Source organism: Barbus barbus (assembly GCF_936440315.1).
Source record: "Barbus barbus genome assembly, chromosome: 3".
Classification (NCBI taxonomy): Eukaryota; Metazoa; Chordata; class Actinopteri; order Cypriniformes; family Cyprinidae; genus Barbus; species Barbus barbus.
In genome coordinates this window covers 241,809-313,897 of record NC_136731.1, presented here as the reverse complement: position 1 = coordinate 313,897, position 72,089 = coordinate 241,809, and the positions used below count along the sequence as shown (strand labels likewise).

The window sequence follows — 72,089 nt, the reverse complement described above, 5'->3', positions numbered from 1 at the left end:
TGATAAGCTGTCGGTCAAGGGCAGGGCTAGGGCCTATATCTGAGGCCCATGAAGGGCTCTACTGTTGGGTATTTTGAGATAAAACTTCATGTACACACTCTGGAGACATCAGAGACTAATTTTACATCTTGTAAAAGGGGCATAAATCTCTGCTGCAGAAATTAAAGTGTTATTATTGGACCCTTGAGCACTAGTAATTTAGTCAATTTGTTACTTCACCTTGTCCACGTCCCCGAGTCCCTCGGTGTCCAGCAGCACCAGAGTGGTTTCTGCTTTAGTGGGGTGAGGCACGCACCACATCCAGATGCCCTTCGTCTTGGACTCGATTGTGCTGCCCAGTGCAAACCCTGATAACCACACACCAGAAACCCCACAATGACTCGCATGCAATCATTTGAACAACAGCGTTTGAGCGTTTGGATGCTGCTGACCTGTTTGCTTCCCCGCCAGTCGGTTCATCAGGTAGGACTTCCCGGTGCGGTAGAGACCCACCACAGCCACCACCACCACGGGCTGCTGGATCTGCTCCAGAACCTGCAACGCTGACCGCTGGACACACAGCTTCCCGTCGGACGCCGTGTCAATCAAGCACACTGGTTTGTCCATGGCCACTGGAGACCCAAACACATTTCACTTCCTTTAATCAACCGCATTGAGAAATACTCCAATAATCCTGCATTACACAGTCCAGTAACTCCCCACATGAGCAACATTTCCTCTTTCTGCTCGGGCAACTTTCACTTTCACAACAAACTACACAAGCAGGCTGAATAAGATAAATGCTGTCAGATCTGTTTGTGTCCAGCTACAGTCTATAACCAGACTGGGTTTAGTTGATGCTGGTTTCTACAAGTTAATCATGTCACATAAACAAAGCCCTTTAAAGCTCAAACAAAACATCAAAGTATCTATCAAGACAAGTCAGGCTGTAGAGTTCACTAACACACACACACACACACACACACACAAACAGGACATACACACACACACACACACACACACACACACACACAAACAGGACACACACACAGACACACACTCACACACAAACAGGACACACACACACACACACACACACACGCACACACTCGCGCACACACACACACATGTTGGTTTTTGTGGTTTATGGGGACTCTCCATAGGCGTAATGGTTTTTATACTGAACAAACTGTGTGTGCTATTGCCCTACACCAACCCTACACCTAAACTTAGCCTCACAGGAGACTTTGTGCATTTTTAGATTTTCAAAAAAACACCATTTAGTATGTTTTTTAAGCCTTTTGAATTACGGGGACATAGGCAGTGTCCTCATAAACCACCTTCATATTGTAATACCTCTGTCATACCCATGTCATTATACAAATTTGTGTCCTCATAAACCACATAAACATGCACACAGACACACACACACACACACACACACTCTCATCGAGTGCTAGAATTAAATCACCAACATGAAATCTCAGCGACACACGGTCACACATGATCATCTGCAGGAGCAAAACCAAACATGAAGAATGTGCTGAAGCTGAAGCTGACTTTAAAACACTGGACATTGTATTGTTTGCAGCACAAGAGCTAGAATGATCTGAATGAAGGAACGTCTCTTACCTGTGTGCTTTAGTTCACTCCAGTCTAACTTCAGTCTGAGTTGTGTTCATGTTGCAGCTTCCTGATATATTTCTTAGACACACCTCCAGGTCCAGACTCTCGATGCTGATTGGTCTAGAGGGGGTTAGGGGATGTTCCTGGGCTCTCAGTGGTTATTCTCTGTTGACTGAGCAATCAACAATGTGCAGTTTCACTTAGTGTTACTTTCAGAATAAGCAACTGCAAACTGGAAAACACATGACAGCAGATACAAGAAGCTTGGATTGATTCCAGAATGTGCAGCCACATAAAAAGATAAGATGGTTTTCTTTTTCGTGGTACCATATCTCACAGACTGGAATGACATCTTGTATATCTGAGCTATGATCAACAAAACAGTAATATTCCAGAAACAAGAAGAGTACAGAAGATTGTCATTATTAACCTGTGATAAACCTTGTTTCTGATGACACTGAATGGAAACTCCCAGGAGCTTTTCCCTCGAGTGTATCAGACACTGAAAGTAATTGTGAACTCATGACTCCATCAGTCCTGCATGGCACTAACAATACAAGAGTCCAGGGAACTTTTTTACTCATAAACTGAGTACCATAGAAAAAAAGTAAATGATTGTTATACTACTGGGCTGGGCTTCATGTTGATTGGTTGGTTAATATTCTAAGGTGTGCAGTTATTTTTCAGGGAAACGCGCAGCTAAAGTAGTTCCAGACAGGTCTTCACAGCATTACATGTTTATATCACTTCACCAAATGCAGACATTTCAAAGGTCCTTATAGTCTACAACAGCTAAAATGAACCAAACCCCACAACGACACTGGCCAAGCATAACACATAGACAACGACTTGACTTCACAACCAAACGACTTCAGGTTGATAGGGAGCAAGGGCACATCATTTTTCTTGTTTTATTGAATGTTTATTGATTTATTTCAATGGCCATATAGTTTTGGAGCTGTCTTACATGTCTTCATTTAATTACAGTTTTTATTATCCTTGGACTTCTTCTGGTGGAGTCGACCCAGCTGTTGTTGTACTCTGGATTTATGCTACGGTGATGTTTCTGAGGATGAGGATCGCTGGCATGGCTCTAAGATACACTGCACACCAGTTAGTGAACTTAAAAGGGGACTGAGGGAAGGATTCCTATGAAGTCTGCAGGAATACTGGTGTTCTGCGACCGAATCACTACATACGCCAGTCCTCTCGGTGCAGTTTTATCCATTCATCAACTTCTCCCATTACTGTTCCTATAGTTCAGCATGAAGCTAAAAGGCTGTTTTGCACTGGCATACATTTTAATAACTTGGTGCTTCCAAATGTGGAGTTTTCTCAGAGGTTTTGTCTCTTTCACTACTGTCATTGCTACGTAAGACTGACAAAGCCTTTCTGTCTGAATCTGCTCATTTGTTGTCAATGCTGTGCCTCTAGTTTTGAAGTATTCTTACTCTGGAGGACTTTAACTGAAAAACTCAGTAAGGTCAAAGGTCTTTATTGAGTGTTTTGATTTGTTTCAACATACGGACTGATCAGCACATTACAAAGGACACATATTAGACCTTGTTTTTCCTAATTTATCTTTTGTCATCCTTTTAATATGGAATTAACTAATTAGAAAGTTTTACTTGATTGCATTATTTTGCTCCTTTAAATTAATTGGCAAGTATGTTTACACACACAAGGAGTTTGTCTAATAATTAAAAGTTGAATCCTAAAATGAACTGCTTTCTTATTCACATCTTCATTTATAATCATCTAAGTCTCAGCTTTGCTCAACCATACATCTATCCCTGCTCACATTCCTCAATAGCCCTTCATTTATCTAATCTTCTTAGGTTTGACTAGTACTTTTGCGTAAGACATGATTATAAGCTTTGTTTGTGTGAGCTGTGTGTTTCAGGTGCTATATGTTAGTGCCGCGTCTGTAGTGTTAGATAGTGTGTGTATCTTATTCTAGGGTGTGTTGTGTTTTCTTCATTGAATATGTTAGGCACACATACTACAGATGCCTTTCTTTCAACATTTGCAAAGTCTGCAGACAACAGATTTGCAGATAAAGGAGAAGCAACCCTAATATAGTTTGGAGGACTGGTCCATAAAGTGGGACCAGCCACAGAAAAAGCTCTATAGTGAGTTCTTGGACTCTGGAGTAAGTTTTGATCTTCCGATCTTAGGCTTTGTGAGGGTTTTTAGGAGTGGAGTAAATTACATTCATTCATTTAGCTGACGCTTTTATCCAAAGCGACTTACAATTGCTATATATGTCAGAGGTCACACGCCTCTGGAGCAACTAGGGGTTAAGTGTCTTGCTCAGGGACACATTGGTGTCTCACAGTGGATTCGAACCCGGGTCTCTCACACCAAAGGCATGTGTCTTATCCACTGCGCCATCACCACGGATATTAGACGGATAACTTGGTGTTTGATGATGTAAAGATTTATAGAAAAGTAATAGGATTTTGAACTCAATGCTAAGGTCTTTGTAACGAGGACGCTGAGGCAGAAGTAGAATCCATGTGCGGTTGTTTATTCAGAAGAGCAGAGTACAAGTGAGCAGGCAAAAGGTCAATACCGGAAAGACAGTCAACAGGCGTACAAAGCATAAAGATGATCCAAGCAGCTGAGTGATATAATAGGCAGTAGGTCAAATCCAAAAAGACAGTCCGATTGAGCAGCCAAAACAGAAGGGATAATCCAAATAGCGATAAAGAGGAGACAGAGCTGGGATCAAACCGTGTAATCAGTCCAACTAGCAAACAATCCAAAGGGAGATCCGAAAACTCGTGAATCAGGAACAAAGCAAAATGGCAACAGGTAATCAGGCATAAAGTGTAAATAGACGCTCGGTAAGGCAGGTCAAACTGGCAATACTTCGCGAGTTTGTGAGCACATGGTCCGTCCTTAAATACTGCCAAACAGGAAGTGATAGTAGAAGCAGCAGAGGGAGCATGCAGTCAGTACTCGGGTGAGGGCTCCCTCTGCTGGCGTGGTGTTACAGTCTTTCAGAAGAGGCGTGACATGCGGGAATCTTTTCAGAACTTGTGTTGCTGCATTCTGAACCACTTGTAAATAAAAATAGGCAAGTTTATTAATATAGCACATTTCATACACAGTGGTAATTCAAAGTGCTTTACATAAAAGAAAGTGAAATAGTCATTAAAAATAATAATCACAGCAATAAAAACAGTGAATTTAAAACAGTTAAGAATAGAAAATTATTACATAAAATACAGTGCAGTCAGTTCGGACATATATTATGAAAATACCATAATACAGAGAGTTGCAGTCCAGCCTAGTCGTAATAAAAGCATAGCAACTTCCAAAGTCTTCTCAGATAGAAACGGCTTAATTTGAGCAAGCAAGCGGAGGTGAAAGAAACGAGATCCAATCACAGAGCAAATATGTTTATCAAACTTCAGAGAGTTGCCAAACTCCACACCTAAATCTGCACATGAGGAAAAAAAGTTTATAGATATCCAAGATCAATCATGTTAATTCCCGAAGAAACAGAGAGGCCAAAACAATAACCTGTTTCATCTGCATTCAAAAAAGGAGTTTTTAGAAACCTCTTACAAACAGGCAAACAGAGGATTTAAAGCTGTTTGATTATTCTGAGCCTTGCATATCGTCAGCGTAGCAATGAAAAGAAACCCCATGTTTCCTAAAGATAGAACCCAGGGTAAGCATATATAGTGAAAACTGATGACATCAGGGATGCAAAAACAAAGTTTCAAATCTTATACAATGTAATTAACAATTAATCATTCATGTTTTTAATTATTTGTGCATGTAAAATTATTAAGTTTTACCAAATCATTTTATTTGTGTTTAGTGAACATAAAAACAGACATCCAGTAACTTGGTAAATGTATACCATTTAAGGTCCTGGAGTGGTCCATCATCCCGCTGCACGGAGGTATTGCCTGAGCCCACTGCAGACGGAGAGCCTGAGCCTGCTGTGACACGTGAGCCAGCGCAGAAACCCGCGACTGAGCCGATCGTCACCCCGGAGCCTGAGCCTCAAGAATGTTCTGACCAAGTGCATGAGCCGGCAACACCATCTGTTCCTGAGGGAGTTTTACTGGAGATCGAGGGCTTGGAGGGAAGCCCCACCCACACTCCCGCTGAGTGTGGGTTGCAACTGGTCGCTGGACTATATATTGAATTTATGGATATGGATTTTATCGACTGGGTTGGGGAGGTGATTCCCAGTGTTCCTGAATGTTCTGCGTCTCCACTAGTTCCACCCAGCTCCTGTGCTCCTGTGTTCCCTCCCAGGCTCCCTCTCCCACCTCCTCTCCTAAGTCCAGCCAGTTCCTCTTTTCTGTCTCCGCCTCGGGAATTCCAGTCTCCTGCTCCGTCTTGGCGTGAGGATCCCCTGTCTCCGCCTCCAGCCTCTGAGCCCTGGACTCCACCTCATGCCTTGGCTCCTAGCTCCCTCGTCTCCACCGTGGCCCGTCATCCCACCATCTCCGCCGGGATCCCTCATCCCTCCGGCTCTGCCTTGGACAGTCGTTGACCATCCGGCGCCACTCCACTCCACCGGCTTCGCCTCGTCACTCCATCCCTCTGTCTCTGTCAGGCTCCACCTTCATCCTCAGTCACTCTGGTTCCGTCGCGTTCTTCCGGATCCCCGCCTCCGCCTCGCCGTTTTTTCCTGAGCCTGCAGCTCCGCCTTGGCTCTCTATCTGCTCGGCTCCATCCTGGGCTCCCCTTCCTTAACAAAAAATATATTTTTTTTTGCAATGGATTTTTCTCTAATTGTGATCACAGGTGAATACTGCATCAGAGGGGGAGGACTTCCTCATATTCTGCAGGGAACACTTTCCAAGTATACGCAAAAGATCTCCAGAAATATGTTGACTCCTACCCACAGCTGAAAGGAAAAATTGACAGGATGTCTATTATAAATACATTTATGACATGGTTTGTTTGTTTGTTCTTTGTGTAAGTGTTTGTAAATTAGTTTTTTTCTGCATTCTAGTTCTGTCCTTGGAAAAGTTTTGTTAAAGTTTTTTGCATTTAATTTGTCACGGTTCGCGCATCCATTGTGTCCTCTTTGTCCCATGTACTGTCATGTGTGTGCGTGCCGTACGTGTGTGGGCGTGGCCGAGCATTCACCACTCACTCCTCTCAGCTGTGCCTCATCAGCAGCGGCAGCTGCAGCCCATTTCCCGCACACATAAATAGTCACCAGATTCTCTTCTCATTGTCAGATCGTTTTGGATGTCTTCCCGTGCTGTTCTGTCTCCAGTTCCCGTGTGTTCTCGTCGGTTCTGGTTCCCGGTGTCAAGGTCTGTCTGTGTAGTCGTGTGTTCGTCGTTCCTGTACTGGATTCCCACACCACCTTGGACACTCTTCACCTCACCGGCCGTGCAGCCCATCCATTCCTGCGTCACCGATCATCATTCCATCCTGTGTCTGTATATTCAGTTTCTGGACAATAAATCATTTCTTTACCTGCAACTTGCTTCCTCATCTGTACAGTATCATGACAGAACGATCTGACCATCCCATGGAAGCAGCGGGCGCCTCAGCCACATCTCTGGAGGATTTCATCACCCAAAGCATTGAACGCATGAACTCTCAAGAGGTGAGCCTGAATACCACTGGTCGGGTTATTCAGGCTCTGGTGACGCAGGTATCCGAGCTCACCCAACAGCTCCAACAACTACGAGTTCCCATTGCGCCACCCACACCGCCAGCTCCCCCCACTCCATCGGGACCCCCCTTCCAGTCGGAACCGCGGCTACCCGTTCCTGAGCCATACTCAGGTGAGCCACAATTTTGCAGGGCATTCCTGACGCAATGCTCTATGCATTTTGCCCTGCAACCCAGAACCTTTTTTTCTGAACAGAGCAAGGTGGCTTTTGTTCTCACGTTGCTGACTGGAAGGGCGGCACTATGGGGAACAGCGGTGTGGGAGAATCAAGATCCATGCTGCACCTCGTTCCTGACTTTATCCGAAGAAATGAAGCGAGTATTCGATCGAGCCGTCGCCGGAAGAGAGGCGGCCAGAATACTCACCGATCTCCGCCAGGGTGAAAGATCTGTATCGGACTATTCCATCGAGTTCCGGACCCTGGCGGCGGAATGTCGCTGGAACGAGGAGGCGCAGTGGGACATGTTCCTGCATGGGCTAGCTGACCACGTCCAGAAGGAGATCTACGTCCTGGACCTCCCCACCACACTCAACGGACTGATTGACCTGGCCCTCAGGGTGGACGCACGGCTCACTAGAGCGGAGCGACGCGTCCAGGCCAGCCGAGTCCCTGGTGGGTTTGAGAGTCACCGTACCAACGACGTGGACGTGGTCAGCTCCGTCAACGATCTCGAACCCATGCAGGTAGGGCGAGCTCGGCTTTCCCGGGAGGAGAAGGAGAGGCGGAGATCCCAGGGGCTCTGCCTTTACTGCGGAGGGGCAGGACACTCAGTCTCGAGATGCCCGGTAAAAGGTCAAGCCCGGTAGTAAACTTGAGGCTACTATCGAGTGGGATCTCCGCAGAGAAGACCTCATCTACATCATCGACCCTCCTCCCGGTGAAACTGAGATGGGCTACACGTGCCATCACCTGTCAGGCGTTACTGGATTCTGGTGCAGAGGGTAATTTTTTGGACTTTTCGTTTGCTCACAAGTATCACATCCCCATCAAACCTCTCAAGCACAAGATCTCTGTCCATGCCCTGAACGGTCACCAGCTACCCCCCATTGCCTTCACCACTGAGCCCATCACTCTCACCACGTCAGGCAACCACACAGAGACTATATCCTTTTTGATCATGGACACCCCCTTCGCACCGGTCGTGCTCGGCCACCCCTGGCTCATCAATCACAACCCTAAAATAGACTGGCATCATAAATCCGTCATAGCTTGGAGCAATAACTGTCATGAGTCCTGTCTTGTGTCTGCCTGTCCGTTGGTTTCTGTTTCTGTGTTTCAGGAGGAGGCGATGGATCTGTCTAACGTGCCCGCGGAGTATCAGGACCTGAAGGAAGTGTTCAGTAAGTCTCGAGCTGCTTCTCTCCCTCCCCATCGTCCTTACGACTGTGCCATAGATTTACTGCCAGGTATGTCTCCGCCTAAGGGCAAGTTATATTCACTTTCTGTTCCAGAAAGGGAGGCTATGGAGAAATATATTTCTGATTCTCTAGCTTCTGGGTTCATCCGCCCTTCCTCTTCTCCGGCGGGGGCGGGGTTCTTTTTTGTGGGGAAGAAGGACGGGTCCCTGCGTCCTTGTATTGATTACCGAGGGTTGAACAACATCACGGTAAAGAATACGTATCCTTTGCCGTTGATGTCTTCAGCCTTCGAGAGGTTGCAGGGAGCGTCCATTTTCACAAAATTGGATTTGCGCAATGCCTATCATTTGGTCCGCATAAGGAAGGGGGATGAGTGGAAGACTGCTTTTAACACCCCTAGGGGGCACTTTGAATACTTGGTCATGCCCTTCGGGCTGTCCAACTCCCCAGCAGTCTTCCAGGCACTCGTCAATGACGTGCTGCGAGATATGGTAGATCAGTTCATATATGTCTACCTGGATGACATACTGATTTTTTCTTCGTCTCTCCAGGAACATGTGCAGCACGTCCGGCGAGTGCTTCAGAGGTTGTTAGAGAATGGGCTTTTTGTCAAGGCGGAGAAATGCGCTTTTCATGCACAGTCTGTTCCTTTCCTAGGGTACATTGTGTCGTCCGAGGGAATGCGCATGGACCCTGAGAAGGTTAAGGCTGTGGTGGAGTGGCCAAGTCCTGATTCCCGTAAGGCCCTGCAGAGGTTTCTGGGCTTCGCCAACTTCTACCGGCGTTTTATTCGCAACTTCAGCCAACTAGCCGCTCCTCTGACTGCTTTGACCTCCCCCAGAACTGCGTTCAGGTGGTCTAACACAGCCGAGGCTGTGTTTGCCAAACTCAAGGACCGCTTTGTTTCGGCCCCCATTCTCATAGCCCCTGATCCCTCACGTCAGTTTGTGGTGGAGGTCGACGCGTCAGAGGTGGGGGTAGGCGCAGTGTTGTCCCAGCGCTCTTCCGCGGACGGCAAGATGCATCCCTGCGCTTTTTTGTCCCATCGTTTATCCCCAGCCGAGCGTAATTACGACATTGGTAACCGAGAGTTGTTGGCAGTCAAGTTAGCGTTGGAGGAATGGCGTCACTGGTTGGAAGGGTCAGGGGTACCTTTTATCGTCTGGACCGATCATAGGAATCTAGAATACATTAGAACGGCTAAAAGACTGAACTCCAGGCAGGCTCGGTGGGCACTTTTTTTCGGACGTTTTGATTTCTCTCTCTCGTACCGCCCGGGTTCCAAAAACATCAAACCCGACTCTTTATCTCGCGTTTTTGACAATTCCGAACGCCCGTCTACTCCCGAGTGCATTTTACCTGAGACTCTTTTTGTCTCCACACTCACATGGGAGATCGAGTCGAAGGTCAAAGCGGCCTTAGAAGGGGTAATGCCTCCGCCTGGTTGCCCACCGAATCGGTTATTTGTGCCGGAGAGGTTACGGTCCGACGTTATCCAGTGGGGGCATTGTTCCAACGTGGCTTGTCATCCAGGAGTCAATCGAACTAGGTTTTTGGTTAAGCAACGATTCTGGTGGCCACGTATGGCTCACGACATTCACAGTTTTGTTTTGGCTTGCTCGGTCTGTGCCACTGGTAAGACTTCCAATCGACCCCCAGATGGGTTACTCCAACCGCTGCCGGTCCCTTCGAGACCCTGGTCCCACATCGCTCTAGATTTTATTACCGCCCTCCCGCCCTCTCAGGGCAACACGGTCGTTTTGACTGTGGTGGACCGATTCTCGAAGGCGGCCCATTTCATTCCCTTGCCCAAATTACCCTCAGCCAAGGAGACAGCATTGACAGTCGTGAACCACGTCTTTCGTTTACATGGCCTCCCGATAGACGTGGTTTCCGACAGGGGACCCCAATTTGTGTCCAAATTTTGGCAAGAGTTTTGTAAATTGCTGGGAGCGACTGTCAGTCTGTCCTCTGGGTTTCACCCCCAGAGCAATGGCCAAACCGAGAGAGCCAACCAAGATTTGGAGAGGGTGTTGCGATGTCTGGTCTCCAAGAATCCTTCCTCTTGGAGCCAACAACTCTCTATGGTGGAGTACGCCCACAATGCGTTGCCAGTGTCGTCCACGGGCCTATCTCCGTTTGAATGTAGTTTAGGTTACCAGCCACCAGTTTTTCCCAGTCTGGAATCCGAAGTCGCGGTCCCCTCCGCTCACGCCTTTGTCCAGAGGTGTCACCGCACATGGACTAGAGCCCGTGAGACTCTACTCCAAGTGGGGGCGCGCACCAAGGCTAAAGCCGATCGCCACCGGTCTAAGCCCCCCGTTTACGTCGTTGGTCAAAAAGTGTGGCTTTCAACCAAGAACATTCCTCTCCGCTCCGTTTCTAATAAGCTCGCTCCCAAATTTATTGGCCCGTTCACTGTCACCAAGATCATTAGTCCGGTGGCAGTCCGCCTCAACCTTCCTCCGGTGTACAGGAGGATTCACCCCGTCTTTCACGTATCCAAAATTAAACCCGTGTTTCATTCTCCCATTAATCCGCCAGCCCCGGTTCCCCCCCCCGCCGCGACTCGTAGACGGGGAACCCACATTTTCGGTAAACCGTATACTGGACTCTAGACGGAGGGGACGCGGATTTCAGTACTTGGTGGACTGGGAGGGTTACGGTCCGGAGGAGAGAAGTTGGGTTCCTGCGAGAGACATACTGGATCACTCCCTTATCGATGACTACAATCGACAGGTAGGGGAACCTGGGAACGCCAGGAGGCGTTCTTAGGGGAAGGGTACTGTCACGGTTCGCGCATCCATTGTGTCCTCTTTGTCCCGTGTACTGTCATGTGTGTGCGTGCCGTACGTGTGTGGGCGTGGCCGAGCATTCACCACTCACTCCTCTCAGCTGTGCCTCATCAGCAGCGGCAGCTGCAGCCCATTTCCCGCACACATAAATAGTCACCAGATTCTCTTCTCATTGTCAGATCGTTTTGGATGTCTTCCCGTGCTGTTCTGTCTCCAGTTCCCGTGTGTTCTCGTCGGTTCTGGTTCCCGGTGTCAAGGTCTGTCTGTGTAGTCGTGTGTTCGTCGTTCCTGTACTGGATTCCCACACCACCTTGGACACTCTTCACCTCACCGGCCGTGCAGCCCATCCATTCCTGCGTCACCGATCATCATTCCATCCTGTGTCTGTATATTCAGTTTCTGGACAATAAATCATTTCTTTACCTGCAACTTGCTTCCTCATCTGTACAGTATCATGACAGAACGATCTGACCATCCCATGGAAGCAGCGGGCGCCTCAGCCACATCTCTGGAGGATTTCATCACCCAAAGCATTGAACGCATGAACTCTCAAGAGGTGAGCCTGAATACCACTGGTCGGGTTATTCAGGCTCTGGTGACGCAGGTATCCGAGCTCACCCAACAGCTCCAACAACTACGAGTTCCCATTGCGCCACCCACACCGCCAGCTCCCCCCACTCCATCGGGACCCCCCTTCCAGTCGGAACCGCGGCTACCCGTTCCTGAGCCATACTCAGGTGAGCCACAATTTTGCAGGGCATTCCTGACGCAATGCTCTATGCATTTTGCCCTGCAACCCAGAACCTTTTTTTCTGAACAGAGCAAGGTGGCTTTTGTTCTCACGTTGCTGACTGGAAGGGCGGCACTATGGGGAACAGCGGTGTGGGAGAATCAAGATCCATGCTGCACCTCGTTCCTGACTTTATCCGAAGAAATGAAGCGAGTATTCGATCGAGCCGTCGCCGGAAGAGAGGCGGCCAGAATACTCGCCGATCTCCGCCAGGGTGAAAGATCTGTATCGGACTATTCCATCGAGTTCCGGACCCTGGCGGCGGAATGTCGCTGGAACGAGGAGGCGCAGTGGGACATGTTCCTGCATGGGCTAGCTGACCACGTCCAGAAGGAGATCTACGTCCTGGACCTCCCCACCACACTCAACGGACTGATTGACCTGGCCCTCAGGGTGGACGCACGGCTCACTAGAGCGGAGCGACGCGTCCAGGCCAGCCGAGTCCCTGGTGGGTTTGAGAGTCACCGTACCAACGACGTGGACGTGGTCAGCTCCATCAACGATCTCGAACCCATGCAGGTAGGGCGAGCTCGGCTTTCCCGGGAGGAGAAGGAGAGGCGGAGATCCCAGGGGCTCTGCCTTTACTGCGGAGGGGCAGGACACTCAGTCTCGAGATGCCCGGTAAAAGGTCAAGCCCGGTAGTAAACTTGAGGCTACTATCGGGTGGGATCTCCGCAGAGAAGACCTCATCTACATCATCGACCCTCCTCCCGGTGAAACTGAGATGGGCTACACGTGCCATCACCTGTCAGGCGTTACTGGATTCTGGTGCAGAGGGTAATTTTTTGGACTTTTCGTTTGCTCACAAGTATCACATCCCCATCAAACCTCTCAAGCACAAGATCTCTGTCCATGCCCTGAACGGTCACCAGCTACCCCCCATTGCCTTCACCACTGAGCCCATCACTCTCACCACGTCAGGCAACCACACAGAGACTATATCCTTTTTGATCATGGACACCCCCTTCGCACCGGTCGTGCTCGGCCACCCCTGGCTCATCAATCACAACCCTAAAATAGACTGGCATCATAAATCCGTCATAGCTTGGAGCAATAACTGTCATGAGTCCTGTCTTGTGTCTGCCTGTCCGTTGGTTTCTGTTTCTGTGTTTCAGGAGGAGGCGATGGATCTGTCTAACGTGCCCGCGGAGTATCAGGACCTGAAGGAAGTGTTCAGTAAGTCTCGAGCTGCTTCTCTCCCTCCCCATCGTCCTTACGACTGTGCCATAGATTTACTGCCAGGTATGTCTCCGCCTAAGGGCAAGTTATATTCACTTTCTGTTCCAGAAAGGGAGGCTATGGAGAAATATATTTCTGATTCTCTAGCTTCTGGGTTCATCCGCCCTTCCTCTTCTCCGGCGGGGGCGGGGTTCTTTTTTGTGGGGAAGAAGGACGGGTCCCTGCGTCCTTGTATTGATTACCGAGGGTTGAACAACATCACGGTAAAGAATACGTATCCTTTGCCGTTGATGTCTTCAGCCTTCGAGAGGTTGCAGGGAGCGTCCATTTTCACAAAATTGGATTTGCGCAATGCCTATCATTTGGTCCGCATAAGGAAGGGGGATGAGTGGAAGACTGCTTTTAACACCCCTAGGGGGCACTTTGAATACTTGGTCATGCCCTTCGGGCTGTCCAACTCCCCAGCAGTCTTCCAGGCACTCGTCAATGACGTGCTGCGAGATATGGTAGATCAGTTCATATATGTCTACCTGGATGACATACTGATTTTTTCTTCGTCTCTCCAGGAACATGTGCCGCACGTCCGGCGAGTGCTTCAGAGGTTGTTAGAGAATGGGCTTTTTGTCAAGGCGGAGAAATGCGCTTTTCATGCACAGTCTGTTCCTTTCCTAGGGTACATTGTGTCGTCCGAGGGAATGCGCATGGACCCTGAGAAGGTTAAGGCTGTGGTGGAGTGGCCAAGTCCTGATTCCCGTAAGGCCCTGCAGAGGTTTCTGGGCTTCGCCAACTTCTACCGGCGTTTTATTCGCAACTTCAGCCAACTAGCCGCTCCTCTGACTGCTTTGACCTCCCCCAGAACTGCGTTCAGGTGGTCTAACACAGCCGAGGCTGTGTTTGCCAAACTCAAGGACCGCTTTGTTTCGGCCCCCATTCTCATAGCCCCTGATCCCTCACGTCAGTTTGTGGTGGAGGTCGACGCGTCAGAGGTGGGGGTAGGCGCAGTGTTGTCCCAGCGCTCTTCCGCGGACGGCAAGATGCATCCCTGCGCTTTTTTGTCCCATCGTTTATCCCCAGCCGAGCGTAATTACGACATTGGTAACCGAGAGTTGTTGGCAGTCAAGTTAGCGTTGGAGGAATGGCGTCACTGGTTGGAAGGGTCAGGGGTACCTTTTATCGTCTGGACCGATCATAGGAATCTAGAATACATTAGAACGGCTAAAAGACTGAACTCCAGGCAGGCTCGGTGGGCACTTTTTTTCGGACGTTTTGATTTCTCTCTCTCGTACCGCCCGGGTTCCAAAAACATCAAACCCGACTCTTTATCTCGCGTTTTTGACAATTCCGAACGCCCGTCTACTCCCGAGTGCATTTTACCTGAGACTCTTTTTGTCTCCACACTCACATGGGAGATCGAGTCGAAGGTCAAAGCGGCCTTAGAAGGGGTAATGCCTCCGCCTGGTTGCCCACCGAATCTGTTATTTGTGCCGGAGAGGTTACGGTCCGACGTTATCCAGTGGGGGCATTGTTCCAACGTGGCTTGTCATCCAGGAGTCAATCGAACTAGGTTTTTGGTTAAGCAACGATTCTGGTGGCCACGTATGGCTCACGACATTCACAGTTTTGTTTTGGCTTGCTCGGTCTGTGCCACTGGTAAGACTTCCAATCGACCCCCAGATGGGTTACTCCAACCGCTGCCGGTCCCTTCGAGACCCTGGTCCCACATCGCTCTAGATTTTATTACCGCCCTCCCGCCCTCTCAGGGCAACACGGTCGTTTTGACTGTGGTGGACCGATTCTCGAAGGCGGCCCATTTCATTCCCTTGCCCAAATTACCCTCAGCCAAGGAGACAGCATTGACAGTCGTGAACCACGTCTTTCGTTTACATGGCCTCCCGATAGACGTGGTTTCCGACAGGGGACCCCAATTTGTGTCCAAATTTTGGCAAGAGTTTTGTAAATTGCTGGGAGCGACTGTCAGTCTGTCCTCTGGGTTTCACCCCCAGAGCAATGGCCAAACCGAGTGAGCCAACCAAGATTTGGAGAGGGTGTTGCGATGTCTGGTCTCCAAGAATCCTTCCTCTTGGAGCCAACAACTCTCTATGGTGGAGTACGCCCACAATGCGTTGCCAGTGTCGTCCACGGGCCTATCTCCGTTTGAATGTAGTTTAGGTTACCAGCCACCAGTTTTTCCCAGTCTGGAATCCGAAGTCGCGGTCCCCTCCGCTCACGCCTTTGTCCAGAGGTGTCACCGCACATGGACTAGAGCCCGTGAGACTCTACTCCAAGTGGGGGCGCGCACCAAGGCTAAAGCCGATCGCCACCGGTCTAAGCCCCCCGTTTACGTCGTTGGTCAAAAAGTGTGGCTTTCAACCAAGAACATTCCTCTCCGCTCCGTTTCTAATAAGCTCGCTCCCAAATTTATTGGCCCGTTCACTGTCACCAAGATCATTAGTCCGGTGGCAGTCCGCCTCAACCTTCCTCCGGTGTACAGGAGGATTCACCCCGTCTTTCACGTATCCAAAATTAAACCCGTGTTTCATTCTCCCATTAATCCGCCAGCCCCGGTTCCCCCCCCGCCGCGACTCGTAGACGGGGAACCCACATTTTCGGTAAACCGTATACTGGACTCTAGACGGAGGGGACGCGGATTTCAGTACTTGGTGGACTGGGAGGGTTACGGTCCGGAGGAGAGAAGTTGGGTTCCTGCGAGAGACATACTGGATCACTCCCTTATCGATGACTACAATCGACAGGTAGGGGAACCTGGGAACGCCAGGAGGCGTTCTTAGGGGAAGGGTACTGTCACGGTTCGTGCATCCATTGTGTCCTCTTTGTCCCGTGTACTGTCATGTGTGTGCGTGCCGTACGTGTGTGGGCGTGGCCAAGCATTCACCACTCACTCCTCTCAGCTGTGCCTCATCAGCAGCGGCAGCTGCAGCCCATTTCCCGCACACATAAATAGTCACCAGATTCTCTTCTCATTGTCAGATCGTTTTGGATGTCTTCCCGTGCTGTTCTGTCTCCAGTTCCCGTGTGTTCTCGTCGGTTCTGGTTCCCGGTGTCAAGGTCTGTCTGTGTAGTCGTGTGTTCGTCGTTCCTGTACTGGATTCCCACACCACCTTGGACACTCTTCACCTCACCGGCCGTGCAGCCCATCCATTCCTGCGTCACCGATCATCATTCCATCCTGTGTCTGTATATTCAGTTTCTGGACAATAAATCATTTCTTTACCTGCAACTTGCTTCCTCATCTGTACAGTATCATGACATAATTATGTAATACAGTTCATTGTTAATAACTTTGAAACAAATCTATTGTAGCATAATTAAAATAGTTTAATGTTGCACTTGTACAGTAACTACATGTAACGAGAGGGTAACAAGGGATCACTTTAAATTACAGCCCGCGGATGTTACACTTACACAGTAACTACATATAACAAGGGTGTATGTTTGCATAGTAGTTAAGAAAAATGTTGTAGTACATTTTATTCTACTTGCCTCAAACCACATGTTTACAGCACTACAGCTATGAAACCATCAGTTATACAGTAAATTTACACGTGTTGTGTATTATGATGTTATATTTGTTACATCCTGGGAGTAGCTGGAAACAGGTAATCTAGTTTTCCACTGTATTGCACCTTGACGGTATGCTGCTGACTGACTCGCTGCTGAGATGACCATATGCAATGCTCTTTCATCAGGTAAATTTTCATATAGAAATGGTAACACTATTTTGATGGTCCCTTTTGAACATTCTGTCTACAATAAGTAACTTTGCACCTACATGGCAACAAACTCTCATTAGAATATTAGTAGACTGTCTAATTAATATCTGCTAACTCTTTAATGTGATGGCATCTCAACAAACATTTTACTGACTATAAGTAACTTTGCAAGTACATGTCAACTTATTCTAACCCTAACCCTAACCAGTCTACTAATACTCTACTAACATTCTAATGAGAGTCAGTAGATATATAGGTGCAACATTACTTATAGTCAACAGAATGTGTTAAAGAGACTATCAAAATGAAGTAAAACCGAAATTTTTCAACCAAATCATAGCAGAAATTCCTTAACATTTCCACATACTTTAGTAATCTCCATGAACCCTACATAAAGAAACACGAGTAAATACTATAGCATATATTCATAAGTAAACTGTGGTAAAATTTTATGAAGACTATGGTGGTTTTTAACTTTTTCTATAATTACTCAATTATACTACTACAGTTTACTATTTGTATCAGTCATGTTAGATATACAGTTATGTTATAATAATACAACCCAGTAAGTAGTGTAAAAATATACTGCATCATATATTTTGTGTTATTACAATAAGGCAAAGAAATCATAATATTGTTGCCTAACACAGTAGGTTATAAATACCACGTAATTTTAAAATAGTTACACCTTTCTTATGAAATACTAACAGTCTAAATTTCGATCTGTGTGTAATACATACCATGTAATTTCAGAATAGGTGCCCTTTAGTTATAAAATACAGTATAAATGCTTTATAATTTAGCAGGTTATTACCCCCTTATTCCCCAAACGTTGCATATTGTTCCCTTATACCTACGAGTAGGTACTGTGGAGGTACTCTATAGTTACAAATAGGTGCGCTGTAAATTCTGTTTAATTCCGCGGTACATTGCGGGCTGTAATCTAAAGCGTTACCTAAATGTTTAACAATTAAATGCATGACAATAAAAAAAGAAGACAAAAGAATACAAACACTGAAAAGGACAGGAGCTCCATAAGGCGAATAATAAAAATGATTTATTGACTGTGTGATCATTTGAACTGAAAGGTCATTTTGATAGTAATAATAAAAATGATGTAAAACTACATTAAAAACTAAATGACTGATTTCAATCAACACAAACAGAGAAAATCACAGAAACACACGGTCATTCAGCAGGACTCACACACACACTGATCTTACTGTCTATATGAGGATGTATTACACACATTTATTCTGACGTTCTTTCACTGACAGAAGTTCAGCTGCTGTATTAATGTCATGAAGAGGAAAGAAGAGACTCTATAACATCTCGCTGTTACTGATTTATCATGCAGCTCAAAGCATTATGGGTAGAATCTCCCTACAATATTTTGATTCATCAACAGTTTCACTGATGACTCATAAACATAAAACCCAGGATAGAGGGTCTGAGTGAATGTGGTCTGGACGGTGTGGATGAGGCTCATTGTGTCAGAGACGCTGTAGAAGGACAGAGTTCCTGCACTGTGATCCACAAACACTCCTATTCTCCTGATGATGGACTTCAGAGGGAGATCAGTCTCTATGTTATTGTGCCAGAATGAGTAACTGGAGGGAGTGCAGCGCAAACTCCAGGACTGATCATTAGATCCAAACCAACTCTCTTTACCCCGTCCCTTCCTTCTGATGCTCTTATATGACACTGATATATGCAAACCTCTATCTCCACTCCACTCCAGCTCCCAGTAACTGCGTCCACACACACTCTCTCTACACAACACCTGAGAATAATACTGAAATCTGTCTGGATGATCAGGATACGACTGAACTGTTTTAGCGTATGTAATCACTCTGTTGCTCTCAGACAGACGGAGGCGTTTATTCACTGTGTTCAGATCCAGAGTGAGCTGCTGGGAATCTGATGGAGATAAAACACATCAGAATCAGGAATTATTAATCTGTTCGGTCTTTTCATGTAGCTGAACTCTTCATGTTCAGTGTATCATCAGTGTCTCAGTACAGATGACCAGATATCTGTGCTAATCATCATTTACATCATCAATTATAAAACTCTTCTTTCTCCTTCAACAGGAAGAACATGAACACACTCAGTTTTTCTGCTTGTTTTCTTACTGACTTACATTGTAGGAAGTGGTTCCTGGTCCTGGGAACAATGTTGGTGAATGTGACTGTGGAAATCAACAGACATGAACAGTGTGATTCTCATGATCCTGCATCCATTCCTGAGATATTTCTAATATGATGTTCTCCATGATATGAGATGATAATGGACTCGATTCTGAGAGCAGATGAATCTGCAGGACTTTACCTCTGTCTGAGATCTTCTTGAGCTCCTCTTTGCAGAAATCTTTCAGTTTGTCTCTCAACTGATGAACAGAATCTCTCAGATCATCAAAAGAGAAGAGAGAACTGAAGAGATCATCATTTACGTCTGTAGATTCAGGAGGTGCTGAGAGAGACTGGAAACTCTACAGAAAACAGATATCAAAACTCATCAGCTCCACACTTCACCCAATAACCTGCTCCAACATCAGATTTGACTCGACTGATCTTTAGTAACTCACCTCAATCCAGCAGTTTCACAGCATCACCTTCATTCTTCTCATATTCATTACATCACATTAGAGCTCAGCTACACATTCTAGTATCTGACAATTACACTATATGAAAACTTTCTAGCAAATAGTTTGAATGATAAAACATCTGCTAAGAACATAACATGTTCATCTAACAGCTCAAGCACATCAATAGAGTCTCATTGTAGGGTTGAATAGATTTGCTCAGGAAAAGCAGCTGAAAGGCTATGATTAGATTAAACCAAACCAAACCTGAGCATGTCTTAAAGGTCCTTGTGAACTTTCAGGATCTCTAAAGTTATAAATAATGGTTAGTTTCAATAAAATGAAGCATTGCTGATATACAGGCTCACTTCATGTTTGGGGTCTTCATGGTAAAATTGATCAATGTGTTACAGGCCAATAAAAATAAATTTTATCAAGTTTGAAGATCGCCTGATCCAATTTTGATGAATGTTTCTCAGAATCTGCACTATCAAGTTCACTGATTTCACCATCATGTAATAAATCAGAAGGAAACATGAAGTAAAAAGCTGAAATGTTAGTGACGTTTTGAACTGTTGGTGGCGCTAGTGGTGTTTGACAGCTAAATATGTCTTCCAGAAGAAACAGCTGAAAGAAATTATTCCTAAGAGTTTTCCAGAGCTGAAACCTATTTGTAAGCAGCATCTCTGGTCCCACTTTATATTAGGTGGCCTTAACTACTATGTACTTACTTTTAAATTAATAATTTGGTACAATGCACTTATTGTGTACATACATGTTCTTACATTGTACTTATATTTTTAAAAATACCTATACGTAGTTACATCTGTAATTAATTTCTGTAATTACATTTATAATTACACTGTTGACCCATCCCTTACACCTTAACCCACCCTTTAACCTACCCATACCACCAAACCTGTCCCTAACATTACCCGTATCCCACCTCAATAGCAGCAAAAGTGATTTGCAATACAATATGACCACAATAAGTACATTGTACATAGTAGTTAAGGCCACTTAATATAAAGTGTGACTGCATCTCTTTCAAAAGAAGATGATCAGATGAGAGTGTGACTGATGATTATATATTAAGACTCTCATGGAATGTTTCTCTGTGAGTCTCCTGTCACAGCAGGATCTGCTCAAGTCCACTATGATCCTGTTCTTCTAGATCTGTGTTACCTGCAGGAACTGGATGTGATCCTGTGTGTGTGAAAGCTGCTCAAGCTCAGCGTCTCTCCTCCTCAGATCATTGATCTCTTGCTCCAGTCGCTCTAGTCGTCCTGCAGCTCGACTCACTGCTTGCTTTTCCTGATCTCTGATCAGCCGTATCAGCTCAGAGCGGCTTCTCTCAATGGAGCGGATGAGCTCAGTAAAGATCCTCTCACTGTCCTCCACTGCTGTCTGTGCAGAGCGCTGTTAGGACACACAGTGATTCAGGCTTCAGTGAGTCTGAACTGAGACTGAGACAAACTTCTCTTCTTCTCTGGACTCACCTTATGAGACTCCACAGCCTCTCTCAGCTGCTGGAGATCTTTCTCTCTCTGCTGGATTCTCTGCTGGAACGTCTTCTGCATCTCCTTCAGCTGATTCTGCAGGATGATAAACGGATGATAGTGAATCTCACAGAAAACTACATACAACGACTATTACCACACGTGCCAACCAGAAGCCATGGATGACAGCAGAGGTTCGTGGGCTGCTAAAGACCAGAGATGAAGCATGCAGATCAGGAGATAAAGCAGCCCTCAAAACAGCAAGTGCCAATCTGTCTCGTGGCATCAAGAAGGCAAAACAACAATATGCTAAAAAAGTTAACAACAACTTCACAGACAGTAAAGACACTCGGGCCCTGTGGCAAGCCATTCAGACCATCACTGACTACAAGCCCCCACCACAGGCCAGTGATCATTACACATCCTTACCAGATGCACTCAACCACTTCTACTCACAATTTGAGATACAGAACGACACACCTGCACAAAAACTACTCACATCTCCAAACGACCAGGTACTCTGTCTCTCTCCAGTCGACGTAAGGAAGACCCTGTCCTGGATTAACCCACGAAAGGCTGCGGGCTCTGACAACATACCTGGCCGTGTTCTGAGAGACTGTGCTGCACAGCTGACAGATGTCCTAACAGACATCTTCAACACCTCGCTGAGCCAGGCAGTCGTCCCCACATGGCTCAAATCCACAACAATCATACCGGTACCAAATAAATCACCTGTGTCCTGTCTCAATGACTACCGTCCCACAGCACTGACTCCAATCATGATGAAGTGCTTTGAGAGGTTAGTCATGCATCACATCAAGTCCAGTCTCCCAAACACACTGGACCCATTCCAGTTTGCATACCGTCCAAACCGTTCCACGGACGATGCAATATCCACCACTCTCCACCTAGCTCTTACTCACCTGGAACAGAAAGACTCTTATGTAAGAATGCTGTTCATCGACTTCAGTTCAGCATTCAACACTATAATCCCACAACAGCTCATCCACAAACTAAACTTGCTGGACCTTAACACCCCCCTCTGTAATTGGATGCTGGACTTTTTAACTGCAAGACCTCAGTCAGTCCGTGTCGGCCGCAAATCCTCCAGCACTACCACACTGAGCACAGGTGCCCCACAAGGCTGTGTGCTCAGCCCGCTGCTCTTCACGCTGCTGACCCATGACTGCACTGCCAAGTCCAGCTCCAACCACATCATCATCAAGATGGCTGATGACACAACTGTGGTAGGCCTCATCAGCAACAACGATGAAACGCACTACAGAGAGGAAGTGGCACAGCTGGCGAAATGATGTGGTGCTAACAACCTGTCCCTCAATGTGAGTAAGACAAAAGACGTTGTGATGGACTTTAGGAGAAACTCCGTTGACCACCCCCCACTGACCATCAACCGTGGAGAGATTCAGCAGCACTAAATTCCAGGGGGTGCACATCTCAGGGGATCTCACCTGGACCACCAACGTCACGTCACTAAACAAGAAGGGACAACAGTGCCTCCACTTTCTCCGCCGGCTGAAAAGGGCAAGTCTCCCGCCACCCATCCTCACCACTTTCTACAGGGGCACCATTGAGAGTGTGCTGACCACCTACATCACTGTCTGGTATGGGAACTGCAGTGCTGCTGACCGCAAGACCCTACAACGAACAGTGAACACTGCCGCAAAGATCATCGGTGCCCCTCTCAAGATTCAAGATTTTTATTCGTCACACACACAATTATACTGGCCAACTTTCACCACTTGAGGTCTGCCGGTGAGGAAGTCTTGAATCCAGTCACAGAGTGAGGAGTTTAGGCCGAGGTCTGTGAGTTTAGAAGCCAGCTTGATGGGGACTATAGTGTTGAAAGCTGAGCTATAGTCAATGAATAGCAGCTTTACATAATTCCCATTGTTGCTGTCCAAGTGTGTGAGGGAAGAGTGGAGGACGTGAGAGATGGCATGATGCGTCCGTGGATCTGTTTGGGCGATAGGCAAACTGAAGAGGGTCCAAAGTATCAGGGATGGAGGAGCAGATGTGGCTCTTTATAAGTCTCTCAAAAACCTTCATGACTATAGATGTGAGGGCAACTGGGTGATAGTCATTCAAGCAAGAGGGTTTATTGTTCTTAGGCACAGGGATTATTACGGATTTTTTAAATGAGGTGGGAACCACGGAGGTAGCAAGGGACTCATTAAAGATGTAAGTGAACAAACCAGCGAGATGATCAGCGCAGGACCTCAGAACACGGCCGGTTATCCCATCAGGTCCGGCTGCTTTCCTGACGTTCACTTTCTTTAGCGCCCTCCGAACCTCATCCACCGACACGGTGATTACAGGATTATCGCTGCTCTGCCTGCTGCTTCCTGACGCGCTGGACGGCAGAGACGCGCTGCCGCCGTTGCAATCGAAGTGGCCGTAGAAGATATTTAACTCGTCGGCCAGCAACGGATCTGCTCTCACCTCCGCGGAGGATTTGTTTCCGAAGGCACAGATGGTCCTCAGTACCTGCCACATCCGTCGAGAGTCGTTGAGATGGAAAATACATTAAATTCTCTCTCTGTATCTGTGTTTAGCGGCTCTTACTGCACGACGGAGAGCATAGCACGATGCTTTGTACTCGCTCGTATTCCCGGTCAGAAGAGCCTCATTGTAAGCGGCAGTGCGTGTGTTAACCGCAGCACGGATTGTTCTGTCCACCCTCGGTTTCTGGTTGGAGAATGTCATTATCGTTATTGTTTCTGTAGCTTGCTCGGTTAGCGTGTATACAAAGCTTAATGCTACATCCGTTAACTCGCTGACGTCAGAAGAACTCGCCCGGAACATGTCCCAGTCGACGTCATCAAGAGCCGCCTGTAGCATAGCCTCTGAGTGGGAGGACCAGTGCGTCACTACTCTCTGCACCGGAGGATCCTGAACGAGCCTTTGTTTATATTCCGGTGTGAGGAAAATGGCGGCATGGTCCGATTTGCCAAAAGCCGGTAGTGTAGGCATTTGTAGGCATTCTTGAACTGAGTGTAGCAATGATCCAGTGTGTTCGGTCCTCTAGTTGGACAGGATACATGTTGATAAAAGTTCGGCATGACCTGCCTGAGGTTGGCTTTGTTAAAGTCCCCCGCGATGATAAAGGCAGCGTCAGGATGTTTGTTAATGTAGCCGCTGAGCACATCGTGAAGTTTAGACAAAGCCAAGCCAGTGTCCGCCTGTGGTGGAATGTACACAGCAGTAACAATGATCGATGAAAACTCCCGGAGCAGATAAAATGGGCGGCAAATAATGGAAAGATGTTCCAGATGAGGCGAGCAGGAACGAGACAGAATGGAGATATTCCTGGGATCACACCATTTCTTGTTAATCATGAAACATACTCCTCCACCCCTGGATTTACCGGCCTCTGCTGTTCTGTCCATCTGAAAAACAGAGAAGTTATCACTTGGCATTACAGCAGTGTCCGGGACAGACGACGAAAGCCACGTTTCTGACAAACAAAGGATGTTACAGTCCCTTATGTCCCGTTGGAAACTAATCCTGGCTCTAAAATCGTCCATCTTATTCTCCAAGGATTGGACATTAGTGAGCAGAATGCTCGGAAGAGGAGGACTGTGAGCCCTTTTCCGGAGTCTATCTCGAATCCCAGCGCGTTTCCCACGGTGTTTCTTGATCGGGGGGTTATTGTTCATCTCTGCGTTCCGAAGAATCTCCAGAGGCCATGCTGGATTCCTGGATAAAGTGTCCTGGAACAGGTTGGAGTAGCGGTTTCCAATGTCCGAAAGTGTTTCTTTGTTATAGGTGATCAGTGCCGACGTGAGATGTGTAAAAAAGGAAAGTAAAAAAGTAGATAAAAACACCTGGACGGCGTCCGAACAAAGCGGCGCCATCTCCCTTCCATCCTGGACATTTTCCTCGCATGATGCTCCAGCAAGGCCTCCAGCATCGTGAAAGACCCCACCCACCCCTCCCACAACCTCTTCCAGCTCCTACCATCAGGTAGAAGGTACCGGGGTATCAAAGCTCGCTCTGTCAGATTGCTCAACAGCTTTTTTCCCCAGGCTGTGAGAGCTCTTAACTCCAATCTCCCTGTCCCCCTCTGACACCCCCCACCACTCACCCAACTCATTAATACAGTTGACAACTTTTCCTAAGAGCAATTCTGAGTGTGCTACACACAGGTGAGTGGGCTATACAAACCACCTGTAGTAACACACTCATCCCACTATATGCACACTAGACACTTTCTATGAACACTCCCTGCTACAAAAACTCAATAAGATAATGTTTACTTGAGCATTGCACTACAAATCTTTTTGCACTATGCACTGCTTCCCACAAAATCTCTCTTTAATCTGCACAACAATTTAATGTACAAAATATATATACAATTTTTATTTGTATTTCTATCTTTTTGCACAATTTCATGTACAGTATGTAAAGTTCTTGTACAGTCTCAGTTTGTGTATATCTAGGCAACTAGGTATAGTAGTTATAGTATTTATAGTATAACATGTATAGTCAGATGCTTTTTTTTTTCTCTTATACTTGCATTGGTGTATGTTATCTTATGTTTAACTAGTATGTAGCACCGTGGTCCTGCGAGACATGACATTTCGTTCCACTATATGTCCACACATTTAGCAGAATGACAATAAAACCCAACTTGACTTGATGTGAACAGATGAATCCAGTAAAAATGGAACTGATAACCAATGGCTATCTGTTATAATCATCATACATGAAGTATCATAAATATCAAGTGATTGAATGCAAGAATTATACAAGTGAAGCTGACTGAGATGTAGAGCTTCACACTGAGATTGTTTCTGCTGTGTAGCAGAGCTTATATTTTGACTGACAGAAGTGTATTTTTTTGGGTGAAGAGTTCACTCGATTATTTTATGTTGTTTAATCAAAGGCTATTTCATGAAAGTTTGTGTTGTAAAATGTTTACAGTGTATTTTCATTGAACAGTGAAACTCTTCTTGCAGCTGCTGTTCATTACTGCTGTCGTGTTCAGTGTGAATGCTGTAAGCTGTTAATACGGGTGTCGATATAAACACATATGAAACGAGTGTCAGCAATATTTCATCAGTGTCTAGTGTTAAATACCTGTTTCTCTGTCCTCTGTGCTGCAGCTGATACAGTGTCGTGGTTTTTATGTTCATCCATCGTACACAGCACACATATACATTTCTGGTCAGTGCGACAGAAAACCTCAAGGATCTTCTCATGTTTCTGGCAGATCATCTCCTGCAGTCGTCCAGTGGCTTCAGTCACTTTGTGTCGTTTTCCTGAGTGAAACTCCTCATGCCGCTCAAAATGAGTTTGACAGTAAGACTCCAGACACAGCAGACAGGACTTGACGGCTTTGTATTTTCTTCCAGTACAGACGTCACACTGCACATCTCCAGCTCCAGCGTCACAATCAGAAGGACGTTTCCTCTTCTTCAGTTTCTCCACCACTTCAGCCAGCATGGTGTTTCTAGCTAAAGCAGGTCTTGGACTGAAGGTCTGTCTGCACTGAGGGCAGCTGTAGACTCTCATCTGATCCTCATGATCCCAGTGGCTTGTAATACAGCTCTTACAGTAACTGTGTCCACATGAAGTAGTCACCGGATCCTTCAGGAGATCCAGACACACTGAACACATGAAGTCATCCTGAAAAACTCTGGCTCCTTCCATTTTACTGCATGAATACAAAAACAAGCACACACCAGCTCAACCACACTTCAGTTTCTCTTTCCCTGAACTCACGTGACTCCTGTTTCCTGGTTCTGTGTTTGAGTGGCGTGTCTGTGAGTCTGTAAAACAGGTAAAGAACGATCTGCTCTCATGACAGCTTACACTGCAGGGAGAATGGAGACTCCGTTTCCAGGTGATCCGGCTGATCTGGAGTCAATTCTGGGAAACGCAGGTAGAGCAGTTCACTTCCCAGGAATCCTCCACTTCCAGCTGTTTAGTCAAGTCAAGTCACTTTTATTTATATAGTGCTTTTAACAATACAGATTGTGTCAAAACAGCTTTACAGTATTAAATAGGAAAATAATTTGCCAATAATGCAAAAGGACAATAGTAAACACTCAATTTTTAGTTAAAGGCATTTCATCATTGAATTCAGTGATGTCGTCGTCATCCAGCTCAGTTCAGTTTAAATAGTGTCTGTGCTTTCAAGTCGACTATATCTCTGGAAATGAAGTGTCAGATTTAAACTGACAGAGTGTGTCTGCCTCCCGAACAGCGTTAGGTAGATTGTTCCAGAGTTTGGGTGCTAAATAGGAAACTGCAGGAAACGCTGTGTTAATGCTTAACTACCACATGATTAGGGACTCTTAAAATAAGTGTTAGCTTAAGGATCTTTATGAGAGATAAACTTTTAGCTACTGTAACAATGTCACGGTTTGGTTTCTGTTTAGTTCCCTGTTTTGCCCATATTTGGTTTTCCCAGTCATTAGTTAATTATCTATCATCCCCATCACCTGTGTTTGATTAATTATCTCGTTTGTCCCAATCCCTTTAAAGGTCCTGAGTTCTCCACATGGTTTTGTTAACCAATGTCATAAGTGTGTTGATGCTGTTAAATAAAGAAGACTCCTTTTGTTTACTCCTTCGTTGTGTGGATTTATTGCCACAACCACCAGACCATAACAAACAAAAGCTGAGTAAAGTTTGATCAAAGAGTATTTACAGTATATTCTTACTAAAGACATACAAATAACAACTAAGCCCACATAAAAGTAATTTTGGTGCAAAATTGTTTTATTGCCTCAATACTCATAGTAGAAAATATCAGAGGATATTCCTTTCATCACACATCAACACAAAGAAAAATTTCCAAAAAAGAAAGAAAATACTTGTTCATTTGTAACGTTTGAACGGTTACTTTACAGTAATAAAAGAACAGGGCTAAAAAGCATAAAAATTGAGCACTATAATGAATACTTAACGATTAATAGAAAATGTTCATCAACAAATGATGAACGGGTTCAACATGGTACAGCAAAAAGTTGAACAAATAATTAATAGACTTTGCAAATATGTGTAAGTAGAAGAAGTGTGCACGCAGAACACAAAAATTGCAAAAGTGTCAACTTTACAGACTGTAGTTAATCAATCATGTCAACATGAATAATGTCTAAAAGAGATTTAATTTACTGACATTTAGACAATATTTGCAAATGTAAAAAGTGCATTAGATGATATAAAAATGATTTTAATCAGCTAAAGCAACCAGTGTAATTACATTAGCAAGCGTTCAAATGCACACTAATAAATAAGCTGTTCAGTGTCAGTGTTTAATATCTGTTCAAATCATTTGAATATTGTTATAAAGTGCCTGATCATATACTGCATGAATTGAAAGTTTATTAACATTTAACAATTGCATTTTGTGTTAATTAATGATCTATTAATCAGTATGTGATGTTCACTCCCCTGAAACATCTGAAACATTCAGCCCATGAACAAATTAATCTAAAACTTTAAATGTACAGAATCAATCAGTATTCCCAGATATTAATATTGAGGCACTACCTGCAGCCTCAGCTCTGACACGTAAACATGCGGCTCTTTAATGATACCGTTAGACTTAGAGAAGAACATGCATACTGTTTTGGACACATTTAGTTGCAAGTAATTCTCTTTTAGCCATGCCGACACATTAACCATAGAATTCATAAGTTCATTTGCAACTTGTGTCAGACTATTACCATGTATATAAATCACTGTATCGTCTGCATACATTTGTATATTAATGTCAGGACATGAAAGATGAAAATCATTTATATACATAGCAAAAAGCATTGGACCCAAGAGAAATTAAAACAAGCTAACTTAGACATAAGGATTCTATGATTAACTGTGTCATATTACATGTAACAGTGTTACGTAAATTAGTTACAAAATAAATGCAATTAAATGCAAAATAAAATGCCGTTACAGTACTGAGGAAAAAAACTGTAATTAACAGTCAGTTATGAAAATGTTTGTGAAAACGATTGCAAAGGGAGTTACATGTGAGTGTTTTCTGTAAAAACTCAATGAAATACATATTGTTTTCAGTGAGATTATCGTAGTTATGAATTCAGAGTTCTGTAAAAGCAGTGCACTACGACTATCAACACATTTCACTGTATAGAACAGGATCGAGACGCAGGTCTCGGTCTGCTGTTAATAGCATCTATCTGCTGTCTGTGCTGCTGCCTCAGCACTTCCATGTTCTGTGCATTTCTTTGCTCCTGATCCGCTATCATCTTTGCGAACTCTCTGGACTTCCTCTCCTCTACCTCTATATTATTCCTCCTCAACTGCTCTACTTCGCAGGCCATTTTGTCAGCTCTCTCTTGAAAGCCCTTCTCCATCAGGGCAGCCTGTTCCCTCAGCTTACTGTCCATGGCGCGCTTTGTCTCCTGCTGCTGGACGAACATCTCCTCTTCCATCTTCTGTATGACCTGTCTCACCCTCTCTTCATTATTCTGTTCTTCAATCGCCATCTTCTCCTCCAGCTGACGCTGCTTCTCTTCCTGGGCCTTAATCTCCTGTTCCAGAAGAACTGCCCTCTCTCTCTCCTCTGGTCAGCCAAAAAAGAAGCGGTTAAATGAAGGAGACAAATCTAACAACATCATCCCTTCTTGTTTGACACACTGAAAACATAAGTGTTCAAAACGGTTGATTTGATTCTATTCATATTATCATGTTTAGGGCTTACTGTGTCTACTACAAAGTTCTTACCGCAAATCCTTCTTTCATTTTCGGTTAGTTTATCGTCAGCCTGCAGAATGGCTGTGGTAACTGCAACCTTTTGCTGTAGAAATTTCTCCAACACCTCGGCAATCTATGAAGAAACACAGAAAGAGTAAACCTGATGGTAAAAATGTTAATATCTGAAGAAACTTAGTGTCATTGCTTCAATATTTCACTTTAATGACAATGAAAAAACCTATTCATTGCCATTAAAGTGAAATTACTGAACCTACAATTAGGAGCCTGATAAAAATGCTAATTTTAGAAGAAAATTTCAGACGGCACTTAGAGGCTTTTGCATCTGAACTCTTCATATACACACACAACAGTTCTTTCTGGTTCTTGAATGTGATTGACTGATAAGCGATATTGTAACTCCAAATGTTTCACTGGTTGTATCACTCCGCTTGCAGTATTTCTCACAGCGAGTGTCACGGCGGACGCCCAAATCCACAGTAAGTTTATAAGTAATACTCTTTTTGTGTCACGGAAGGTAGTTTTAAGAGTTTTTAGGTGAGAATGTAGTTGTTTAGACTTCAAAGATGTGGTTTGCTAATAAAGATAACGTCTATTTGAAAATGTGCAATATATTTCGGAGCTGTGAGCTCCAGATGGTCTGTGGCTGTTCTGCGCTCATGAACCCGCAGAGAGAGCGCCTCATCTCGGCCAGATCTTCTGGAATTTGCTGCTGGCTCTGATGTCTCTACTATAGTGATTGAACATGAGATATAATCCATTTTGGATAAATCTAATGGGTAGTCTTTGGTCTCATTAATCTATTATTTGTTCCAGAGCAAATAGTTTTGGCTGAGGACAAAATCTCATCACATTACATTTTATGTAACTTCAATGCTGTATTTAAGAGCACTGCCTTTGTACTTTTGACTGAATTGCCTAGGAACTTTTATGATTGTTGTTGTTGTGTTTATTAAATATTAATATTCAATAAATAATATTTCATATACAATAGTATTTGTTATTGGGAAACAGTGTGTCTCTGTGACAGTGATTTTAATGGCACTGTTCTGCCATTAGACGGCAACAAGAGACTGATTTTACGAGTCAGCAGACTTTTATATTGAAAGAGACTGAAAACAAGGAAGTTATTTTTACTTTTAACGACAGCATGTAAGATGCATGCAACAAATTCACTGAGCAACGCGGTCATAAGAAAATTACCCTTAACAGATGAAACTATAATACAGATGTTGCTTTCCTTAGTGGACATTCAAACTAATGACTTTTTTGTGAATATGAGATTGATCTGCAGAATGAATGCTGTATCAGATTCAGTTAATCACACTCGCTCACTCTCTCTCATAATACTCTACTATACATAATACACTGCTTTTACAGTAATACAATAAGCTTTCAATTAAACAACTCAACCTTCCTTCGTTACTAGTTCTAAAGTGACGTTATGGAATTAGTAGCGGAGGCTTGGGCTCAGCTGTTCAACTGTCAACTTTAGATTTGGATCTGTGGTGGAAGGAAGTCGTTCTGCTTAAAAGAGGGCTTTTAAAGACACCCTGTTGGTGTTTCATATGTATTTACACACTTGTGCCGTCGAACTGCTGTATAAACGCAATATCACACAAATAGACTATCAGCTGTATATCAGCACGCTGTGATTAACTATGGACGAATCACAGCTGTGTCGATATACAGCCATATCGCATGGCTATAAGTGTGATATTGCTCATATTATAATAATATCAATAATAATAGCATTGTTCTGTTAGTAATGTAACATTTATCACCTTGACTTCTTGACAGGCCAGTGTATTGTACTGAGTCACAATGTCCTCCAGGTCCTGGCAGAAGAGATCGTACCCACCAGCTCTGGCATAAAATCCTTGATTGATCCTCTCTGTCATTGGTTCAGAGAGAACTGATAGAAGACTTTCACATTTTGCCTCGGAGGCCTTCTCATTGTCCCAGAGATACCGGTCAAACTGATGATTGATGGCTTCCTAAAACAGCACAACAAAACAGGAAGGATTCTTAACGCGCTCAGGAGAGTTGGACCGGGCGGCGGATCAGAGGTAAAAAAACGATATAAACACTGTTCAGTTTCTTGCACAGACCGATCATTTAGTGTCTTTAGACCTCAATGTATCGTCACGAGCCACAGGGTTTAATTTGGTTTTGTCTGTGTATGTTTTTTTATACTCTCAAAGCCGTGAGTCCCATTGACTGCCATTATATGACCGACAGACTGCAACGGTTCGAGTTAAAAATCTTAATTTGTGTTCTACTGAAGAAACAAAGTCACCTACATCTTGGATGCCCTGGGGGTAAGCAGATAAACATCACATTTTCATTTTTGGGTGAACTATCCCTTTAACTTCTCACATGACATTTAAAACCATTGTGGGCATTTGTTAATTAAAGTTCATTGGATTGTTACTAAATAATCTGTCTTCGAATTAACTTTGTCACCCATGTTGTTATTGGAGTCCTAGCAGTGAGTTTCATGTTGTTTTCCAAAAAAGTGAGTTAAAACCAACCTATTGTTGTAATCTGGCATGTCCACTCCCACCTACCTCTAAAGATGTCAAGTACTTCCCATCACTGTCCTTGAAGGCGCGTTTCATGAAGGTCTGTGTTGCCATGAGATTGAAGCATTGGTGTTCTGAGGTGATTTCATTCAGTTCCAGAGGGAAAGAGTTCTTTAGCTTCTCCATTCCACTCTGGTACACCTCGAGCCCCTCCTGAACCGCAGCCTCATTCTCAATCGCTGCCATGGCGATCACAGCATTCTCCAGACACGGCACAGCTCCACTGGCGATGGTGTCTACGTATGTTTTTACAAGATGACCCAGAACTGTAGGAAAGCAGAGGAGTCGAACCCAAGTAAAGTAAAAAAAATAGATGGATGCTGCGACAGGCAATCCTATCAGCTTTAGTTTTGAAACCGTGCTTTTCAAGCTTTATGTCATTAAGATGTTGAACGATAGATTGTGAAACGTGCAGAGCTCAATCAAGTGCTCGCTCCATCCCCCAACCATTCAAATATCAGTAGGCGGGATTTACAATTTGTGATGTCATAAATATGTTAAGATGTTACATGAATTTAGTCAGGGCAAATAAACCACTGTGAATCTTAATTTCAGCACTCAAATGTTTGAAGCAGATGACGGGCTAAACGTGAGGTGTTTCTCCATCTTGACACTATAGCTATGGTTTAGCGCTGCCTGACTTGAGCTGAGTGATACTAATATTACTGTACATTAAACGCTATGCTTTACTTGTAGGTCGAACAGTTCTCAAATCGACTTCATGTCAGATTAATAGCTTACTTATGTGCAAGACAAATGCTAAGGTCGAGACTGAGGAGCATTTTTGCAAAGGGTAGCGAACTAATGTAGCGATAACGAAACTTACAATCTTCATAGCTATCGCAACAACAGCCTCACGCAAAACAAACAACAACAATTAAACTGCTGCCTCATGCGGTAATCACCATTTAAATCATTTATTGTGAGAAGGGCTATAGAAATAAATGAGTCTTCCTATGATTTGATCTCTTGGATTAGCCACTGTCTAAATGAACCAATGGTTTACCTCTACCGGTGACCGTGTGTCCATCTTTCAGATTCTTCACTTGACTCTGGTCACAGATAAACTGGCAGAAACGATCTGTGACCTCCAAGAAGCGTTTTGAAATCTCAGCTGGGTCCAGTGTCTCCAGATAAGAGACATTGTCTGGATTGGTTGGGAATGGGAAGGTGAAACATTTCCGAGATGGGAAGTATTTGCGAATGCACTCTCTTGGAAGATTGTAATTGTTCACTTGAATAGAGTTGCCTTCAAAAGAAAAACAGAAAGCTGTCCTTCAGTCAAAATAGCCTTCACAGTGCACATAATGAAAACTTTAACATCAAATGAACTGCCAGCTTGTTAATGATAAATGACCTTGGCTATCATTGTAGATAAACACAGAAAGCTAAAATCATTGACTGGAAGTGTCTAGAAAGGTTTTGTTTGCTAACAGAATGACAAAGAGCATGGTGATAATCCAGCCGCGCAGTTTAACAAAGCTGGTTATAAAACTTTCAGGCTTTACATATAACCTAGTTTTAGCTTCAGAGCAAACTCTAGGTATTCATCTTCTGTTGCGTCTTTCCCATCGATGTTTAGCTGCAGAGTGAAGTCCCTCACAGCCCAGATGAAACTGGGGAAGAACTTGACAAACTCTCCGTCATCTACAACTTCATCAGGTGACTTGATCTTGATGTACTCTGTTAGCTCAGTGACATATCTGTTCAGTGTGAGTCAAAGGATTGTTGAACATTCAGCACAACACATAAAAGCAATAATGTAACCTGAGAAGAGCTGTACCAGAGCAATTATAGCTAATGGCTCATTTCCGAAATGGACAAAAGACATCTATAATTTGGAGGTTGCTTTACATGGTGTCTTTGTAATTTACATATTATTAACCTATTTACCTAAATACTTTGCAAGCTCTCATATTAAACAAACTTCAAACTGAAAATGAAATATAAATTCTGATCAGAAGGATACTGCAGTTCCTCTATAGCCCTGTTGTCAATAGTTCCTCGACTGTTCAGGACTAGAGTGCTGCTCAGAAGGACAGCCAAAGAGAAGATCCTGGTGTCATGCTTTGAGTCGCCCTGAGACAGACAAGATATGACGACATGAGACCACAGGCCATAACAGACACACAATTCCTGATATTGAATGATCAGTGATTGCGAGATTGGTATACAGTGTGATATTTGTTCAGATTGGGTCGGTCACTACAAAAAGTAAACAAGCTTACAGAACTTTGTCCATTCAAACAGGCCACTAGGCCTGAACGACTGACCAACAGAAAGACATACAGATAATATATTATGGAACTAAATTATCTTTAGTTTGTCACCTTGTCCACGTCCCCGAGTCCCTCGGTGTCCAGCAGCACCAGAGTGGTTTCTGCTTTAGTGGGGTGAGGCACGCACCACATCCAGATGCCCTTCGTCTTGGACTCGATTGTGCTGCCCAGTGCAAACCCTGATAACCACACACCAGAAACCCCACAATGACTCGCATGCAATCATTTGAACAACAGCGTTTGGATGCTGCTGACCTGTTTGCTTCCCCGCCAGTCGGTTCATCAGGTAGGACTTCCCGGTGCGGTAGAGACCCACCACGGCCACCACCACCACGGGCTGCTGGATCTGCTCCAGAACCTGCAACGCTGACCGCTGGACACACAGCTTCCCGTCGGACGCCGTGTCAATCAAGCACACTGGTTTGTCCATGGCCACTGGAGACCCAAACACAGTTCACTTCCTTTAATCAACCGCATTGAGAAATACTCCAATAATCCTGCATTACACAGTCCAGTAACTCCCCACATGAGCAACATTTCCTCTTTCTGCTCGGGGAACTTTCACTTTCACAACAAACTACACAAGCAGGCTGAATAAGATAAATGCTGTCAGATCTGTTTGTGTCCAGCTACAGTCTATAACCAGACTGGCTTTAGTTGATGCTGGTTTCTACAAGTTAATCATGTCACATAAACAAAGCCCTTTAAAGCTCAAACAAAACATGGCCAGAACATCTATCAAGACAAGTCAGGCTGTAGAGTTCACTAACACACACACACACACACACACAGACACACACACACACAGGATACACACACACACACACAGACACACACACACACAGGATACACACACACACACACACACACACATCGAGTGCTAGAGTTAAATCACCAACATGAAATCTCAGCGACACACGGTCACACATGATCATCTGCAGGAGCAAAACCAAACATGAAGAATGTGCTGAAGCTGAAGCTGACTGTAAAACACTGGACATTGTATTGTTTGCAGCACAAGAGCTAGAATGATCTGAATGAAGGAACGTCTCTTACCTGTGTGCTTTAGTTCACTCCAGTCTAACTTCAGTCTGAGTTGTGTTCATGTTGCAGCTTCCTGATATATTTCTTAGACACACCTCCAGGTCCAGACTCTCGATGCTGATTGGTCTAGAGGGGGTTAGGGGATGTTCCTGGGCTCTCAGTAGGTCTCTGGTTATTCTCTGTTGACTGAGCAATCAACAATGTGCAGTTTCACTCTTAGTTTGTTTCACTTTCAGAATAAACAACTGCAAACTGGAAAACACATGACCAGGCTGCTGCTGGCAGAATTGTATTATGGTGACCGATCTCCACCAAATATTATGAAAGTAAAAAAAATAAAGTAATAACGCTCAGTTGAAACTGGTAGTTCACTATTAGCTAATCAATAACTACTATTTTTATATATATATATATATATATATATATATATATATATATATCCTGGAGAACTACTAAGAACTACTGTATACAGGTTCATAATTAATGTGAATTATGCATAATGTATAATTAATTCTAAAATGAAGATGATGGTAACCCACTAGTAATAACTCAAGAATTATCAAATTCTTCTACAGGAACTACTAATTACTTGGATCAGTATTCTAAAGTGAAAAGCATCATAACTCCCTAATACTGACTGACGTGATTTAAAGCTTTTGAGATATATGTGAGGTTTTGGATAGTAATGACTCAAGTGTTACTACATCCTTCTGAAGAAACTACTAATTACTTGGATCAGTATTCTAAAGAGAAGATCACGGTAACCCACTAATGATTTAAGTGTTACCAAATCTAGCAAAATTAATTACTAACCAGAACCTTAAAAGTTTACAATAACTTCAGTAATTACTAGAGAGTTATCACGATCTTCACTTTAGAATACTGATCCAAATAATTAGTAATTACTTCTGAAGAATTTGGTAATACTTTAATCATTACTAGTGGGTTACCATGACCTTTACTTTAGAATTAATTATTCATTATGTATTATTCATATTAATTATGAACCTGTATTCAGTAGTTACTGATTAGCTAATAGTGAACTACCACACTCGACTAAGCACTATTACTTACTAATTCATTAATCAGAGTTTCTTGTTAGTTACTAGAGTGCTAATATTGCGTTTCTCATGTGTTCTTGTGTGGTTATTCATTAATGATGGAACAGTATTCTGAAGTGTTACCACAGAAACCTATGCTTCAACATACTGCAGTCTCAAAAACATAAAAATGAACCTTCAGATATCTTTTAAAGATATTTAGAGTAGGAGCAACTCTAAGATGAGAAGGAAGACTGTCCCATCTTTTTGGAGCCCAACCACCCCTTCGCTTATACCTCGTCTTCTGAACAATTCAAATAGACTGGTCAGAAGACCTTAAAGACCTAATAGGCTTGTGTACCTGTTATTTAAATTATTTTTTTTGTACCTGTTATTTGTGTAAATTATTTTCACAAGAAATAACATTTAAATGTGTCATTTTGATGATCAAAGATGAGTTTTAGGGGATAACATTTTTGACTACAGGGGGACTTTAAGTACCTTTAACAACGCAGACTCTGTACTGTGGTAGACTTTAAAACCAGACTGAAAAATCTTGAAAAAAAACTCTGCAATTGGCTAAGAACAATTTTCAAATGAGTGTACTGTATCTGTAGTAAGTTGGATAGTTATGGCAAGACCGTTGAGTTGGGTTTCCTTTCCGAAGCAGATTTCCTACAGAACATGCGCACAATGCAATTATGACAAGAGTTCATTAGTTATTGATTAGCTACTTAACACAATTATAAAATTGTATAACGTACTGGTCAGTTAACACATCTACATCAGTAGTTAACAGTACTGAGTTAAGTGTTATTGAATAATTTACGCAGTAAGAAACAGTGATCTAAAGAGTTACCGAATGTTGTATGCACCTGGCAAACTCAATTATTTGTATTAGTCTAATCTAGTCCACCTTAATTAAATGTAAAGAGGTATGCACTGCTGTGCTATTTTATTTGACTAACTTGCTGCATGCTGACCTCACCAGAAACAAACTCAACACTACCATCTAGTGGACTAAAGAAACATTGTATTATTCTACCAAACAGTATAATAAAAGATTAATACTTGGTCTCCGTGTATCGATACAGTATTGCCATGGAAAATATCACAATGCTATGCTGTATTGATTTCCCCCTATCCTTAGCGTCTCATTAGCTGCATAAATGTTTAAACAGACATTTTACACTTTTATCCACTAAATGAGTTAATTTCAAATGTGATGCCTGCTACAGGTCTCAGAAAAGTTGGCAAACAATGTGTGCAAACAGATGAAGAAAACACATTCAGAAAAACACAGAATGAATTTTGCTACCTAAGTATTCATTTACAATGTAAACCTAATTCTGAAACATTTCAGATAACAAGATCAAATTCTGTTCTGTCTGACATCACACTTTGTAACACACTGCAATCCAGTGGACAAGCAAGCCCCAGGAGGGGGATAGCTGGAGTCTGGCCTGTATGAAAACACATCAGGGCTTCAATCTGTCCTTCTTCTGATGGCAGTGTAAGTCACTGTATCCTGATGAGCCTGAAAGAACAGCACAGATTCTGTCCATCAGTGTGTCGATGAGAGAAGCTGCTGTGATTTTCTCTGAATAGGACTGAACAGCAGTCAGAGATGAAGAGCAAGGGAATGAGCTGCTATCTACTCACATTGAGTGATTTTACTGGAAACATAGACTTCAGAATAAGTCACATCATCTGTCTGCTCCTACACATCAGTGCACATGTTTAATACACAAACAGACATATCAGGCACTATAATATGTAGAGTAATACAGGACAGACAGTGAACTGAATGCTGAATGATTGAGTCGACTCACAGCTGCTGGAATGGACATGTCGATGGTTTCATATATCCCTTTATCTTCATTCTCACCTTTGACCTTCAGACAACAAAGAGTCAAACCTGCATGAATGACACTTTATTGAGCTGTCAAGACAGAAATCTTGAACTCACCGCTGTTTCATCAGTCCCTCTTTCATTATTATCTGAAAAATGTGAGTATTTATGATGAAACATTTTTAACATTTTGTACAGCTAAAAAATAGCTGGAAGCAGAAGACCCTGGAAACTAGGCGCATCTGCTCTTACGGGACAAATAAGGTGGATATAGGGACTACTGAACAGACATTCAGATGCTTCTCTGTGCAACTTACTGTGTTTAAACCTGAATTTGTACCGCTCTTTAAGTTTTTCTGTGGTCTCGTTGTGTTGTGCTTTGATTTCTAGTGTGTTCTGAAGCGTGTTGCTGCTGGATGTGAACTCGGTTAGCCTGCACTGGTTTAACACACAAGCTGGGTTTCCATCACCCTGTTTTAATGCACATTTTGAAGTATTGCATGAGAAACGAGTGATGGAAATGCCAAATTTCAAATAAAAATCCCTTTTTTTCACTCTCGCTTGAGGTGGTTTTTGACTTGTGCGAAAAAGGGGTAATGCGAATAATGGGAGATGGAATAAATTCCTCCAAGCGCATCAAAAAATATATATTTGTCTTACATGACTGCGTTCCCAAACAGCAGCATCCACCTCCGAAAGCAATGACAGCATTTATTGTGTTTTTGTGTTTCAAGGCGCAAGTCATTTTTCATATATGAAAATTATTATATTCAGTAGCTTATCCTAATTTTCTTAGTGTTTGGCTATTTAGTGGCAGTTTACGAGGAAGTGATGAACCCGGCAACATATCTGAGATCATCTCTCAGTTTGGACAAATGATGCAGTCACACACTCAGATATCAGTTCCTCTTCGGTCTTTAAATGGGTTTCTACAACTGAAACTCCTGCTAAAATGGTTTTTGGTGGAGATGTAGATGATCCTGCAGGCCTTAGATGCATGAATGAGGAACTTGAAGGTTTGTAAATGTGTCTAAACCAAGTCACGGAGACATCAGAAGACAGAAGTATTTCATTTCATTTGACTGGCATTGAGTTCAGGCTGGGTGCAAACAGAATGATTCCTGCTGCAGCTGCTGTAAATCTGTCAAATTGGCCATCTAATGAAGATGAGCGCATCCTATATGAGGATGACAGACTCTCACAATGATCCCACACCACACAAGGAATTTCACGAATTTACGTGTCAATCTGCTCGCTGCTGTCGCCACACTTCCATGAGGGAACATATTTGCTGTATTTCTGCAAATGATTATGATAATAGTGATTATGGAATCATCATATTCCATACGAAGTTTTACAGTGATGTTTAACATCTACTCCAGATGATATGGTTGACTTTCATAACTAAAATAGTGTGTTAATTATATCAGCTGTGGTGTTTCAGAGCGGATCTCACTGTTGAGGTTTGGAGACGAGTGAGTTTGACCGCAGCAGAGCAGTGATCATCTGAACCCAGATTAGACCGATGATGCTGGGAATCTGAATTATTCTGATGCACTTCCTCTTTTTCTTTCCGTGAGCTGCTGCACGCCATTTCAGGAATGGAATGAGTTCAGACTGTTTAAGAATTACATGAACCCTCTGGGGTCTGAGGTGGTTTTGGGGCCCTTGAGATGTTTTGACATGCCCTGATATTTGTGCTTATTTCAGCTACTTATACCATACTATTGACTATTGACAATCTTTTTTTGTATTCAGCACAAACTGTGCTACAGTAATAAGTGACCAAGATGGATGTACGTGTTTGCATTTTCTAGAAAAAAATGTTTTTTTTTTAAATGATTTGTATTTTATTTACAACACAGTATAATCAAAACATACATAATGAAGGTCAAAGACACATTATTGTGCACATTATTATTTTTTTTATTTAACTGATTGGTGATTACGCAGGTGCCTCACATGCACGCACACACACACACACACACACACACACACACATTTAAGCGTTACTAACTTGACATTTCAGCCATTAATCAAACTAAAATGCAGTCAACCAAACATAAATGTAACATTGCACAATTGACAAGGTCCTGTAAAATCAGCTTGCAGCGCTGAAACAAGCATTCATTGCGCGTGTGAAGAGTGATATTAACACAAGTGAAGTACAAAGCCTTGTTTACATCATAGATAATAGCTTAGCAACCAAATGTGACATGGCAAAAATGGAAGCATTTGGATGTGGAATGAGAGAGGCTTGTGAGCCTAATGCCGTTTAGTTTCGCTATAAATTCATTTTAGCTTGATGTTGTATTCTGTTTATAATGAATGCCACTATAGCCTAATTTGTGTTTTACTTCATAGTTTAATATAAAATTTTATAGCTACTCATTTTTTCATTCTTGTTTTGCAATACCGTTAAATTTAAAGGGTTTGTTGTGGAGTAAATAAGCTATATAGTGTTTATAAATGTTTTATTATATTTACTGGTATTTAATATACATATAAATGAATGCCATTGTTTGCAATTATAAGGTTAACGGGTGTTTTTGGAGTAAGATCAATTTCTCTTCCTCTTTTTGGCCGGGTTATGTTTCTCTGTGTCGTAAACTCTAGGGGCGGGGCTTCTAAACCGGGGTGTTTCTAGGGGCGTGATATTCAAATGGCGATTGTTTTCTGCCGCCACATTTATCAATGTACGATCTTTCATACACTGGGATTGGCGACATACGAATGTTTCATAAATCACACGTGAGCTCTGTCGTAAGCTGATTTGTGCTCTCCGATCTGCGCTCGTTTCTACGTTAGATTGATAAATGAGACACATTGAGTTAGATGGGACAGACTGAACATCGTGTTGGTTTCATACGGATTACTTCGTCACAAAATGTTTGTTTTCGATAAGACTTCATTTAAAAGCAGACACTTCAAGCTTAGAGATAACTCCCATGTTTCTGTGTTGAGAATTAGCTGAGTTACAGTTCATTTTAGTGACGCGTTTCTAAAAGCAGCTCGCGGAGATGGAGAAGACAGGGAGCTCAGCCTGTTTGTTTTCTTTTTTTATCCCAAAACCAAAGTTTTGTTGTAATCGTGAGTGTACACAAAAAAAAAAAGACACTTAACAGTTCGATTGATGTATAACACTTATTTATGTGACCAAAATTAACAGAGTATTTTTAGTGTCTTTTGCACTGATCTAAAAAAAAAAGGGGTTAAATCAACATTCATACAAAATGTGCAGGTTTGGGAAGCACTGCCCTAGACAGTTACCTATGATTTTATTAATACAGTGGTCTGATTGATTTTATGGTCTCAAGCATTCAGAAATCACACAAAAGAAAATTAAGTAGTTTTACTACGATAAAACCATGGTTAGGTTTTGTAAGGGTTGTGATGTCCGCGTGTTTTTTTAAGAGATTATAGAGGCTGTGTCGTCTATAGCAAAAGGTGGCCAAAAATGAAAGATTAAGTGGATATTTGAATGAAATGTTTGGTCAATAGCCTATTAAACAAGAATATGATCATCATGTAAGTGTAACAGCAGCAATTACCAGGCCTTTGGCTCCCTTTACAGGCATTTATAACATGTAATGTTGACAAAAACAATAGACACCATCACAAAATTAGTTTTACTGGTATTTGTATTGGTTTTAATGGAAACATAATGGACCCTGTTGGTCTCCTTCTATTGGTAGCTTGTTAAAACCAAAAAATCCTAATGGAATATATCCCAAAACACACTACAGAAAAACATTTTTAAAACTATTTTAATGGTTAAAAGTCGATGGTTTGTAATGTTTTTTTAATGGTATTTGTGATTTATTTGTAATGGTATTAGAATTTTCTGTGATTTTCTATAGTTTTTTCACCAGGGATGCCTCGTTGTTTTTATGCAATGCATTTTAAGTCATTTTAAAAGCTGTTGTTGGATTGGGTTTGTTTTTATAACCACAAAAAATATTATCTTAATAATTCTTTGTATATTATGATTTGAAGTAACAAAACCATGGTTAATTTGCGGTTACCATGTCTACAAGAACCATGATTTAAAAAAAAAAATTTATTTGTGTAAAAACCATGGCCACTTTCGTAAGTGAACATGGAAACTCGGAGAGAATATTAGATGCGTTGGTGAAATTACTACCGATATTAAAACGATATTAACCTCAACACCCAAAAAAGTTTCACAGGATTATGATTGTAGGCTACCTGAAAGTGACGCACGGGCTTCGTTTTCATCTTGTTTTTTTGGCGCTGGATTGCTAATGTCTTTTCACGGGCATAGTTGTCCATTATGATCATTTGCATTCAGCCGCAAACATGAGGTGTGAGCAGTCACAGATGGTGCATCACGGTTTTGTTTGTTTTTGAGGAGCTAGGATGGTGCCCCCCCGGGAGTTGGTGCCCTATACAAACTGCGTACTCTTCGTATAGGGAGTGGCGGTACTGATTAACACACACTCTGTTGGATATAGGTATGTAGTGGCTGGAGCTGACATCAGTTCAGTGTAATTGGCTGCTCGCTAACTGCCGCTTCCATTGGTCCGTTTGTGTCTGGATGGGTGGGACTTGGCCAGAATTTAAATGAGCATCAGACTTTGCCTGTATAGTGTTTACTGTAGTGTTATACTGTATTAACACACAGTGTGAGCAAACATCTTCTGACTCAAACAAACTTGGGGCAATAATAATTCCTTGGGGCTCTTGTAGTCCAGCTGTGAGAAAAGGTGAAGTGTGTGGAAGTCATTAGTCATTATTTAAAAAAAAAGTATCTCTGAACTAACCACAATAAAATTATACAAAATATTATTAACACAAATTAATAATTTTATTAATTTAATTAATTACATCCTAGCTCAAATCACCAGATTTGCAAGAAATATTTTAGAAAAGACAAAATATTAAATGCAATTGCAGAGGTTTTATTAAGAAAATTAGTAGCAATCATCCATAAATTACACACAAAAAAAAGAAGAACAGAGAAGATAATATAACCACCAAAGCAGCTCCATCACACAGAACAGAGAGTTTTATACAATTGATTTTAAGCAGTTTATATACCAAACACAAGAAAATGACTGAACACTGCATGCAAATATCCAAAAAATCCATATGAATGTAAATCTTGCCTGGTAAAAAAATAAATAAATTAGTGCCACGTTAAAAAAACAAGCCTATTTGAATATTGTTGCGTTTGAGCGGCTGCATCATATTATTGGGATGAGGAAGAGTCCATTTTAAGTACTTGCGAAAACAGCTTAATATCAAGAATATGATATTTATTAACAGACTGAACAGAAACGACTTTTATCTTAATCGACATTCCTTTGGGGGGTGCTGTAGCTCTCTTAGTTAATCCTATTTTAATAGCTACACTACACATTTATGTGCGATTATTAGCAGAAATCATACCATGTGTCATTTTCGCGGAGATGGTATGCTTGGAAATAATATTTAATGTCTTCCATTGCATTCGTTATTTGTAGTGCACCAGCCGACCAATAGCAATAAGCTTTGTGCTTTATTCTCGTAATATTTCGACTTTATTCTCGTAATATTTTAACTTTAGTCTCAAAACATTTTGACTCTGTTCTCGTAATCTTTCGACTTTATTCTCAAAATATTTAGACTTTATTCTCGTAATATTTCGACTTTATTCTCGTAATATTTTAACTTTAGTCTCAAAACATTTTGACTCTGTTCTCGTAATCTTTCGACTTTATTCTCAAAATATTTAGACTTTATTCTCGTAATATTACGACTTTATTCTCGTAATATTTTAACTTTAGTCTCAAAACATTTTGACTCTGTTCTCGTAATCTTTCGACTTTATTCTCAAAATATTTAGACTTTATTCTCGTAATATTTCGACTTTATTCTCGTAATATTTTAACTTTAGTCTCAAAACATTTTGACTCTGTTCTCGTAATCTTTCGACTTTATTCTCAAAATATTTAGACTTTATTCTCGTAATATTTCGACTTTATTCTCGTAATATTTTAACTTTAGTCTCAAAACATTTTGACTCTGTTCTCGTAATCTTTCGACTTTATTCTCAAAATATTTAGACTTTATTCTCGTAATATTTCGACTTTATTCTCGTAATATTTTAACTTTAGTCTCAAAACATTTTGACTCTGTTCTCGTAATCTTTCGACTTTATTCTCAAAATATTTAGACTTTATTCTCGTAACATTTTGACTTTGTTCTCGTAATATTTTAACTTTAGTCTCAAAACATTTTGACTCTGTTCTCGTAATCTTTCGACTTTATTCTCAAAATATTTAGACTTTGTTCTCGTAATATTTTAACTTTAGTCTCAAAACATTTTGACTCTGTTCTCGTAATCTTTCGACTTTATTCTCAAAATATTTAGACTTTATTCTCGTAATATTTCGACTTTATTCTCGTAATATTTTAACTTTAGTCTCAAAACATTTTGACTCTGTTCTCGTAATCTTTCGACTTTATTCTCAAAATATTTAGACTTTATTCTCGTAATATTTAGACTTTATTCTCGTAATATTTTAACTTTAGTCTCGAAACATTTTGACTCTGTTCTCGTAATCTTTCGACTTTATTCTCAAAATATTTAGACTTTATTCTCGTAATATTTAGACTTTATTCTCGTAATATTTTAACTTTAGTCTCAAAACATTTTGACTCTGTTCTCGTAATCTTTCGACTTTATTCTCAAAATATTTAGACTTTATTCTCGTAACATTTTGACTTTGTTCTCGTAATATTTTAACTTTAGTCTCAAAACATTTTGACTCTGTTCTCGTAATCTTTCGACTTTATTCTCAAAATATTTAGACTTTATTCTCGTAATATTTAGACTTTATTCTCGTAATATTTTAACTTTAGTCTCAAAACATTTTGACTCTGTTCTCGTAATCTTTCGACTTTATTCTCAAAATATTTAGACTTTATTCTCGTAATCTTTCGACTTTATTCTCAAAATATTTAGACTTTATTCTCGTAACATTTTGACTCTGTTCTCGTAATCTTTCGACTTTATTCTCAAAATATTTCGACTTTATTCTCGTAATATTTAGACTTTATTCTCGTAATATTTTAACTTTAGTCTCAAAACATTTTGACTCTGTTCTCGTAATCTTTCGACTTTATTCTCAAAATATTTAGACTTTATTCTCGTAATCTTTCGACTTTATTCTCAAAATATTTAGACTTTATTCTCGTAACATTTTGACTTTGTTCTTGAAATATTTTGACTTTATTCTTGCAATATTTGTGCTTTATTCTCGTAATATTTCGACTTTATTCTCGTAATATTTTAACTTTAGTCTCAAAACATTTTGACTCTGTTCTCGTAATCTTTCGACTTTATTCTCAAAATATTTAGACTTTATTCTCGTAATATTTCGACTTTATTCTCGTAATATTTTAACTTTAGTCTCAAAACATTTTGACTCTGTTCTCGTAATCTTTCGACTTTATTCTCAAAATATTTAGACTTTATTCTCGTAACATTTTGACTTTGTTCTTGAAATATTTTGACTTTATTCTTGCAATATTTGAACTTTATTCTTGCAATATTTCGACTTTATTTTTGAAATATTACAACTTTAATCTCATAATTTTAGTTTCATAACGTAGCACTAAAATGCCGTCGTACAATTTCTTCATGGTGGGCAGAGTTTTTTTCCTTTGTTTTCTGAGAAGAAGAAAAAATATATATGAACAATCCTCTATTAGTTTTGCTATTTTAAATATTGTTGCAGATTGTGTGAGGCTGAAAACTCACCAGATCTTCTTGCACAAATGATCTGAAGAAGAATCACAGTAGGAGCAGCAAACACTGTAAACTCAACAATAATCACAATCACTGCAGGAAAGATGAGACACAACCAAGAGAAAGTCAGTCCGTGAAACTGGGAATAAAATCAAAGGTATAACACAACGAACAATGTAAAGATGTGTGGTACCTCTGAATAATGATCCAGCAGTCCTTCTGACTTCAGTTTCTGCTGGATTTGTGATCATGTCTGTTGGTCAACCATAATGATCATATAAACAAAACATCAGACTCGAGCTGCACATCACACAAATGATAATGAACCACTGCATCAAGAGTCTATCGTCGATTATATCATTATACTATATTTGTTTGTAAAGTATGACATCTATAAATGTGCATTAAAACACTGAAATGTTGAATATCTATGTACTGACCACATCTAAAACGTACAGCTGTGTATGAAAACATTTTAAATGCATCCTTTGATGTTTCAATGCTGAACTCGTGAATTAGCGGGTTGATGTTATTGTGGTCCGATCAGTTGTGAGAGACTGTGAGATGTGTGAGTGATGATGAACCTCGTGCAGGAGCTGCTGCTGGAGTTTGTCTTGATTTCATCTGAGAGTTTGAGCTGCTGACTGGAATCAGTGTCGTTGAATATGAAGCTGCAGAAGATGAACGTTCAGATGCATCATCTGTAGGAAACATGACACTTAACTTTCATTGAACACTTTATTTCATTAAAACTGCTTTAAATTGAATAAAACACTACAATGTTTGCTGTCAAGTTTCAAATCCTTCATTATTATACACAGCATCACTTTTTGGACTGTTAATCTTGACTGCAGTTCATTAGTTTGCAGCAGTGCTTTGACTTTCTCTTCTGTCAGACTGTAAGAAGCGTTTGCTCCTCGGTTTGTTCTGCTTCAATGATATTAATAGTCCTTATAGTGTTACTAACATTTATGAGGGTCTAAATCGGTCTGATGAGATTGTTCCTTACCTGAGATCTTGACCTGATTTCTGTGAGTAACATTGCATCTCCACTCTCTGTTGTCTTCTTCATTCAGGAGTGTTGTAGTCAGAGTGATGATACAGTGACCTGGAGCTGATATCTGATATCTGGGGTCTGATCTCTTCAGTTTAACACCAGCCTGATTCACCCAGAACAGCTTAATTCTCTCAGAACGGATCCAATCATCACAAGAGACTCCAGCATATGAACACAACTGACAGGAGAGAGTCACAGAGCGGCCTGCACTGATCTCAGTCTGTGAGGATGAGGATGATGAAGAGACTGAAACACAAATCACACACTCTTCAATCATCATCAGAGCTTTCATGAAGAATTTGCCCTTTTTAAATTGACCACATAATCATAAAATTACCATGAAGAACATGCAGAAAAACTCGAGCATCAGTTCCTTGTTGTTGTCCATTCACATATTGTCTGCAGAAGTAAAGTCCATAATCTTCTTTAGTGATGTTCTTGATGTTCAGAGAGCAGTCAGACCCCAGACTCAGTCTCTCGTGTCTCTCTGTGTCTTTCTTCTTTATCCCTCCAGCAATCAGTTCAACTGTCCCCGAATCTCGGACTCTGTCATAGTTCCATGTAGTTGATTTGCAGTCAAGAAGAGCATTATTACAGGGCAGACGGACATTTCCATCAGAACTGATGAACACATGAGTCTCATTCACTTCACTGGAACCTGAAACACAAGAACATTTGAGTGATCATCATTAATAAATGAAATATAAAGCATACCAGCAAACTTTACCTGTGAGAAGTGAAGAGAGAAAGATCAGTCCCAGCAGACACAAATCACATTTAGCAGACATGTTCTCTTTCTGTCAGTCTTCCTCTTCATGATATGCTCTCAACTCTTTCTTTAAATACTAGCAGCTCTTCCTGTGTTTGTTCACTTCCTCTGATCTGGTTGATTGAGTGTTTATTCCTGACATGGGCTGTATTTGACTGACAGTATATCACTGCATACACCTGATATTGATTCAGTGTATCTGTTTTCTGTCTGATCTTCACACTGTTGCCAATTATATTTGCTCTTAATCTCACCTGAACCATAAGACTCATGGTCGCTATTTTGAAAGATGCATTGACACAAAAAAACTACACAGCAGCTGAAGCATAAGATGAATCTCCTTTGTTTGTTGTATTTCTGCAAATGATTAAAATAATTGTCTTTATAAAGCTTTACAGTGGTGTTTTGCATCTACTCTAGAGTCAAGACTTTCTTACAATGCCAAAATGGTTGACAGCCATTGTACACTTTCATAACTAAAATAGTGTATTAATTATAGCAGCTGTAATGTTTTTTAGAGCTGTGATCTCACTGTTGAGGTTTGGAAATGTCAATTTGACTGGAGTAGAGCAGTGATCATCTCTGAAACCAAATTAGGATGATTATGTGAAATGACATTTCCTCTTGTTTCTGCTGTATGCAATTTAGTCTCGTGTAGCCAGACCGAATATATGTCCACTTTTATTGGCCAAGGCCCACCCATGAGGCCGTTTAGCTGACATGGCAAACAACCAATCACAGTTCGTTTCGTTTAGCGTCATGTTTTGGGGCTTGGAGATGTGGCCAGAATAACAGACCGGTGTGTAAAACTCTCGGATGCATTCTAAAGATTCTATGCCGCAAACTTTAAATATTTCACATACTTTTGAAAATCTAGTGTTTAGTTGACCCTGATAAGCGTTCATCGTCACAGTTGTAAACACGACGACTTTCTTTTTTCATGAGGGGGTTTGGCGTCACGGCTTTGTGAAAATAACACAACACGCGCCTCTCCTGGAAATCCCGGGAGTTTAATTCAAACAGTCAGATGACGACTTCGACATTCCTGAAGTGTTTCCAGAAAAGTGTGCCATATGCATCAGACGTTTAGCCAACGGTCCGTGTGCGTGATGTCTGAGGCTGAGACTATATGCAATTAAACTTGATCTTTTCAGTTAACAATGGCATAAGTTCAGCCTCTTTAATAAACTGTTTAACTGAACTGACCAAACCAAATCAAATCAAAGTTTTTACGACAATCATTTGAATAAAATTGATTTAAATCCCATTAAAGATTAAAATCCATTAACAATGAATTCGACTGCAGTGATTGGAGTGTTTTTGAAGCTGCTGCCACTGATCTGGACGAGCTCACACAGACTATAACATTATATATCAGTTTCTGTGAAGACGTGCATTACTACCAGGACCCACTTAACTTACAACAATGACAAGCCTTGGTTCACTGTAAAACTCAGACAGCTTCGTCAGGCCAAAGAGGACATCTACAGGAATGGGGACAGGGTCTTGTACAATCAGGCCAGGAACACACTGAATAAGGAGATTAGAATGGCTAAGTTGATCTACACTAAAAAGCTAGGATACCAGTTCCCTTCCAATAACACGGTTTCAGTGTAGAAAGGCCTGAAAGACATTACAAACTACACCATCACAAACAAAGACACCATCCCCCAGTACTGGGGTGAATAAACAATTTGCTGAAGACCTGAATGAGTTTTATTGTAGGTTCAAAACCCTGGTCTCACACCCCACACCCACTCTGAGCATCTCTACACAACCGTTAACACCTCCTGCAATCTCCCCTACTCCTGCACTTCAGATCAGTGAAGATGATGTGCATCAGGTCTTCCAGAAGCAAAAGAGATGGAAAGCACCAGGCCCAGACTGTGTTACACCGGCCTGTCTGAAAACCAGTGCTGACCAGCTGGCCCCCATCTTTTCAAGATCTTCAGCAGATCACTGGAGTTGTGCGAAGTCCCTACCTGCTTAAAATACTTCACCATCATCATCATCATTCATTTCCAGAGCAAAATAAACATGGATATTATGTGAGGCAATTTGTGGATTTTAAGAGAGTGAGAGAAGACGCAGAACAATCACTCACACTGATTGTGAAATTCCGTCTCACAGAAAGTTTTAAAATGACTGATCTGCTGTTTGATCATCTGTTTAGATTAAACCTACATGCTATTGTGATTAAGTTCCCAAAGTTAATATAAAACTGGTTAATGTTATTTTTCTAATATTGTAAAATAGTATTTAATTTGTTATTTGTGTTTATTAGAAGGAAAATATATTTTGTGCAATTAGTAAATTAATTATTTTCATTTGGCATATTTGCATGACGTCATCGTGCGTTGGGTCAGGGTGTGTGCGCCCGTGATGTGCTTCATTCTCAGTAAATGCAGACACGTGAAGCCATCACACCAGCATTCTGTCATTAATTCTTTTACACTTCTTTCCAGGAGTGCTACACTATTAATGTTTGCAGGGATTTCCTGCTTTATAATTACGAAATCTGCAGAAATGTGTAGAATTGCGCACAATGCCAGCAAGTTATAGAATGTGTAACTCCTACTGTGGACGTGCTTTTTGTAACCGCATGCTGAAAATGTCAGCTAAACCCTAAGAATTCACAACATTTCTAACATCAGCGCTTTCATTATAGCGTTATGTACATAACCGTAATTATTAATGTTCTGCATTTCTGTTTTGAGCTGTATGCGCTGAAGATCACCAGTAGGCTACATAGTGGGTTTTTAATAAACTGGGTTTAACTCATCAGATCTCTCTCATATAGGATACACTTTGTTATTTATACTACATAACCTTAACATTACGACTTGCACAAAATGACCTGAATGCACAAGTGTACGTGTCTGCGCTGCTCTGTGACTCTCGCAACGACGTGCAGAAACACGCCAACCAAACTATTAACTAAACTATTAACAGAGGCGGACAGTAGTAGAAGTATTTTTATTCTGCTTTAAAAGTACTTTTCACGTGTCTGTACTTTATTAGAGTGTTTTTCTTTAGAAAACTTTACTTCACAACATTCCGAAGCATAATTGTTGGAAAGCCAGGGCTTGGTGCACCTGTCAATCATCGCCATGACGCAGTGAAGCGAGAGAGAGACTTGTCCCGGGAGCGGGAGAAATAATCTCCTTTTGTATTATTGTGTGCGTCTGTGACTAATCTTGTTAATCCTAATAATCAGATCTGAGACATTTTGGTATTTGTCCGCTGTTCGCGATTGAACGTGTGAAATGAATGTAAGGCTATGCTAGCGCATTCAGCGCACTCACGAGCTGTGTTTACAAATATGATATCACTATTTGTATTATCATCATGTTCCGTACATGTTGATTCATAACATCATGCTGCTATATTGGGAATTATTACTATGAAGTACTCTTATAATAATATTGTACTTTTTACTACACTGTTTCATATTAAATATCATTTATTACTTTCTTACACTTTTACTCAAGTAAAAGTATTTCAAAGATTTACTCGAGTACAAGAAAGTACTTAATTTTTAATGTTCTTAAGTATTAAAGGTAAAAAAATCCTCAACAACTTTTATTTATGAAATGTAGTGCAGTTAAAAAGTATGACATTATGCTTTGGAATGTAGTGAAGTAAAAGTTTTCCAAAGAAAAACACTGATAAACTACAGACACTTAAATTTATTTGAGTAAAGTAAAAATACTTCACTACTGTCCACCTCTGGCATTGTTGTTTGTACTGCTTGCACTGCACGCTGAAAAGATAATCACAGTACTACAATGTAGAGCTTTACTGTAGCTTAACTTAACTAAATGCATCTTATACGAGATAAATAATATATACACGACATTATATTATATATATATATATTTTCACGTGTCGGTTTCCTTTCAGTTCTGTTTTGCCCTTATTTGGCAGTTCCTGTCCTAGTTTAGTTAATCATTCATCCTATTCACCTGTTCTGTGTTAATTATCTAATTTACTCCTTTGTTCCTATTCCTTTATAAGCATTCAGTTTTGTACTAGCCTTCGTCGAGTCTACAAAGTAAAGTTATGTTTTTGCTGCTATTTCTGTTGTTAATTCATCTGCATGATTAAAAGAACCTGTTTATTCTTCATCCTGTCCTGCATTCCTTCCTCAGCAACTCATAACAGAAGACTCGACCGCAAAGATATGGATGAACATACTCAGTTAATTTTGCTGGCTCACGCCACAAAGGAGCCTCTTGATTTTACACGGCTTTTGTGCCGCTCGTCCTCGCCAGCTCCCTCGAAGGTGACGAGCTCAAGACGCTGTTCCGGCTCAGGATTTCGTAACATCAGCCACTGGAGCTCCCAAACACCTCCAATCTCAATTGGCAGGAGACAGTCATCTGGTGTTTGGAGAGTCTTCGATCCCGAGCCGGAGCCCAGTCCGCAATGATGATGGTTCCGCCGCCCACAACGATGATGATTCCGCCCGCGGTGATGATGATTCCGCCCGCGGTGATGATGGTTCCGCCGCCCGTGACGAAGAATGAGCTGGTCCCACCAAGCCTTCCTGCGTCTCTTACGTCTCCGCTGGTTCCGTCCAGCTCTCCTTCGTCTCTGCTGGTCCCATCCAGCCTTCCTACGTCTCCGCTGGTCCCGTCCAGCTCCGCGCCTCCAGAGCGCCCTCAAGTGTCCGCGCTTCCAGAGCGCCCTCCTAGGTCTCCGCTGGTCCCGTCCAGCTCCGCGCCTCCAGAGGGCCCTCCTATGTCTCCGCTGGTCCCGTCCAGCTCTGCGCTGCCCGAGCACCCCCAAGAGTCCGCGCTTCCAGAGCGCCCCCAAGTGACTTTGCCGTCAGAGCACCCCTCGTCGTCCTGCATTCCTTCCTCAGCAACTCATAACATATATATATATATATATATATATATATATATATATGTAATCTCCTCAGATGACAATGTAGATGCCTAACAAATGTTGTTGTTGTTGCTGGGATCATAGACTGTATGGATGTGATTACACAAGGAGCTTTTCCCTCACCATTGCAATGCGCTGCTTTCACAAGGATCCGTGAAAATGTTTCCGCATTTATTTTCCTTTTTCGTCCTGAAGAAGATATCACAAGATTCATCAAGTTCGTCAACAATTATCCATCCTCGATCACTTTGTCAGCTTTGACGAAACTCCTCTCAGCTAGCATGTCTTTTCAAATTGAAAGTAGCCTTGTCACCTGACTTGAATACAGTGCGCTGATTGGCTAAAATGGACTTATCACTTATAACATTCTCTCTTATCTCTTATACATGAGGACAAACAGTCATAAAACTACAACCCCGAATTCCGGAAATGTTGGAATGTTTTTTAAATTTGAATAAAATGAAAACGAAAAGACTTTAAAATTACATAAGCCAATATTTTATTCACAACAGAACATAATAAATGTTTAAATGGAGAAATTTTACAATTTTATCCACTAAATGAGCTCATTTCAAATTTGATGCCTGCTACAGGTCTCAAAAAAGTTGGCACATGGGCAACAAAGGGCTGAAAAAGCAAGACATTTTGAAAAGATTCAGCTGGGAGAACATCTAGCAATCTAGCATCTAGCCCCTTAGTACCAATTGAGCATTGTTTAAACGCCACAGCCTACCTGAGTATTGTTGCTGACCATGTCCATCCCTTAATGATTACAGTGTACCCATCTTCTGGCTACTTCCAGCAGGATAATGCACCATGTCACAAAGCTCAAATCATCTCAGACTGGTTTCTTGAACATGACAATGAGTTCATTTTACTCAAATGACCTCCACAGGCACCAGATCTCAATCCAATAGAGCACCTTTGGGATGTGGTGGAACGGGAGATTCGCATCATGGATGTGCAGCCGACAAATCTGCAGCAGCTGCGTGATGCTGTCATGTCAATATGGATCAAAATGAAATGAAAAGGAATGTTTCCAACACCTTGTTGAATCTATGCCACAAAGAATTAAGACAGTTCTGAAGGAAAAAGGGGGTCCAACCCGGTTCTAGCAAGGTGTACCTAATAAAGTGGCGAGTGAGTGTAAAGGTTGTAGAGCAACATATGCTTCCCTCCAGATGATGTCTATTTCAGGGGAGGCCTTGTGTATTTCAGCAGGACAATGCAAAACCACATACTGCAGCTATTACAACAGCATGGCTTCGTAGTAGAAGAGTCCGGGTGCTGAATTGGCCTGCCTGCAGTCCAGATCTTTCACCTATAGAGAACATTTGATGCATCATTAAACTAAAAATGTCTAAGATGACCACAAACTCTTCAGCAGCTAGAAACCTATAACAGGCAAGAATGGGACCAAATTCCAACACCAAAACTCCAGAAACTCATAACCTCGATGCCCAGACGTCTTCAAACTGTTTTGAAAAGAAGAGGAGATGCTAAACATGCCCCCGTCCCAACTATTTTGAGATCTGTAGCAGGCATCAAATTTGAAATGAGCTCATTTTGTGCGTAGAATTGTAAAATTTTCTCACTTTAAACATTTATGTTATCTATGTTCTATTGTGAATAAAATATTGGCTCATGTGATTTGAAAGTCTTTTAGTTTTCATTTTATTTAAATAAAAAAAACGTCCCAGCATTTCCAGAATTCGGGTTGTACTTCGAACTACTAGTGGTCACAAAAGCTGCCAAAACTATATAAGCAGTTGGGAAAATATCGCATATCTTTTTCTTGAGCTTGATACTTACACTATTTATTGTTATTCAACAGAGCTCTCTGAAATGAATATGTGATATATTGAATATTTAAATACCAGTTATGTTTATGTGGTACATTTTCTTTGAATCCATTTTATAGAACTGTTATTTTTATAATATTGCTAAATAGTGTCTAATTTCCTATTTGTTTTTAAAAGGTGTTATGTGCATTTATTGATTTAATTATTTTCACTTGGCCTACCTGCGTCATGACGTCATTGCACGTTTCAGTAGGTGGCGCGCCCGTGATGTGCTGCATTCAGAGTAAATACGCCATTAATAAAGCTATCACTGCAGCGCTCTCTTTTTCTTTTTTCTTTAATCATCTTTATAAACTTCTTTTCAGGTAATAGTAAAACAAGATGCACAAAACACTCTTCCATTAAATATAAACACTGTGTAATGTCATATTGATGATTTATGTGTGTTGAAAGCAATTAATTTTTACTATACTTATAGTGTGTCACGAGTTTAGCAGGCCTGAGCACATGGTTGGCATGAGTACCTCGCGAATAGCGCGATAGCCGCTATATGTGATAAATGGTCAGTATGTCGATGCTATTTGTGTGTATATAAGTTCACGATGTTGTTTCATATTTATGAGTTATCTTAAACTGGTGCATTTAGATAATTTAACCCTTTCATGCCTGAGTTATGCATTACGGTTATCTGAATTAATCTTGTATATGTCTTTATTGAATGAAGTACATCAGATACGAGGGATTGAACAGCGTTTAGAAATGAACACGTGGTTAATATACCAGCTGTATTTTTGTATCAATCTAATTCTTTCATTTCATTGGTAAGGGTAAAAACTAATGAAGATGTTATATATCGTTTGGTGCTTATGTGTACATTTGAATATCTTATCCTGTTTCTAAAAAAGTGTGTTTTGAGTGTCACTGTGTCAGTTGAGACTAGAGCATGTTAACCGTATAGAGAGAGTTTGTTAAATAGCCTGTTCATTGTATTTTCCTATTTCTTCTATTGTGAAGGAAAGTGTTTGAAGTCACTCATGTTTACATTGTCATTACTGGGAAAGAGTGATACTGTAATGTGCTGAGCTTCTGTTATATGAATATGCTTTTATTCATTCCGAGTAAATACACCATTAAAGAAGCCATCACTGCAGTGCTCTCTTTTTCATTTTTCTTTAATCATCGTTATAAACTTCTTTTCAGGAGTACTACAAATGCACCAGCAGACAAGATAAAAGCAGAAGAAATCAAATCAGAATATCTGAATTTTATTCATCAGATGAGAAAACAGCTGCTCAATTTCAGAAGACTCTTCTGAATATTAACAGATATTAACAGAGCGTTACTAATCAGTTGAAATTGGTTAAGAAATACTTGGAACTGCTATGTCTGGTATTATAATGAATTCACTGACATGTTAATTGAAATCTTTAAAAGTGCATCAAACCACACAGAAAGTCTGCAGCAGTCATTGCAAGAGTGTCTCCTGAATTATTAAAAAGCATACGCTTACACATTCAGAGATTTTCTGTTCATGCTTTTAGGACTAGTGTTTCATAAGATGATTTTCTTTTGCAGAAAATGAGGAAAATAAAGTCAGATAGGTTATATATGTTTTTCAATTGATTTGTCATATGTGATTAAATACTGTAGTTGTTTCCATTGTCTTTCAATTATATATATATATATATATATATATTTATTTATTAGTGCTGTCAAAGTTAACGCGTTAATAACGCAAATTCATTTTAACGGCACTAATTATATTAACGTGTGATAAATGGGCCTTTCACACAGGACACTGGGTTCAGCGCAGCCCTTGATTTGCACTACGCTGGCCAGAGCTAAGTAGGCGGAGTTTTCCAAATTTTTAGTGGGAGTTCTATACGTTTACTCATTTGATTGTTGTTCCACTTTTTGGTCAGCAGCAAAACATGTATCTGTCCCGTGCTAAGAAGCGAGCGATAGCAGTAGCCCTGCTAGTAATAAGAAGAAAGAGAGCAGCAAGGAAGAAGAGGCTGTGGATGCATGAAACCCTGAGGTCCAGAAAACAGTTTGGTGAATTCAGGCTTGCAAATGAGCTCCATTTTCACAGCGACCTGTTCCAGGTGTACTTTTGGCTCAGTAGGGAGCAGTTCCACAGCTTGTTGAGCAGAGTCGGTCCTAGAATCTCAAGAATCCATACAAATTACCGAGAGCCTGTTTCTTCAACGGAGCGTCTGGCAATTTGTTTGAGGTGGGTGATTTATATTGAAATAAAATGTGATAAAAAAAAAATCTACTACTTTTATGTCATAGGCTACACACAGGCTATTATTTCGGGAAGTCTACTGGTCATGTCTTTATCAGACCCCTTTAGCGACTTTTCCCCCTCTTCAAAAAAGCGCCTAGTGACGAATCTTTAGGGTTTGCACAAATCTCATTTAGTTACTGAGACTGCTGGTACTGCCGCGTGAGGTCGGGCAAATAGACGTGAACAAGTTTTTTTGAACAACATCTATGACCTCTGAAACATATCTAGTCTTCATGCTCAATGTTGATTATGGTTTCAATAATAATAAACATACATTTGCATAAAGCATCCATATTTGTCCATGCCCATGTTGATTAGAGTATTAAAAACTTGAAAAGTATTAATTTAAGGTACATTTAGAACAAATAAAAATGTGCGATTAAGTTGCAATTAATCATGAGTTAGCTCATGACACTTATGCAATTAAATATTTTAATCGATTCACAGCCCTAATATATATATATACTGTGGCGGGCTGAAGAATCACGCGACAGGGTCAGGTGCAACAAATACCCCGGAGGGTGTAATTTATTGAATAATGTGCAAGATAAAAGGTGGAAGTGCCAACGGGTCTCGTGCTCCAGTGCTGTGCGATCCGCCTCTTCCTCCGTCCTTTGTGCTCCGTGCTTGGTGCTTCCAACGACGGGCTGGTCGGTCACGCGCTGCTATCTGACAGGGACAAAAGGACACCGTTAGTTCACTTCCTTCTTGAGACATTTCTCCCCCTCTTGTGCGGCGAAGCGGCTTTTGTAGCCCTCGGCTGATTGACTTCAGCTGTGACCGGCCAGCCCGCAGTGATTGTGTGCAGGTGTTTCTCATCCGTTGCCAGGGCAACGCTGATAGGCGCTCGAGACACTTATCACAATATATATATATATATATATATATATATATATATATATATATATATATTACACATACACTCACATATATATATATACACACACACACACATACATTATTTATATATATATATATATATATATATATATATATATGTGTCATTGACATATAAGGATTTTCGACAGGCCAATTTTAAAATACAAAAAATAATAATATTTACTGTAATTGTTCAAACATTAAGAATGTTGTGTACACACATTCTATTAAAATGTAAAATTAAGTGATTTTAGTGTTTTTTAAAATCAAGATGTATTGGCCGTAGCCTTAAAAAAATGTCATGTGGTGCGACCATGATTTATATTAAAATTAAATAGTTTCCTTAACATGCTTAACATTTTTTTTTTAAATGTTCTCAGTAATTAAAGTGTTTAGAAACAGTATTTGCATTTACTTTGAGTTTTTGTAAATAATGATCTCTTATTTTTGTTCTATAATTTTAGAGTTGCCTTCTTAAATGTAGTTAACACTTATTTTTCCTGCAAATTGCATAAAACTGATAAAAATGTATAAAAAATACCATTCACTTAAACATACTGTAGCAGTAATTCATATTTCAACCACAGAAATAAGATGTTTTATTTTTAATTTAAGACAGTTATTGCTATTATTGGTCGCACCACATGATGTTGATGCATCAGTCGAATTATCATTGAATCAATGTTGAAGTCTGACAAAAAACTAATTTTGACAATTCACAAAAACTGTAAATCTCTTGCCCTCGGCCAAAAACCAGGATATGATCTCATTGTTTTTCCACTTAAGGTTTAATCCTTTATCGTTTAAACAATGGAGTGTGTTTTTTATTTGTACGGCTTGAATTTCCATGATCTCCTGATCTACACTGCCGCTGTACTGTCCCTGAAAAGTCATGTTTCCCAGCTAATTCTCCTCCCACCGGATTTCTACGGTCTCCGGTCTAACAATGGGTCAACCCATTCTAAAAATATGTCTATATGTGAGATGCAAAAAGCTTTCCCTCAACACTCCTAAAAAATAAAAGGAACGAACTTACCACAGCAGTTGTAGACAGGGATGAAGAAGCTCAAACCTCATGTCCTCAGTCAGTGAGAATCAAATCGAAATTCGCGCTGGAAAGACGTCACTTGCCTAAGTAGGGAGATCACGGAGGCTACAATGGCTATTGTATGTGTTCACAATAGCCATTGCTTTCTTTCATTTATCTTAACAGTAGGAAATTCACTGGGTGAAGACTCAAACATCCTCAGATATGGATCCACAGAGTCAAATTATTCTATAATCAGAGCTGGGTAGTAACTGATTACATGTAATCTGGAGTACTTGCAATTAGAGTAAATTACATTTTAAAATACTCGTAATCAGACTACAGTTACTTTTTCATGGATTACATGATTACATATTATTCACACAATAGCAATAAATTATTCGTTTCGAATTATTCGAAATTCGTTGACTCTCCCTAATTTCTCTTTTTCATCTTTTAAATTTTCCTTTCTAAAATAGCCTACCGATTATATAGAGTATTATATATGTATATATAGTCCTGGTTTGTGGACATTCACACAAAGATCAGTCATTAGTCTGTGTCACGGTCCTGCTGGTGTGCCGTGGTTGGCCACCAGATGTCACTGTGTGTTTGTTTGAGCACATGGCTTGTTGTTGGTGGTTGTGCCATGTGCTCTCCTGTCTATTGTCTGACCCCGCCCTCCTTGTTATCTCGTTATCGTTTCAGTGTCTTCACCTGTGCCCTCCTCGTTTGTCTCCCCATTTATTCTCCTGGTGTCTGCAGTCCTGTGCTGGCACTTCCTGAGGACTTGGATGAGCTGGCGGGAGATTTGTTTTCAGGAAACGTCAGGACAAATTAATTGATTCTAAAAGGACAAAACAGGAACGGTTCTTGAGTAGAAGTAGGTGGATATAATGGACGATTCTTCGGATGATGGTAATCAAGATATGGAGTTCCAAGAAGTACGATATAATAAAAGGAAAAAAGGAAGTAACATGGGTGATGAGTCTGAATATGAGAAACTATGTACAAGTAAAACCAGGGATTCAGGGCAAAGGATGTTGAGAAACAGTGAGGAAAAGGAAATAAAGGTTATGATCACATTTGTCAAACAAGCAGAGCAATACATGCATCCTGTTAAACTATCAAAAGCGATAGAAAAAGAAGTGGGATCCGTGAAAGGGGCGACATGTCTGAGCAATGGAAGAGTCTTGATTAAGTGTAAGGATGAAAATCAGAAAGCAAAGATTCTAAAACTGAAAACACTAGCTGGTGGTAAAATAAATTGTGCTGGAATAGATGTGAAGAAACGTGGCGTTATCTCAGCAGTACCCTTAAGTGTAACTATGGAAGAAGTAAAAGGAAACTTGATTGGAGGCAAAGTTGCTTTGGCTAGAAGATTGACGACATGGAAAGATAATGAAAAGTGTGATAGTCTTTCTGTGCTGTTACACTTTGAAGACAGCAACCAACCAGTCAAGGTGAAGATAGGCTTCATCAGTTATGTGGTACGGGAGTATGTACCCCCTCCTTTGCGTTGTTATAAGTGTCAGCGCATAGGACATACTGCTGCTGTTTGCAAAGGGAAAATGCGTTGTGCAAAATGTGGAGGGGAGCATGATTATGGGAAGTGTCAGGAAGGAGCTGAGATCAAGTGTTGCAACTGTGGGGGAGAGCACAGCGCTGCATATGCAGGATGTCCAGTACAGCAACAGGCTCGTGAAATCCAAAAGATAAAATCCACCCAGAATGTAACATATGCAGATGCAGCTCGTAGAGTGAAACATGTAGACGATACAAGAATACATATTGGACCGGAACAAACCTCTCAGAAAGACAAGTCAATGGAACAGCTGAACTTGATAAAGAATGACTCAAATGACAACATTAACATGAGCAAAACTGATTTTGTGGCATTTATCTGTGCAGTGGTGAATGGCACTGGGCAGGTAGAAAGAAGATCTGATAAAATAAAAATTGTGGTAGAATGTGCAAACAAATTCTTGAACTGCATCGGTATATCAGCAGAGCAAATTCACAAGATACTACAGTCTAAAGAAGGGAGAACAGAAGCTAGTATAACAACAAATTATGATGCATCTCAATGTAATGATATATAACATTATCATGTCTTTCCTGTTGCTTCATTGGAATGCCAGAAGCCTAATTGCTAATGGACAGGAGTTTAAAAAGTATATTATAGATATGAATAAATCTCCTGATATCATTTGTATACAAGAAACATGGTTATGCAAGTCATTAGATTTTAGGCTGAATGGCTATGAGGTAATAAGGAAGGACAGGATGAATGGTAGAGGTGGAGGGTGTGCAACATTCATAAAAGAAAATGTGATATATAGACAAAGAAATAATGAAGGTGATGCAGAGAGCATTTGTATAGAATTAATGGGTACACAGGGGGTAGTCAAAGTGTTACATTTCTATAATCCATGTTCAGAATTAACAATAGATATCCTGAAAAGTGCCATGGGAGAAAAGGCAAACAAAATGATTATATGTGGTGATTTTAATGCTCACAATTGTATTTGGGGTAGTAGGAATACAGATAAAAATGGAGAAATAATAGAAGAGTTCATGGAAGATGTTTAAATGATGGCAATCCAACAAGAATAGACATAGCAAGAGGTGGAATGTCATGTTTGGATATCACAATAGTTTCAGCATCATTAGCTGGTAAATGTGTATGGTCAGTATCCAAGGATAATATAGGAAGTGATCATTTTCCAGTGACGTGTGTAATTCAAAATGTAATTATGGTGTAAGATGGATATATAAGAAAGCAGATTGGGGAAAACTTCAAATGTTATGTGAAGAACAATTCAAAGATCTGTCAGTAGAGGGTAGTGTTGATGACAGATATAATAAAGTAGTGAATGGCATTTATTTTGCAGCCTCTCAGTCTATCCCACTATCAAGTGGTATAAGTACAAGAAAGAATGTGCCATGGTGGTCAGAGGAGTGCTCGGCAGCAATCAGAGAAAGGAATAAAGCATTTCAGTTTTTAAAAAGAACACTCACCCCAGAAGCAGTCCTAGATTATCAAAGAAAAAGGGCTTATGTTAAAAAGATTATTAAAAGTACAAAAAGGAAAGCATGGCAAAACTTTTGCGATACAATAGGGAGGGAAACCGAAATAAATGCAGTCTGGCGTATGATTAAAAAGATGAATGGAAGTAACAGCTTTAAAAAAAAATACCTGTAATGGAGGAAAATGGGAAGGTAGCTATCACAGATAAAGACAAGGCTACTATGTTGGCTCAAACATTTGCTAAAGCTCATAGCATTGAACATTTAGATGATACATTTTTAACAAGACGACAACAAATTAAGAATATCTATGGAGATGCTTGCAAGAAAAAGCAAGATTTTAATAGTATTTTGGATGATGAGTTTAGTTATTTTGAATTAAAAACAGCAATTAATAACTCAAAGAGTACCACACCAGGGAAAGATATGATAAGTTATAGAATCTTAAAGAAATGATCCCCAAAAGCATTAGAAGCATTATTGGACTTATATAATTATATATGGAATGAGGGTATCCTTCCTAAGCAATGGAAAACGGCAACTGTGCTCCCTCTAGCTAAACCTGGGAAAGATATCACAAAATCTAGTAGTTATAGACCCATCGCTCTTACTTCTACACTGTGTAAAGTAATGGAAAAAATGATTGTGAGGCGAATGAATTACATTTTAGAGAAAAGGGAATTGTTATCAACATTTCAAAGTGGTTTTAGGAAAAGTAGGTCTACAGCAGATGCTTTAGTATTGTTTGAAAATGAAGTTAAAAAAGCTTTTGTAATGAAAGAGTACATGATTGCAGTTTTCTTTGACATAGAAAAGGCTTATGACACTTTGTGGAGGGAAGGTTTGCTGATTAAACTGAATAAAATTGGAATAGGTGGCAAATTTTATAATTGGGTTTTAGATTTTTTATTTGAACGCACTTTTCAGGTGAAAATTGGGGAAGAATTATCAGCTCCTTATAACATTCTAAATGGAACTCCACAGGGTAGTGCAATTAGCCCATTATTGTTTAATTTAATGATCAATGATGTTTTTGATAAAGTTAATAAACCAGGAATAGGATTGGCTCTTTATGCAGATGATGGAGCATTATGGAAGAGAGGCCGTAATATTAAAAATGTGGTTAAAGGCATTCAGGAGTCAATTAAAGAAGTGGAAGAATGGTCATTGGATTGGGGTCTAAAGTTTTCAGTCTCAAAAACACAATATATGTTATTCACAAAGAACAAGAGGAATGAACATTTAGATCTGAAGTTGTATGATCAAACATTGGAAAGAGTACCTGTTTTTAAATATCTTGGATTATGGTTTGATGGAAAATTAACATGGAAATGTCATATCAGACTAGTTAGTTCTTAGTTCTCTGCCTGTCTGTTTTTCCCCCTCTGGGTGGTTTTTGTTCAGTTTTTGTTTCGTTTTATTATTAAAAGACCCACCATTTTCCTGCACTCGAGTCCTTGCCTCATCTCTCTTCTGGATCCGTGACAGTCAGGTGGCGACAGCATCATTTCAGGTTTAAGAAGGGTTTCAACATTGCATCAACTACTGATTAACACCTTCATTTTTATTTGAATTATTACTCTGCAGGTTTTTTGACCTACTAAAACGGAGATTAAAAAAGTTCTAAGACTATGCAAAATTAAGTGTCAACCAAAAGTACATAAGCAATGATGGTACAATAAACAAATTGTAATGTTATAATCAAATATAATAAAACGTTATTAGAACCTTTATTCAAAATAGAGCTGCAACTCAAAATTGCCCTATTTACCAGAACACAGTTTCAGGTGTACACATTTCTTTATGCACAAAGTGAATTACGTTTTTTAAATGAAAATATTTGTTATTAGTAACATGGAACAAACACGAGTTGTTTTCATCATCACTATATTATAACAACTTATGATAACTAGTTTAGTTATTGTAGCTAGTATATCTATAATAATATAAGAAAAATCTAATAGTCTCACTAGCTATTATCTAACGATAACATTATTAAACCTGACGACATGAAAATACCACTGTTAATTACTATTCAAGAATAGGTCAGCTAAGGCATTAAAATATTTTAGAAAGCAGTTATTAAAATGCTTCAAAGATAATGAAATTAATGGGGTTAATTCAACTTCCTTCAGGGAGAGAAAGATTACAGAAAGACATAAAACAACTAGCGTCAACTATGACTATAACTATGGTTATGATCACTATTAAGGTGTTTCTCACGTTATCTAACTGCAAATATAGCATATACTGCCTATTATCTAAAATAAACATTAACTATAATGCGTTTCATAAAATACAACTACTGGTCAGATTTCCGAGAGGTAAACTAATGCGTTAAAATGGCAAAAAAATGCTGTTATTTCCTCAACTTTCTGGTGAGTGTGCTTGAGAAGCACTGAAATGAATGGTCTTCAATGCTGAAACTATCGGTTGTTTGGAACTATCGGCTGATCCATGACAGTTCCTATGTAAGCCTATGGGAGTGTTTCTCAGCGGCTCTGGTCGAGTGTACATCGGTTGTACACTCATTTTTTGCGGTGCATTGTGGGATTGAATGAGTGCACACGAGAACATCCACTATGGTTTCGAACACCACTTAAAATGGCTGTCCCCTCAAATAGTGCACTATTTGAGGGTATAGGGGGCGATTTCGGATACAGCCGGAGATTTACCATTCGTCAGTTACAGTGTTGCGCACCGTTTCCATGGCAACTTCCTCATTCATGTGACACTGAAGACTGGAGTAATGATGCTGAAAATTCAGCTTTGATCACGGATGCATTTTAAATTACATTTTTAAAATAGACCTACATTAAAATAGAAAATAGTTATTTTAATGATTATATTGAGTCCTGATGTGCCGTACATGTGGAAGAATTGACAATAAAGCAGACTTGACATTAATGTGTTTTTGGGGCAACGTAATGGTAAAAGAAGTGTAATAATGGGAGTAATAATTGATCAGATTTTCATAATAATATATAATATTTCATAGAATATTAAAATATAATTTCTTTCCCTATTCATTTATGTCTCCCAAAATGCGTAATAAACATGCTTTTAGTCCCGGTGTCCCGAGGACATGTATTAAATTAATGTCCTGTTTCATAACAGAAAGTCATATTTTGATTTGAAACCCCATAACATTTTCCTGAGATGTTAATTTATGACACACAATTTAAAAATTAGACAGATTTAAATTATAATTGCAAAATATTATCATAATTCCATAAGAGTGTCACTAAATTAATTTCAGACATTTTTGAAGACCAAGGAGAGGGAGTGGTCATGGTGAAAGATCCAATCATTTGGTATCTCTGAGAAGCCCTGAATGTGCTCTGTACAGGACATCCAGACTTAAAACTGTGGCATGTACAGTCCCAGAGAAATTCACTAAAATATAATGTCCTCATGTGAGGCCGCAGGGTCTTAAGAGGTACGAAAATATTACAAAATCTTACTAACCCCACACTTTTGTGTACATGTAATATTTTAAATAGGCTAGTTTGTGTAAAGTACATTTAAACTGTTGTTAAACGTTCAAATGGATTCTGTTATGTTCTGTAATTGCTGTTAATAAATCTGTCAGAAAAACAAAATGTGCTAGAATTTCAGGTGGTGGTAAATATCTTTATGAGTCATTCATTCGAGCGGCTGATTCATTCTGGAATGAAGTAAACGCCTCTCTTTATGAAAGGTCTTTGATTCGTTCAAAACGCGGAGATGCGCAACAATTCTATGGCTTTAAAGGTATTATATGTTCTCTGCAAAATTGAGCAAAAACACATAATATTGTGTTTAAATTATAACACAATATCAACTTCTTATTTACTGAACTGTTGTATAAAATCACATTTAGGGGGAAGTCGTGGCCTAATGGTTAGAGAGTCGGACTTGTAATCCAAAGGTTGTGGGTTCGAGTCTCAGGCCGGCAGGGATTGTAGGTGGGGGGAGTGAATGTCCAGCGCTCTTTCCACCCTCAATACCACGACTGAGGTGCCCTTGAGCAAGACACCGAACCCCCAACTGCTCCCCGGGCGCCGCAGCATAAATGCTGCCCACTGCTCCGGGTGTGTGTTCACTGTGTGTGTGTGTGTGTGTGTGTGTGTGTGCATTTGTTCACTACTCACTGCTGTGTGTGTGCACTTGGATGGGTTAAACGCAGAGCACCAATTTCGAGTATGGGTCACCATACTTGACAATACGTCACGACGACGACGACGACATTTAAACTCGTGATATTCGGGACAAACAGCACTAGTGTGATATTGCTCTAACTGCTGTGTGTTATCGCTAAATCATATCATGATATAGGCTAAATATGAGACAAAAACATGAGATTGCACCAATATCTTGAATGCAGTTATGCCATAAAATTCATGTTAGTTATTGCCCTGCATCATATTTGTCGTCAGTCAACTGTATGAAATACAAGATGATAATCAGGTCTGGGGTGGGGCCAGTGCGTCAACTGTGGTAAAATATTTAATCATGTTATTTTTTCATAACTAATTAATCAAGTTAACACGTTAAACTGACAGCCCTGATAAAATGCAAACAACTTTGCATTTGCACTTTGCCTGTGTCCATTCCTAGGAATCAGGCTCATCAAGTGTTCATGAAGGAACAACTGTAAATGATCTGTAAAACAACTGTAAATTATCAAATAAGAGAAGTGTTTCATATAAAAGGATGACATACCGAATGTTTAATAGGCTTATATGGTTAACAGAAAGTATGTCCTTGTTGAAGTTAAAAAAAGCCCCATTAATTATATTGCCCCTTAGTAGTTTTTTCCTATACTGATAGAGATGGCAGGTGATAGCAGAAAGCCTGTTAATAAATAACCATTCATTTGTTAATGTGTAACAAATGAGTTGTCTGTGACATCATTGAGTGAGTGTAGACGGAGGCGATGTGGAAGAGCAAGGCATTCACTGCTGAAGTGTGTCTGGAGGATGGCGAAGTGTAAAACAGACTGCATCGAAAGGCCTCTGTCTCTGGCCTTTCAAAAGCTCGGTAGAGTTGTTGGTAGATATCCATACCCGTTTCTTTTATTACCTGTATTTGTAGCTGCTGCCCTTGGAGCCGGTTTTATCTTTCTTCAGGAAAGGGAGGCAAATGATATTGAAGACCAGTTCACACCCGTCAATGGACCCGCCAAGCTGGAGAGGGCGATTGTGCTGGAAAATTTCCCACCGTCTGAAGAGTTTTCCCAGTTACGGCTAACGTCTGATGGCACTTATGCCTCTTTGATCATCACAGGCTTGCGTGAAGAAAATATATTAACAGAAGCAGCTTTTAACGACATTTTAGAGTTAGACAGACGAGTGAAAAATATAACGACCGGAAACAGTTTTGAAAATCTGTGTTCCAAAACAAAAGGAAAATGCACCTCAAATCCAATTTTAGACATTATAAATTACAACGCTACTGATATAGTTTCTTCAGCCATAACATATCCGATGAATAATGGCACGTTTTTGGGAACAAGTATTGGCGGTGTAGAGCTAAAGCCGGATAGCTCAGAGATATTGAGTGCAAAAGCAGTCAGGCTTTTTTATTTCCTAGACGAGGAGAAGACAATGGAAACCTCTGAATGGCTCAATGGCTTTCTAAAACTCCTGTCAAACTATACACAACAGAAAATGGTAAGTTAAAAAAATTATTGTGTTATAACTAGGCATATGTGTTTAAATGTAAACACAATTTGACATTTATCAATTCATCTCTAATATGTAACCCTGGACCACAAAACGGGTCTTAAGTGTAAAAATTTTTAAATTGAGGTGTATACATCATCTGAAGCTGAATAAATCATCTTTCCATTGATGTATGGTTTGTTATGATAGGACAATATTTGGCTGAGATACAACTATTTGAAAATCTGGAAAAAAATCTAAATATTGAGAAAATCTCCTTTAAAGTTGTTCAAATGAAGTTCTTAGCAATGCATATTACTAATCAAAAATGAAGTTTTGATATATTTACTGTAGGAAATGTACTAAATATCTTCATGGAACATGATCTTAATATCCTAATGATTTTTGTCATAAAAGAGAAATGTATAATTTTGAGCCATACAATGTATTGTTGGCTACTGCTACAGATATACCCCAGCGACTGGAGACTGCTTTTGTGCTCCAGGGTCACATATGTCAAACACCAAAAGTCATTTACATATACTGACATAACGCACTGAGCACACATACATTTGCTTATTTTTCATGTCCTGTCATAATTATTTTGCACTGTTCTTCCACACAATGAAACACATCTATGTATAGGCTACAGTACTTATACTGAACAGTGATTGATTATGAATGTTTCCTTTCTACAGGTCCGTGTGTCTTACTTTACATCGATATCAAGACAGAATGAGTTTGAGACCAATTCAGATTCTGTAATCCCCCTCTTCTCCGTTACGTATTTCCTGGCCATATCAGTTTCAATCCTGTCTTGTTTGAGGTATCGTGACGTATTAAAAAATTGTCAAATAAGCATGTGTATATGTCACTAGGTATGTCTTTACCCCTACAGTTTGTTTCCACAGGTTGGACTGTGTCAGGACGAAGGTGTGGGTGGCTGCGTTCGGCGTCATCTCCGCCGGTTTGGCGGTGTTGGCCAGCTTTGGACTGCTGCTGTTCAGCGGGATGCCGTTTGCCATGACCGTGGCCACAGCACCCTTTCTGATTCTCGGTCAATAACATTCATTCATTTTATCACCCTATTGGCGTCTCACAGCTGATGCTGACAAGCTCACGGTCTCTGCTTTCTTCCAGGTGTTGGTGTTGACGACATGTTCATTATGATCTCCTGCTGGCAGAAGACTGAAGTTGATAAAGCCGTTGAGGTTCGCTTAGCAGAAACGTATAAGGAGGCCGGCGTGTCCATAACGATCACCACACTGACGGATGTGCTGGCGTTCTACATCGGCCTCTTGACGCCGTTCCGCTCAGTTCAGTCTTTCTGCATGTACACCAGCACAGCTCTTCTGTTCTGCTACGTCTTCAACATCACCTTCTTCGGCGCATGTCTCGCGTTCAACGGGAGACGAGAGAAAGGCAACAGACACTGGCTGACCTGCATGAGACTCCCAGAAGCCAGTGATGATGCTAAAGGGTGTTGTGTTGGTGGAGCTTATGATAAAAACACATGCAAGGAGTTTGAAATGCCAATGGACTCATTCTTTAAAAACTATTATGGCCCTTTTCTGACAAGAGTGTGGGTTAAGGTGCTTGTGTGTCTGATCTATGCCGGGTATTTGGCAGTCAGTATCTACGGGTGCTTCCAAATACAGGAAGGCCTAGATCTGAAACATTTAGCGGCAGACAGCTCATATGTTGGCAATTACTATGACAATGAGGATGAATTCTTCTCTGATTTTGGTCCTAATGTCATGTTAGTTATAAAGGATGAGCATTTCCAGTACTGGAACCCAATCGTTCGTGAAAGTCTTGACTTGTGTTTGGAAAATTTTCAAAATCTGACAATGGCAGACTCAGGCATTCCACCTGTTTCTTGGCTTCATGTATACGTGAATGCTGGTTTTGATGTAGGCAGTGAAACACAATTCAAAAGACATTTAACTGCATTTCTTAATCTTTCTGGTTTTAGTCAAGATGTCAATTTCACTAACAATCAAATTCATGCATCACGCATGTTCGTTCAGACAGTGAACATCCGCACAGCGATCGATGAGAAGAACATGCTCAATGCGTTTAGAGAAGCCGCAGAAAAATGTGGGAAGTTGCAGACGCCCGTAGATCTGATAGTGTACCACCCTGCATTCATCTATTTTGACCAATATGCCGTCATCATCTTTAATACAATCCAAAATATAGTAGTTGCTACATGTGTGATGTTAGTTATTTCACTCCTGCTGATCCCAAACCCTCTCTGCTCCCTCTGGGTGACATTTGCCATCGCATCTGTCATTGTGGGAGTGGCCGGTTTCATGGCATTATGGGATGTTAGTTTAGACTCTGTGTCTATGATTAATCTGGTTATCTGTATCGGGTTCTCTGTGGACTTCTCTGCTCACATATCCTATGCTTTTGTGTCAAGTGAAAAATACTCAGTGGATGATAAAGCGACGGATGCCATCACTAAACTGGGCTATCCGATCATTCAGGGAGCTGTGTCCACTATTGCAGGCGTGGTGGTGCTCGCAGCTGCAGAAAGCTACATCTTCAGGACCTTCTTCAAGATCATGTTCTTAGTCATTCTGTTTGGGGCCGTCCATGGCATCGCATTCATACCTGTGTTCCTGACCTTCCTTGGCAGCTGTGGCCAGATGTGTAGTAACAGCCATAAAGAGAGTAAAGAAAATCTGCGCAGTGACACAAATGAGCCACAAGCAGAAACAGACATGAGCAATTCATGCACCAGGAGAGGGGAAGCTTATGCAGATCCCGATTGCTACTGAACTGGTCGTCTGGCGTTCACGTGTTTATATTATTTTTACAGCTCATTTGTGTTATTGCTGTTGTGTAAATTATTTTTCCATTAAAGGTGCAGTAGGATATCTTGGAAAATGCTAACTTTAGTCTGATATCGCTGAAAGCGAACGTCCCACCCTCCCTGCAATCACCGTCCAAAGCCATGCCCCCTGAACGCATATATGCACACAGATCAGACGACCAGAGACAACATTACTATAATACATGATGTGTCATTCACCGGTGAGAAAACTTTATAGCACAGTTAGTAACAGTAATATACCATGAAAGAAGGTCAGGTTGTTGATGTTTGCCTGCCATTCTCGCTCTGTCTGCACAGTGTAAGTGCACAGAGGAATGCAAATACACATGTTGACAGGCAGGTAGGAAAGCCAATTAAAACGCTCGGACCAAGCATTTTGATTCGACAAAAATTTCTTGGTGCTACGCCTTCCACTGAAAATATAAATACATTTAGAGCACTTAACTTAATGATTGCTATCAGGATGTGAATAGACTTTCAACCAGCATAACAAAAAAGGTTTCTGAAGAAAATCACCTATTGCACCTTTAATAAATGTCACTTAACTTTATATTCTATGCTAAGAAAGTAAATAAAGGATTTGTTAACGGTAGTTAATAAGTTCATGTATCGACAAACAGATCTTATTCATGTATTAGAATGTGTAGACAATACTTATATTAACCTTGATTAATAAATGCTGTAAAAAAAAAAAAAAAGTTAATTGTTAATTTACAATTTCTAATGCATCAACTGATGTTATTGAACCAAACCTCATTCTGAAGTGTACCTGATGTAAAGATGGTGTGAAGGAAAATTTTAAATGAATAATTTGAATCCATAAATCATAACTAACATTTCTTTTCCTTGCAGGTTTAACATTTGGCATTCCTCTGCAGGCTTGACATTTGTATGCTTGTAGAGAACAAAATGTTGCTTCGTTAGTGTGTTGTAATAATAATGATGCATGTGGACAGGACATCTGTCTGATATTAATAACCATTTGAACTCATGGTTTAGGGAACGAGCTGAGGTAATAAAAACTCACATGCTTTGCTAGTTACAGGGGGTTTGCTGATTTGTCATATAAATTAACCAATCAAATTAAAAGAGACTGAGGTCCTCCCTGCCGTGATTAAAGCATATTCAAAGGCATTGTTTGAAGTCTGTCTGGTTTCTGCTGCACAGCAGGTTTGGGGAACACTAGAGATCTTAAAGGGGTCATATGACAGTGCTAAAAAGCTAAAAATTATATAGTGTATTTAGTGTAATGCAATGTGTTTATGCGGTTTAAGGTTCAAAAACACATTATTTTCCACATACTGTACATTATTGTTGCTCCTCTATGCTCCGCCTTTCTGAAACGCGTCAATTTTTACAAAGCTCATCGTTCTGTGAAGCGAGGTG

At 40.8% G+C, this 72,089-nt stretch overlaps 5 protein-coding genes across 5 annotated transcripts in view; 1 reads left to right on the top strand and 4 right to left on the bottom strand.

The window, feature by feature from the left end:
* The window catches only part of LOC306856390 (guanylate-binding protein 4-like), an 11,326-nt gene extending 9,529 nt beyond the window's left edge, over positions 1–1,797 (bottom strand). Inside the window, exons 1-3 of the mRNA XM_079395661.1 lie at positions 1,612–1,797; positions 432–611; positions 220–347 (exon numbers count right to left, since the gene is read on the bottom strand). Of these exons, the coding sequence (XP_079251787.1) occupies positions 220–347; positions 432–606 (303 nt within the window). The 5' untranslated portion in view covers positions 607–611; positions 1,612–1,797. The remainder of the gene's footprint in view (positions 1–219; positions 348–431; positions 612–1,611) is intronic.
* Positions 1,798–16,712: 14,915 nt separating this feature from the next.
* On the bottom strand, positions 16,713–26,960 carry LOC306856429 (tripartite motif-containing protein 16-like). The gene is made up of 6 exons (XM_079395722.1): positions 26,308–26,960; positions 21,208–21,303; positions 20,894–21,127; positions 19,456–19,615; positions 19,268–19,315; positions 16,713–19,044 (listed from the first exon to the last, which is right to left on the bottom strand). The coding sequence occupies exons 1-6, from the start codon at positions 26,878–26,880 to the stop codon at positions 18,491–18,493; spliced, it is 1,665 nt and encodes a 554-aa protein (XP_079251848.1). The 5' UTR covers positions 26,881–26,960; the 3' UTR covers positions 16,713–18,490.
* An 843-nt stretch (positions 26,961–27,803) lies between these two features.
* Positions 27,804–35,906, bottom strand: LOC306856278 (guanylate-binding protein 4-like). Its single transcript, XM_079395453.1, has 10 exons — positions 35,834–35,906; positions 35,033–35,212; positions 34,829–34,956; positions 34,468–34,577; positions 34,014–34,201; positions 33,505–33,747; positions 32,484–32,764; positions 31,698–31,910; positions 29,926–30,028; positions 27,804–29,764 (listed from the first exon to the last, which is right to left on the bottom strand). The coding sequence occupies exons 2-10, from the start codon at positions 35,205–35,207 to the stop codon at positions 29,322–29,324; spliced, it is 1,884 nt and encodes a 627-aa protein (XP_079251579.1). The 5' UTR covers positions 35,208–35,212; positions 35,834–35,906; the 3' UTR covers positions 27,804–29,321.
* Positions 35,907–43,616: 7,710 nt separating this feature from the next.
* LOC306845541 (uncharacterized protein) lies at positions 43,617–48,343 on the bottom strand. The gene is made up of 7 exons (XM_079378412.1): positions 48,254–48,343; positions 47,864–48,184; positions 47,479–47,772; positions 47,054–47,170; positions 46,663–46,722; positions 46,482–46,562; positions 43,617–46,391 (listed from the first exon to the last, which is right to left on the bottom strand). Exons 1-7 carry the CDS (start codon positions 48,312–48,314, stop codon positions 46,360–46,362), a joined length of 966 nt encoding a protein of 321 aa, XP_079234538.1. The 5' UTR covers positions 48,315–48,343; the 3' UTR covers positions 43,617–46,359.
* An 18,834-nt stretch (positions 48,344–67,177) lies between these two features.
* Positions 67,178–70,647, top strand: LOC306850111 (patched domain-containing protein 3-like; the record flags this gene model as incomplete). Its single annotated transcript, XM_079385557.1, has 4 exons — positions 67,178–67,870; positions 68,560–68,687; positions 68,773–68,918; positions 69,002–70,647. 4 exons carry the CDS (start codon positions 67,178–67,180, stop codon positions 70,645–70,647), a joined length of 2,613 nt encoding a protein of 870 aa, XP_079241683.1.
* Between the last annotated feature and the right edge of the window lie 1,442 nt (positions 70,648–72,089).

Coding starts and splice junctions, on each gene's coding strand:
- LOC306856429 (XM_079395722.1), bottom strand. CDS start 26,880: ATGGAAGGAGCCAGAGTTTTTCAGGATGACTTCATGTGTTCAGTGTGT. Junction 19,616..20,893: donor ATCACATCCAGTTCCTGCAG/GTAACACAGATC, acceptor TGTTTTCTGTAG/AGTTTCCAGTCTCTCTCAGC. Junction 19,316..19,455: donor CAAGAAGATCTCAGACAGAG/GTAAAGTCCTGC, acceptor TGATTTCCACAG/TCACATTCACCAACATTGTT.
- LOC306856278 (XM_079395453.1), bottom strand. CDS start 35,207: ATGGACAAACCAGTGTGCTTGATTGACACGGCGTCCGACGGGAAGCTG. Junction 34,957..35,032: donor ACTGGCGGGGAAGCAAACAG/GTCAGCAGCATC, acceptor TGTGGTTATCAG/GGTTTGCACTGGGCAGCACA. Junction 34,202..34,467: donor AGGGCTATAGAGGAACTGCA/GTATCCTTCTGA, acceptor CACACTGAACAG/ATATGTCACTGAGCTAACAG.
- LOC306845541 (XM_079378412.1), bottom strand. CDS start 48,314: ATGTCTGCTAAATGTGATTTGTGTCTGCTGGGACTGATCTTTCTCTCT. Junction 46,723..47,053: donor AGCAGCAGCTCCTGCACGAG/GTTCATCATCAC, acceptor GTTGACCAACAG/ACATGATCACAAATCCAGCA. Junction 46,392..46,481: donor CATTTGTGCAAGAAGATCTG/GTGAGTTTTCAG, acceptor TCTTCTTCTCAG/AAAACAAAGGAAAAAAACTC.